This window comes from Crinia signifera, chromosome 6, assembly GCF_055691185.1.
Source record: "Crinia signifera chromosome 6, ASM5569118v1, whole genome shotgun sequence".
In the NCBI taxonomy this organism is placed as follows: domain Eukaryota; kingdom Metazoa; phylum Chordata; class Amphibia; order Anura; family Myobatrachidae; genus Crinia; species Crinia signifera.
Genome location: NC_139222.1, coordinates 174,672,275 through 174,744,363, shown reverse-complemented (window position 1 = coordinate 174,744,363; position 72,089 = coordinate 174,672,275). Strand labels below are relative to the sequence as shown.

The 72,089-nt window shown below is 45.8% G+C and overlaps 1 protein-coding gene across 1 annotated transcript; it reads right to left on the bottom strand.

Annotated features, from left to right (window-relative positions):
• Positions 1-14,456: 14,456 nt before the first annotated feature.
• C6H17orf58 (chromosome 6 C17orf58 homolog) lies at positions 14,457-42,814 on the bottom strand. The gene is made up of 5 exons (XM_083148180.1): positions 42,662-42,814; positions 18,035-18,568; positions 17,829-17,912; positions 17,098-17,289; positions 14,457-15,815 (listed from the first exon to the last, which is right to left on the bottom strand). The coding sequence occupies exons 1-5, from the start codon at positions 42,729-42,731 to the stop codon at positions 15,619-15,621; spliced, it is 1,077 nt and encodes a 358-aa protein (XP_083004306.1). The 5' UTR covers positions 42,732-42,814; the 3' UTR covers positions 14,457-15,618.
• Between the last annotated feature and the right edge of the window lie 29,275 nt (positions 42,815-72,089).

Sequence of the window (72,089 nt, the reverse complement as noted above, 5' to 3'; positions counted from 1 at the left end):
AACGTTTTGCCAGTTGATCACTTAAACTACCTAGTTGTCAGGGGAAAACTTTTAGATGGGAATGTACAAAGAGAATTCTAAGTGATGTTCTACAACTCACATTCTTTTAGTTGTCTAAAGATTCTTTCACAATGGACACATAGTTGACTTCTTTTTTGTTACCTAATACTCTACATAAAGCTACATTAAAGGAGGACTAAGCAGCAGACTCCATTTCCATCAATATAGATTTAAATAATCCATACGCAGTTTTTAATTATTTGGGGGCCAACAAATATGCCGCCTTTTAGCTTTGCTTCACTACATTTTGAAAAGTTTTCCTTCAGATAACTACAAGCCTGGACTTCATCCACAGCTTTCTCAAAATTCTTAATTTCTTCTAATTTAATGTGAATCCGAGGTAAAATGTTTTTTTTTGCAGATGGCTCGACCAATGTAGTGCACTTGACATTTTTCTCTCCAGCATAGGGGCCCTGAGCATATATCACAATAGCGTGTACATACAGAGTGATTTGTGCTCAATTCCTAAGTGATTTAGGCACAAATCACCATGTGTGTATGCCCCTTAAGCTTTAGGTGAAATAAATATAGGAATAAAGTTTTTGGCTTTCCCCTCATGATACATTTCTGAATCCTGTGTATAACTTGTGCCATGCACCTGAGTACAATCTTCCCCACATTAGTACCTCCCATGATTATGAAAAAAAGTAAAGTGTAACCTAGCAAGCAGTTATTTGAAAGACATTTTTAAGTATTTTTGTGAAAATTAAAAGGGAGTGTCCTAATGTTTTCAAAACATTAATTTCTCCTTCATCCTTGGGGACACTGAAGTCTACGCTGGGGAATAGAGTGGTGTATCGGAGGAGTCGGCACTTTAAGAACTTGAACAGTGGTATGGCTCCTCCCCCTCTATTCCCCCCTCAGACCTCAGTCTTAGTTTAGTGCCCGGAGGAGTCGGATCCCTGGGCAAGGGGCTCCGTTTGGGGCTCTTTGTTTTACTTGTGTTTATTATTGTTTTTAATGATGGAACAGGCAGCCAGCGCGTGCTGGCTGCCTGCGTCGTGGGACAGCTCTCCGGAGGGGTCAGAGCGGCACCGCCTGCGGCGCACGCTGCTGACTCCGGCCACTGATGCATCGGCATCGGGGTCCCGCCACAGCCACCTGCGGCTTGTGTTACGGGGCCGCGGCCTCGTCGCCCGCCGGAGAGAGCAGGGCGTGTGAGCGCATAGCGCTGGGTGACGGCTGGACCAGGGTTAATACGCTGGTCCAGCAGGGAGCAGTCAGCCAATCAGCGCCGCTGTGTACAGCGCGCGCTGTGATGAGGACGGAAGGGGCGTGCCACTGAGCTGCCGCTTCCTAGCTGCGGTCCTCAGCGTCCTCAGACGCCATAACCTGCCACGCTGCTGCCCTTGTTTGCTGTGCCTCTATGGTTTACCAGAACAGGACAGCAGGACGCTTTCTCTCCCTCTTCAGCCTGGATATTATTGAATGCTGCGCTGGGTGAGTGGAGGGGATTTTCTCTTGTGAGACTTTCCCGCTGGAGAGATTTTCAGGTGGGCCTAATTCGGGGAAGGTGCGCTCCTCTCCCCCTATTAGTGTGGTGCTTTTGCTCTTGGTGTGGGGTCCTTGTTGGGGGCTCTCTTTGTCTAGCTTATTTCACCTCCTTCCACCTGTGTGTGTGTGTGTAAGGGAGGTGTGTGTGCAGTATGGCAACCAAGTCTCAGTCAAAAGCTTCTCCAAAGCTGTTTGTATGCACTAAGTGTGAGCAACAGTTTACGCAGCATGTGAAGGGTGTATCCTTGTGTAAGGATTGCTTTAAAGGGGATGCTGGGCAGAGTCAGGTCCCTATTCTGAACACTGAGGGAGTTACCAGTGTTTTAGCCACTCTGGCATCAGAGATGGCTGCGTCTCGCAGGGACAGGGAGTCATTGCATGAGCAAATGGCTTCCATGTCGGCTGCGGAGCCTACCTGGGCCAGAGAGCTTATTACATCGGTGAAGGCTTTGGTCCAAGCCACTACGGTGCCTTCGGGGTCCGCAAGTGCTCCCCCTCCCCTGAGGAAAAGAGGTGTTCCTTTATTGTTACAGGGAGATACTTCAGAGGATGAACCGGGGGACCCTCTGGAAGGAGATATGTTTCAGGAGGATCCTATCGATCCGGTGGAGGACGTTCCTCAGGAGGAGGCCCAGGGTATAGAGGCCCTCATTCAGGCTATTAAATCTACCCTCAATGTTAGCGAGCAGGAGCCGCCGACGCAGGTTTCTATTTTTGGGAGGTCTGCTAAGGCAGTAATCACCTTCCCAGAGTCTATGGAATTGGAGAAACCTCTTCTGGATATTTGGAGGTCTCCAGAAAAAAAGTTTCAGTTATCTAAACGGTTTAAGGCTTCATACCCATTTGCTCCGGAGGCAAGAGCAAAATGGGAGACTCCGCCGTTGGCAGACGCTTCGGTGTCAAAGCTCTCCAAGAAAGCGGCACTTCCCATTCCAGGGGCAGTGGCCCTTAAGGAGGCGCCAGATAGGCGTCTAGAGGCGGGGCTTAAGCAGATTTTTTCAACTGCAGGTGTGTCACTTCGGCCCATTCTTGTGATCTCCTGGGTCAGTAGGGCCATGGAGAAATGGGCGGAGGATTTGTCAAAGGGTCTGAATGATCAGGGTTCTTCTGAGGAGTTCATTCAGTTAGCAGAACAGATGCGGGAATCTGCGATGTATATTGGAGAAGCTGCAAGGGATTCTGCGGCTCTGGTGGCAAGGATTTCTGCTCAGTCCATTACGGCCAGGAGGTCATTATGGCTTAAGTCCTGGCAAGCGGAGGCGGACATTAAAAAGGCGGTAGAGGCTCTTCCGTTTACGGGAGAGGTCTTATTTGGGCCGGAGTTAGACAAGTTGATTTCTCTGGCCACAGGAGGCAAATCAACGTTCCTGCCTTCCGCGGCTCCTCCTCCCAAAAAGCCTTATCAAGGGCCGGCTTTTCGCTCCTTTCGGGGGGCACCTAAGTTCAGGGGTAAGTCCAGAGGATCCTTTACCGCTTCTCGTGGCAGAGGTAGAGGGTTTGGTGGCGCAACCACTTCTTCAGGACCAGCCGCTCGTCGCGCAGACATTAAGCAAACAGAAAAGCCCGCAGCATGACTCCAGGCCCTCCTACCTGGGGGATCCCAGAGTAGGGGCTCGTCTGTTGGACTTCCGGCAGGCCTGGGAGGGGTCTTGCAAGGACAAGTGGGTTCTGTCCGTCATTGCGCAGGGATACAGACTGGAGTTTTCCAGTACTCCTCCTCACCAGTTTTTTACAATGGGTTTACCTCAGGTGTCTTCAAGCAGTACAGAAGCTGTTGACCGCAGGAGTTATAATGCCTGTTCCTTCCGAACAACGCACAGAGGGGTTTTACTCTCCCCTGTTCCTGGTCCCGAAACCGGACGGTTCGGTTCGACCAATATTGAATTTAAAAGCTTTAAACGAATACATCACGTACCACAGATTCAAAATGGAGTCTCTGCGTTCTGTGGTTGCAGGTCTGGAGCCGGGGGAGTTTTTAGCATCTTTGGATGTCAAAGATGCTTATTTGCATATTCCCATTTACGTTCCGCATCAGAAGTTTCTTCGCTTTGCGTTAAAGGATCTCCATTTTCAGTTTCGGGCTCTGCCCTTTGGCCTTTCATCGGCTCCACGTCTGTTCACCAAGGTAATGGCAGTGATGGTGGAATTGCTACATTCTCTGGGAGTAAAGATCGTTCCTTATTTGGACGATTTACTGATCAAGGCCGGATCCAAGGATCAGTTGACGCAGGCGATTCAGGTAACCTGCCAGACGTTATTACTCCATGGCTGGATTCTCAACTACCAAAAATCTCAATTGAATCCTTCGCGAAGGATTGTATTCCTGGGATTGATTTTGGACACGGAGGTTCAAAAAGTTTTTCTGCCTCGGGAAAAGATGTTGTCCCTGCAGGAGTTGGTTCGGCAGGTGCTTCGACCTCGGAGAGTGTCGGTGCACTTATGTATTCGATTACTGGGCAAGATGGTGGCCTCGTTCGAGGTTCTTCAGTTCGGCCGGTTCCATTCAAGGACTTTTCAGTTAGATCTGCTCAGGAAGTGGTCGGGCTCCCACTTGCACATGTTCAAGATGGTGGTGTTATCGCCTTGCAGCCGTCTCTCTCTCCAGTGGTGGCTACTGTCGGCCAATTTGCTGGAGGGCCGACGTTTCGGAATCTGGGATTGGACGATAGTCACGACCGAGGCCAGCCTCTGGGGTTGGGGAGCTGTTGTGTTGGGACAGCACTTCCAGGGGCGTTGGTCGTCTCAGGAGGCGAAGCTATCTATAAACATCTTGGAGCTTCGCGCGATTCGTCTGGCCTTGTCCAATGCGGACGGGATCCTCCGGGGGAGGGCGATTCGCATTCAGTCGGACAATGCCACGGCTGTGGCTTATGTGAACCGGCAGGGCGGAACGCGCAGTCGCGGAGCCATGCAGGAGGTGCGTCCAATTCTGCAATGGGCAGAGCGGCATGCTCTGGCCTTGTCAGCGGTCTTCATTCCCGGGGTGGACAACTGGGAGGCGGACTATCTGAGTCGCCAGGAGGTTCACCCTGGGGAGTGGGCCTTACATCCGGAGGTATTTGCCCAGATCACCCACCGATGGGGGATGCCTCAGGTGGACATGATGGCCTCCAGGAACAATCGGAAGGTGCCGCGGTATTGTTCCAGGTCGCGGGATCCAGAGGCGGCAGCGACGGACGCGCTGACCGCAAGCTGGAATTATTCCCTCATATATCTGTTCCCTCCGTTGCCCTTGATTCAGTTGGTGCTCAGAAGAATCAAACGGGAGAGGTCCACGGTCATCCTGGTGGCACCGAATTGGCCTCGTCGTCCTTGGTATGCCGAGCTTCAGGGGCTCCTGATAGATCATCCGTGGCAGCTACCTCTAAGGGACGATCTTCTACAGCAGGGGCCGTTCGCCTACCAAGGCTTACGGCAACTGCGTTTGACGGCATGGCTGTTGAGGCCGCACTGTTGAGCAGACGAGGAATTCCTAAGTCAGTGATTCCTACTATGATAAGAGCCAGGAAGGAGGTTACTTCACGGCATTATTATAGTATTTGGAAGGCATATGTAGCGTGGTGCGAGTGCCGTAACTTGCCCACGGCTGTTTTTTCTTTGTCTCGGTTGTTGCAGTTTCTGCAAGCCGGGTTTAAGGCGGGTTTGCGCCTAGGGTCCCTTAAGGTACAGGTGTCTGCATTGTCAGTTTTCTTTCATCGGCGTCTTGCCATCATCCCTGAGGTGCAGACGTTTCTGAGCGGGGTTCTCCGACTTCAGCCTCCAGTGCGGGCTCCGGAGGAACCTTGGGATCTTTCTTTAGTTTTGGATTATCTTAAGTCAAGTGTGTTTGAACCCTTGGACTCTATTGATTTGCGGTTGTTAACCTGAAAGACGGTTTTACTGCTCGCGTTAGCATCGGCACGCCGGGTGTCCGACCTTAGCGCTCTATCATGCCGGTCTCCCTACCTGGTGTTTCATCCGGACAGGGCTGAGCTTCGGACGAGGTTGGACTATTTGCCTAAGGTGGTTTCTTCTTATCACCTTAATCAGCCAATCGTGGTTCCAGCTCTTACGGGAGATTCCGCCTCGCTGAACGTGGTCCGAGCCTTGCAGGTGTATGTGAATAGGACCAAGGATCTCAGAAGGTCGGATTCACTTTTTGTCCTTTATTCTTCGGCGAAGCGGGGTTGGCCAGCGTCTAAACAGACTCTGGCTAGGTGGATTTGTCTCACCATTAAGCAGGCTTACCTTCATGCCTCACAGTCACCGCCAGTCAGGATTTCGGCCCATTCCACCCGTTCGGTGGGGCCTTCCTGGGCCGCTGCCAGGGGGGTTTCCCTGACACAGCTTTGTAGGGCGGCCACCTGGTCGGGCCCTAATACTTTCGTTAAGTTTTATAGGTTTGACACCTTTGCGGCCTCTGCCTCCAGTTTCGGCCGTGCGGTGCTTCAGGATGCCCAGTGCCTTCCCACCCGTGGGGATGGCTTTGGGACGTCCCCAGCGTAGACTTCAGTGTCCCCAAGGATGAAGGAGAAAATAGGAATTTGGTACTCACCGTTAATTCCCTTTCTCCGAATCCGTAGGGGACACTGAACGCCCTCCCGGCACTGTGCAGGCTAAAAGGGGGGATTTATTTTTAGCGCATGCAATTATGTTTGGTTATGCATGCGTCTGGGTGTTGTTGATAACATGCTGAGTAGTATGGTTGTTTGTTTTTTGTTAATGTCTCTCTCTATTGGGGATTCCCTGGTCTCTTTTCTCCTCTCGGGCACGGTCAACTAAGACTGAGGTCTGAGGGGGGAATAGAGGGGGAGGAGCCATACCACTGTTCAAGTTCCTAAAGTGCCGACTCCTCCGATACACCACTCTATTCCCCAGCGTAGACTTCAGTGTCCCCTACGGATTCGGAGAAAGGGAATTAACGGTGAGTACCAAATTCCTATTTTTTCTAGCACCTAAGTTAATGTACATGTTTCTTATGCCCTACAACTCATTCATACTAATGTATGTTTCGGACATATAGGAGCAAATTATATTGGTTGCAATTTTTCAAACAGTGGCTCTATCCATTCCAATCCCTTAAACAAAATTGAACATCTAAAGGCCCCATACATTAGGCCGACTTGTTCTTAGGAAAAGTTGGACCCAATTCTCCTGTGAGCCTCCCGGCAGCTCCAGGGTGGCTCACATACAATTTGGCACTTGATGAGCCAAATTTTACATGTGATAAATCACATGTAGGGGAGCAGGGGGCGGTGGTTAGGGTCATTTGAAAGGTATTTTAAAAGTCTAATACCCGCCACTGCCCGTCCCGCAGTGCTGTGCTGATATCTGTGATCAAACCGCTCGGCCAGGTCAGCACTCGCCAGCGCCGCCAGCTAAGCGCTCAGGGACCGCTGCCCACCCCACTGTTCCCACCGGTCAGTCTGCATGCATATGCCTGTCAGGTGGACAGGCATATGCATACAGGGAGGTTGGACGTGATCTTATGTGCTGACTATCCGACCTCCCTAATCCGGTCTGATGTGCAGGGGACCGCGCATCAGATCAAATATCACACACCTGCAATTTTGGGCCGATTTCATCCGGTTATCTGCCCACAGTGCAGAAATCGGATGAAATCATCCCAAAATCGCATAGTGTATGGGGGCCTTAAGTATTGGCTGTGTTCTTTCAGCAAATTTGTAATGTACAAGTGTGAAACTGTATTGCCTCTATTACAAACCTTTCAGTCATTTAATTTTGTGCCTCTATTCTATTCAACAGCGTTATGAAGGAGCTAAAGATTGACCTAGTTTTGCCACGATCATTAAATATGTGCCAAATACTTGCAACGTGTTTAAACTCTGTGCTGCCCCAGCTAATTTATTGCAATTAGATGGGCTTCATTCTAGGGCAGCAGTCCCAACATAATATACATTGGGGCAGTTGTATTAAGCTTTAACAAGAGATAAATCCAAGGGTGATAAGGAGAGATAAACGTCCAGCCAATCACCTGCTAACTGCCATGTTACAGGCTGTGTTTGAAAAAAGTCAGTAAGGAGCTGATTGGCGGGATGTTTATCTCTCCTTATCACCCATGCATGTATCTCTTGTTAAGGCTTAATACATCTGCCCCATTGCTCCATCAGTCTTCTTTGCTCTATTTTTTGCTTTCTCTGGACATGGAGAAATCCTTTGTCCATGGAGAAATCCTTTGTTTTTGTTTGGGACTTTTTGCCATTTTGGTTTTGACTTAGATGTCTTCACAGGAGTTTAAGTCCTCTATTTGACACTTGGCTAGAGATTCAGTGAAGTCTTTGACCACCTTCAAATTACCAATGGCACAAAACAGAGGTTACTCATATCTGTTCCTGATCTTTGCTTTGTTAATAGCTGTCAATGTGATTTTGATAGGTTCCTTATCTTACTGTCTGCCAGTGTTCTCCTTCTGACTCCCCTTCTGACTCCCCTTCTATCATTGTATGCAAATATTACTGCCTATGCCACTCTTTGGCGCCATAAGATTAATTATGCGAAGACCAAAGCCATCCACCCTTTCTATATAACACTTTTAACGGATATATTTAATTGGAAGATTAAAATACTTCGGTGCCTTTCTTATCATTGTAACTTTTTATCATGAAGACTGACCACTATAAAGGCAAAAAAAGATAATGTCATGGCTGGGTATATCTAGTCTTAAAGAAAAATGGTATCCGTCTCCAAAGGTCAACAAGAAAATGCATTTTATAACAAAATTTTGAGCCGGTGTGCCGACAGGCAGTATGTCATACCGTACCATCCACTACGGCATGGAGGGAGAATATAATAGTGGGCCGAGCCCAAAGCATGGCGAGTGCAGCGGTAGACAGTTTTCATGTCGACATAGACACCAAAAACATAAAAAAACCTCATGTCGACCTTTTGACCATGACCTTTTCACTGTCTGGCCGCGGCTCCAGTAACATGGCCACCAGCCTCCGGCACTGAGGACATGTCCAGGCCCCTAACTAGGGGAAGTTCCTCTTCTAGTTGCTGTCACTCACTGGCAGTGACGACGCGCAGGTGATGTCATGACTCCGCCCACCCATACGTCTTGACATGGGGGAAGAGCTGGTGGGCAGAGGACAGTGGTTGAGGTGGCTGCGGCGTGGGAAAGGGAAGAGTGGCGGGAGCTGCAGCACAGACCCGGAGACTGACGAAAGGTGACATTATCAAAATGACATAAATATAGATTATTTCTGCCTTCGCAGCCTGTAGTGTCCTCCTGTTATTATGCAGGGGGAGCAGCCAGTGGTTGCGGCCAGGGGGAAAAACCTGTGGTGTCCTCCTATTATTATGCAGAGGGAGCAGCCTGTGGTGTGCTGGTATTATTATGCAGTGGGAGCAGCCTGTGTTGTCCTGGTACTATTATGCAGGGGGAGCAGCCTGTGGTGTCCTGATATTTTTATGCAGGGGGAGCAGCCTGTGGTATTAAACAAAAAAACCTCCATTTAACTATGCACGGTTACTTATGGGCCAGTGCTCTGGACTTGCGCCCCCCCCCGGCTAAAAGTTGCCAGTCAGCCCCTGGCGCCACCTGTAGATCTTTTAAAATGTGTCATTAATACGTTCACCTGTTGGGTGATTTGGAAAATGTGAACTGTGTGGGTCCTGAGGACTGAGTTTAAGAACCACTGGTTTAGCAAATCCTCAAACTATAACTCGCTCTGAATCATGTGTATGGTGTCTTTGATTCAACTTCCATAACTCCCTCTCCAGTTCATCTTTAACCCATGGACTATTAGATCTTTTGTTCTAACGTAGCCTATTGATAACTTTTTATGGAGTATGTCAGTGGTCAGGGAACTCGGTCCTCATTACCCCACACAGTGCATGTTTTGCTGGTAACTCAGCAGGTGCACAGGTGTACTAATTACTCGCAGACACATTTTATAAGGTCTGCAGGTGGAGTTAATTATTTCACTTGTGATTCTGTGAGACCTGTAAAACATGCACTGCGTGGGGTAATGAGGACGAGTTCCCTGACCACTGGATTATGTTGTTGTGCATTTTACCGTGCCCTTTCACTACGCTGTCCTTTTGGACGTGTTTAGCTGCTGTAGGGGTGATTATTGTCTTTTTATTGTTTTTTATCTTATATATTGTGTTTTTATTTGTTTTCATATGATATGGTATATTAAAATAATAATGTAATACCCAATTGGTCACTATATATTTTTCAAATTGGTTAGCGCTCCACCACTCACCTTTTTCTTTGTTTCGTTCGTATCAGATGGGTGTCGCATCCAGTTTGACGTGCCTCCCCCCAAGCGTTATTTCACCACTGCGCTTACTGTGTCTTCGGACAAGATAACCGGCCTTCTTCAAGCAATTTAGACCTTGATGGAGTTGCAGTTCATCATTCCGGTCCCATCTTCGCAAAGGAACACTGGCTATTACTCCAATCTATTTGTGGTTCCCAAACCGGATGAGTCGGTTTGGCCCATCCTGAACCTCAAATCTTTCAATCTGCTTGTCTCCTACCAGCCGTTCAAGATGGAATCGATTCACTCCATCATTGCAACTCTGGAACCGACGGAGTTCATGGTTTCTTTGGATATAAAATATGCCTATCTTCATATCCCCATTTGGAAGCCTCACCAGACGTTTCTGCGATTTGCCATCGGACGAGACCATTTCCAGTTCAGGGCTCTGCCTTTCGGGTTATCATCAGCCCCCAGGGTTTTTACCAAGACTCTGTCTGTTGCCATCGCATCACTCCGGAGTCAAGGAGTGACAAAAATGCCATACTTGGACCATCTTCTCATCAAGGCCCCGTCTAAGGTATTGCTGGAGTTACACGCGAGGCTGATGACCCAGACTCTCACCAGTCTGGGCTGGATCATGAACTTCAAGAAGTCCTCCCTAGTCCCCACCCAAAGGATTCTATTCTTAGGTCTTTGGCTGGATACAGATGCTCAGCGAGTATTCTTACCGGAGGAAAAGATCCACGTGATTCAGCTTCTAACTCGCAAGGTCTTACATCCTCAGAAGGTCAGCCTTTACCTTTGCCTACAACTCCTGGGGAAGATGGTGCTGCATTCCCGGCCTTGACGTGGGGGCGGTTCCACTCAAAGCAATTTCAGTTGGACCTCCTCAGGAAAGGAGCAGGGTCTCATCTGCATCTACACAGACTGATTTGGTTGTCGCACAACGCACGTCTCTAGTTACTTTGGTGGCTCCACAGGGACCACCTTCACAAGGGACGATGCTTTGCAATTGGGAACTGGATCGTACTAACGACAGACACCAGTCTCCGTGGATAGGGAGCGGTGGTGCTAGATCTCCTTCTACAGGGCAGATGGAAGCCCCAGGAACAACACTTATCCATCAACATGTTGGAACTGCGGGTGATTTTCAACGCCTTGTACATGGCTCAGGATCACCTTCAAGGAAAACCGGTGAAGATAAGGTCAGACAACGTGACAGTGGTCGCCTATGTGTACAGGCAGGGGGGGCGCACGGAGTCCGATGGCCATGGCGGAAGTCACAAGAATTCTACAATGGTCAGAGCGGATGAAGGTCGTCCTCACGGCTGTGTTCCTTCCAGGAATAAAAAATCTGGAAGCCGATTTTCTAAGTCTGGAAGATCTCCACCCAGGAGAGTGGTCTCTACACCCCAAGGTGTTTTGGGATCTCACATTGCGGTGGGGCGTTCCCGAAGTAGATCTTATGGCCTCTCGGAAGAATCATTAACTCCCAAGTTGCGTGGCATGCACAAGGGATCTCTACGCCATAGCAATAAACGTGCTGTCAACTCCGTGGGAGTTCAATTTAGTCTACCTGTCCCCCCCCCCCCCTTCCACTCCTGGGGCAGGTCCTTAAAAAGCTGAAGAGAGAATCAGTGCAGGCGATTTTCATCGCCACCTGCTGGCCTTGCAGGAGTTGGTTCTCGATCATCAGAATGCTGCTAGCGGACGAACAGTATCGTCTGCCTCTCAGGCATGACCTACTGCAGCAAGGACCATTTTTCCATCAAAACCTGTCTCAACTCCATTTGACAGCATGGCTGTTGAGACCGCAGTCTTACGGGCCAGGGGTGTCCCTACTATGTTGAGAGCTCGAAAAACCTTTCTCGGCAGCTCACGATCACCGCATCTGGTGGTCGTATGCGTCTTGGTGTGAATCTAAGAGTTGGCCTTTTCGTAGTTTCAGACTGTCCCGTCTCCTTTTGTCCCTTCAGAGGGGCTTGGACACAGGCTTGCGTTTGGGATCTCTCAAGGTACAGGTCTCGGCCTTGTCTATTTCTTTTCCAAAGACAGTTGGCGCTTCTTTCTGAGGTTCAGACCTTTTTCCAAGAGGTTCTCCGGGTCCAGCAGCCCTTTGTCCCTCCAACTCCGCCTTGGGATTTAGACGTGGTGTTGTCTTTCTGGTGTTGTCTTTTTCTCTCTATCTACGTTTGAGCCACTTGAGGAGGTGGACCTCAAGTTCCTGTGTTGGAAGACTGTTCTTCTTTTAGGATTGGCTTCAGCTCGCAGAGTGTCTGAGCCTCATTTTCCACTAGGACAGGTTAGAGTTACATACGCACTCAGCATTCTTCCCGAAGTTTGTGTCTTCCTATCACGTAAACCAGCCAATTGTAGTTCCGGCTTTTCGTGGAGGATTGTCCGCTCCGGTCTCGTTGGACGTGGTTAGAGCCTTAAGAATTTATGTGGCCAGGACATGCCCTCTACGTAAATCTGACTGTTTATATTGTATGACGCATTCCGCAGTGGTTGGCCTGCGTCAAAACAGATCATTGCAAGGTGGATCAGGTTGACCATCCGCAGTGCGTACCTCCACACAGGGAAAGCCGTGCCTTCTACGTTGACGGCTCATTGCACCAGGTCGGTAAGTACGTCCAGGGCCACCAGGCGGGGTGCTTTAGCCTCCCAGCTGTGCAGGGTGGCAACTTGGTCATTGTTGAACACCTTTGTTTGCTTTTACAAATTCAATACTTTTGCTGCTTCTTCTGCGACATTTGGTCGCTTACAGGATGCCCAGTGCTCTCCCTCCCGGGGCCTGGTCTTTGAAACCTCCCCGATGTGAATTCTAGTGGCCCCTGCTGCATGTAAGAGAAAAGAGGATTTTGGTACTTACCGGTAAATCCATTTCTCTGAGATCAGCACGGGCCACTGGACACCCACCCAGCTTGTGGATCCTGCCTGTTGTAGTTACTGTTTGGGTCTAGTTTTGTTCCTGACTTAGTGTTGTTGTTTGTGTTATGCTTGTTCTTTTCTGTTACCTTATCCTCTAGTGGGCCAATTTCCTCACTGGGGGCTGATGGGTCTTAGAGGGGAGGAGCCAGTCTCCCCTAAACAAATTAAGTAGTGCCTAGCTCCCAGCATTCCCAGCTCTTATACCCGATGTAAATTCCAGTGGCCCCTGCTGATCTCAGAGAAATAAATTTACCGGAAAGTACCAAACTCCTCTTATTGCCTATGGAATTGGAATCTAAGGGTGGCATTCAATGCGGCTGGCGAGGATGGATTTTCCTCGCCGGAAACAAGACTTCTTTGCTGTCAAACCCCCTCACCTTATTCAATGTAAGGGCCAAAGCCTCTCTGTGAGAGGACAGCGAGGATTCCATTAAACAGTGAGGTTCGCCGCAAATGCAGCAAGTCCGCCACATTTTGTGGTGAGCCCTGCAGTTTTAATGGCCACCTTCGCCGTTTCCACCTCGCCTTCCACAGGCGAGGTGGAAACAGTGAGTGAAGGGGAGTGCGTTGAATACACTGATGGTGAGCTATCGGCACATCTTGCCAATAATTGGGGACTTATTTAAATAATCATTGTGGAAACCCATATTTTGTTAGTAAGAGTACACCATTTAAGAATAATAAAAACAAATACCTGTTATGATGGAAATTTCAGTCTTTATTATTATTTGTTGTTGAATGAAGATAACACTTTTTTTAATGACTTTTTCATACATACAGTAGTAACTAAGTTACTTTATACTATGTTTTCCAGCCACCATATCCTCTTGCGTGTTGTACTGTGGATTTTGATGGCTGGCAGCTTTCTTATGAGTTCTCTTATTAATAAATTCTGCCCTGCCTAGAGCAAGAAGTTAAAGGTTTCTTCTTTTATCATGATTTCACCCTGGATAAATCCACCATACACAATGGTCTTCACCTTCAAAACAAATGTCAATCCATGGCTGATTTCTTACATATACCCTTCTTTCTGTAGCAAGCAGTTTACAAAGCTCAGGAATTCCGCTACTCATAAAGGCCCTTATTCTGATGTTTTTATTCTGCACATGCGCAGAGGTCAATCTGCGCATGTGCAGCCCCCTTCGCCGCAGACGTATTTCGTCCGCCGCAAAGGGGGCGTATAGGGGCGTGAGGGGCTTCATACCCTCATTTCCCTATGTGTACGCCCCGCGTTTCATGGGCGTTCCCATGCAAACGCGGGGCGTATGCATGGTAATGAGGGTATGACGCAACTCATGGGGGCGGAAAGCTGACGTCGCCGGATGTCAGCTCTCAGCCCCCATACAAGCTATCACACGGACGATTGTCCGTGTGGTCTCAGCTTGCGGGAGCTGCTGGGGCGTGCGGACCTGCTTTCGATGGTCGACGACCATCGAATGCAGGGGGCAGCTCCCACCATGGTGGAGGCGTACGCCTCCACCATTTTTATGCGGATCGCCAGCCGTCCGTGTACGGACGGCCGTGGCGATCCGTCTCGTGGGCGGGGATTGGTTTGTGCGGCCGGAGCACCGTGTGCGGCTCCGGCCGCACCAACCAGAATAAGGGCCAAAGTGTACTGCACTGGACATCCTGCATGATCTTTGCCCTGTGGATTGTAGGCTATACTGTGGTAGCATGGGAAAAAGGATAAACATGTGAATGTTTTCTACCCTTGCCAGGTGAATTGTGCAGCACTGCTGGTTAATGAAGAGGAGGATCAGTAAAAAAATAACCTTTATTGTACATCTTTAAAGGTCATCGGAATAAGATGGTGCTATTGCTGGACCGGATTATGATCTCACAAACTGCAGCCTGTACTGTATACTGTAAATATACTAATGCATTTTTTACATTTCCTTTTATAGCCTCATATACAAATTGTGAACGTGAATAAAATTAATCTAATAAATGTTTAATTACCAATCTATTATTGATTACTTTTTATGAGCAATGGTATCATGGTTTTAAAAGATCTGAACAACAACAACATTTTGTGTGTAAAAGATTTGCTTTTTAATTTCAGAAATGCTGATCGAATAAACACACACACACAAAAATAAAAAAATAATTCCCTCCGGAAGATGCTGGGGCTCATGTACAGTAAAGGTGGCCATACACATGCAGATTTATCTTCAGATCTGGCTGGTTGGAACAAAAACATGGTTATGGATGAGAGCAAATGACAGTTGACCATTTGCTTGGAAATGCTGGAAAACTGACAAACTGTCACTCACCATGTTTTTGTTCCAACCAGATAGATCTGAAGATAAATCTTACTAGTGTATGGGCACCTTTAGATGTATTTTATCTGATTGTATACCAATAAAGCATCTTATTGTTTTAATAGTCCACCTGATAAACAGTAATAACTGATCCAGAGGTACAGTAGGTTAGATATACAGATGTGTATATCTGCTCCTAAGGAGGATATAAAGATATGGGTTGTATTTGTAAATAATGTGTCTTAATATTATTTTAGGCAGTTAATAGCCAGAAGATGATAGGCATCTTGTGTACTATATGTACTAAACCTTGTGGGTGAGATAAACTACCAGCCAATCAGCTCCTAACTGCCATGTTGCAGGATGTGTTTTAATAAAAATTAGAGAAATTACCAATCAACTCCTAACTGTCAGCTTTCACACTCCAAAGATTAGTAAATCTGTGCCATATGTTGTTGCACCAACCTTCCAGGCCTGCAAAAGATACAGGTCCTAAAAGGTGTACTTGGCATCTTTCCCACATCCACATGTTTTATTACTATAATAGGCCCTCGCTGTTGACACATTTTGCCTGCCGATCACTGCTTGCACCTATCCCAATGGTGGGGGGCAGTCAATTTAGATATTTTTGCAAACAATAACTAATCTTCGATAGGTTTGAGTCAGAATATTTTACACTTAGAGTGCATGGCTGCGAGCACTTTGCGTTCTTTCTTCCGGTTAAATCGTTTCACAAAATTGCTGCCACTTATCACAAGACCATCTCCAGCTCTTAGACGTCCGCTGATAATCTGCTGCATGGACAATGGTAGTTCCATCCTCTTGTAATAAATCTGCCCCATTATAATGTATCGACTCCCTGCACAAAGCAAAAATACAATTGTTAAATTGATTAAAGTATATATGTAATTATTATGCTTATAGGGGGGAATTGCCATATGGTAAACCCATTTCTTCTACTGTTTTATCATAGCTCAAATGAAAATAATTAGTTAAAAGCCATAACACACACACATTCCTTCTCAAATGGACAACACCATGTGCACTGCAGATGGGACAGATGTAAATTGCGCAGAGAGAATTAGATTTGGGGGAGTTATTTTCTTTCTGTGCAGGGCCATAGGTGTGCGCAGGCCATTTTTTTAGGGGGTGCACCACTGGAGGGGTGTGTCTATCACACCTACTGGGCGTGTCCATCACAGCCTACTGGGCGTCTCTATCAAGCCTATTGGGCACCAATGCAAATTAAATAGACTGATTTATTTTTGTATGTGCACTTCAGAATGAATCATCCCACACACACACACACACACACACCAGAAATAGGGACAGTGCGCACCTTAGGCGCACTGCAAAAATTTACACTGTAACGCCCATTACACATAATGCCATACACTGTAATGCCCATTACACTAATGTCAAGCACAGTAATGAACATTACACAAAATGCCACACACCATAATGCCCATCACCCACCCACCACCACCAATTAACCCTTTCCTGGTCATTCAGGTGAGAGTGCATACATGGCATCTCATATGCTTCCAAGCAGCCTGACTGCATTGAGTACAACAAGAAATACATTGACTAAATCTATCAAGGTGTTAGATAAATAAGTGTAATCTGATTGGTTGCTATGGGTCTATACTTATGTTCATTTTTTATTTGTTTTTATGAAATATTGGGTGAAATGTAATAGTGTGAGAGAATCAGAAAGTGAGAGATTTGGTAAATCTGGAATTTTTATTTTATTTTTAAAAGCGGCAATCATTTACACTGCAAAAGCAGTTGATTTTGCAGTGTAAATGATTGCTGCTTTAAAAAAACTGTAGATTTCTTACCAAATCTCTCACTTTCTGATTCTCTCATCCTATTACATTTCCCCTGTTGTGTTTTTATTAAATAAGATACGGACACTGACCATCTGTATAGTTTCGGTTATAAATGTGCCATGTGTGCAGCAGTTTTGGTACCTGCTTAGCATTGCAGGAACATAAATAAAAGTCACCTAATATTTTTACAAAAGGTAGTCACATGAGTATTTGTTTGCACTCAGGGATAATTATTGGGCTTTTGCGAGGGAAAGTGCACTACAATGATGTGGAAATGAATAGTCCAAGCTCTATACAATATTTTCTCACCAAGTTTGAAGTCCAAGCAGGATTTTTGGCAGTTTAAATTGTCCACTGCTAAAACCTTCACTCTGAAGAAAAAGCCATCAGGCGTTATATATAGACGATTCATCTTGTATAGCCCACCACTATTTACCAGTATCGTCAAGAGCTGTGTGCCTTTACAGAGTGTGTCCACGTCATGAATAATCCCATTAACCGCTGTAAGAAAGAGAAATGCAATTTTTGTGGATGCTGGTGAAATATTCAGGTCCTGGTGTACAGTTGTACATATGCCTGCATGTAGTTCATGTCTTGTATGTTTTTGCACTGCCTATTTGCCAAAACAGCACAATACTGAGGGAAACGAGTTTCCCGCCCGTCACATATGACTGAAGAGTTTCTTACGTAGTCAAACATACTTTCTAATATCTTACCTCTATATGTACTACCTATCATCACTCCTTCCCTTCAGAGGCAATCTTCTTTGTAAATGTCCTCTTTCCACTCTACATGCCCTCTGTCCATCAGGAGTTCCCTCTACAGGTCATCTGTCCCCACTCCATCATGTCTCCCCTCTACATCTCCTCACTCCATAATCTCTCCCCTCCATGTGTGTTCTCTTTGTCCTCTTTCTATATGAACTCTCTTTTCATCATGCTACTCAGCATTTCCTATTTGAGCCAAAAGTAACATTTTCTCTTTGACAAATACGTTTCTAATGGCTTGAGGTACAACATAATGCGTGATGTCCTACTTACCAAAGTCACTGTTACAATAGGCCTCTCGTTCATCTCTTTCTTTGTGGCATTCAGACAAACAAATCCTTTCTTTGCTATCAGACTCTATAAAGAATGTAGATTAATTTAACACAGTAGATCAATGCATTAAAGGTATAGTTTGTTCAATAGCTACTAGATAAAAATAGCATATAACTACATAACTAGGTTTTCTTATATAACAGTACCTTTTCTGAAGGCATGAAATTGATAGAGGATGCTGGATGGTTGCCGGTTGATGAGCCAAGCTGCTTTGCTTGAGTTATGAGAAAGATCAAGTGTGTTTTTTGCACTGATCTTACCAGGTCTGTTACTATCGTGGTCTAATAAACCATAAATTATGGACTTGCTGTTTCTTTGTTCTTGTATTGAGCTGGTTTTGGTAGAGTGAAAATGAGAGGACACTAAAGCAGTTTGAAGATGGTTTCGGTCATGAAGAAGCTTTTGAGAGTTGATATATTCATTTGTAGAAGAATGTTCCACCCGGACATTTGTTGGGAGTCTATTACCATGGTAAATATTGGCCTTTCGTAGCCCAGAAGTATTGTCCAATGTGACTTTAGACTTTATCTTTTTATCTGACGAAACCATGGTCTTTCTATCTCCCAACTTCAGTGGATGAACTGCAGCCAGAAGTCCATGGCTAGGATATGTGTTCAGGGACATCCTCCAGGGACGATCCCCCAATTCTCTGAATGTTGAATTCTCCCAACCATCTGGAGCTGATAAAATGTAATGTAATTTTAGGAGCCAGGTAAATTTATTGAAAGTACCAGCTATAAACTTTCTCTACATGCATAACCAACATTGGGCCTCTAATGAGGCAGGCGGAGACAAAAGTATCATTCAACATATTTATCGGATGAAGTAATATACTTGAATAAATATCGCTGTATTCTAGACACAGTGTAAGGAAAGTGTCTTTAGTTAGCAGTAGATGCAGCCTAGACCAGGCATGTCCAATCTGTGGCCCTCCAGCTGTTGTGAAACTACACATCCCAGCATGCCTTGCCATAGATTTAGCATTCCCTAATAGTAAAACTGTGGCAAGGCATGATGGGACTTGTAGTTTCACAACAGCTGGAGGGCCATAGTTTGGACATGCCTGGCCTAGACACAACTCTTCCATAACAGATTAAAACAACATAGAGCTAAACAACAAAAGTTATCATCATCTTTATATATGTCTAGTGTCCGTGAGTCTCCGAAACACTGCCATCTGCTGGCAGAGAGTGAAACTACATCTCTTTCTTGCACATGTACAGACTAGCTTTTAAAGTTTTTGCTTGGAGCGGGCTTACTAGTTGGAAATATAAAGTAAGGTGGACACATATTCATTTAGATTTAGCATTATTGACTTTCACCACCACCAATCAAAATTCGCATGAGACATAACCATGAAGGGCTAAATTATCCAGATGATCAGTTAATGGTGGACAATTATTTATCCGTAATTATACATTTTGTAGTAACTTGTATGGAGTTACACAGAGCAATGTTGTAATGCAATCATGTCACATTAACTTACCACAATTAGTCATAAATACTCATTATAATTGGTTGAGCAATTAGTAGGTTATTAATTACCTTTTTTTGTAACCTAATTTGGGCCATAAATGCAAAATGTATAGGTTGTGTTCCTAGTGATGCTATTGCATTCCTAGAACCGTGGTTCTTGGTATCTGAAAGGTTGATAGACAATACATATTGTTGACCTGGTCAAAATGTTGACACAAGCATATACATCAACATGGCTATGGGTCGACACATGAAAAAGTTGACATAGCATTTTGGGGATTTTTTTTACCTTTTTTTAAATATTTTACCATCCGTATTGCCTCTAGGAATGGTAAGGTGAGCCGAGCACAGCGGTAGTCGAGTGAGGCACTTGGTCCGAAACATAGCGAGGAGACATAGTACACTATTTGGGGTTTCAGGAGCTCAGTTGTCCACATTGATACAAAAAAAACCACATGAAAACTCATGTCGACTTTGTGACCTTTTGGGGACAACCTAATATACCGCACCCAAAATGTGTCACTTAGTAATGGATATAAGTGTGTGTGTTTATGAAGGTGTGTATGTAAATGGTGTGTTACCAAAGCATACTTGCTCTGGCTCCCTGCTACATCTCTGACCAGAGGGTGACCAGAATTAATAAATCCCCAACGTATTCTATTTTACAGGTCTGTTTCTACTTCGGTGTAATAACAATGGGGTTTATTCTAGTTCATTCTTTCTGACAAAATCCTTCTTAGATGGACAAAACCATGTGCACTGCAGGTGGGTAGATGTAACATGTGCAGAGAGAATTAGATTTGGGTGAGTTATTTTGTTTCTGTGCAGGGAAAATACTGACTGCATGATTTTACACTTCAATATAGATCTCACTTTGAAGAAAAACCCCACCCAAATCTAACTCTCTCTGCACAAGTTACATCTGCCCCACCCGCAGTGCACATGGTTTTGTCCATCTAAGAAGGATTTTGTCAGAAAGAATGGACTAGAATAACCCCCAATGAGACTATAATGAATCAGTAGGGCCAATTGATTAATGCCACAATATATATATAGAATCTGCTAATGTATGAAAAGTCACCAAGCACTGAAAGAACTCTCTAAAAACAAGAACATCACCATTTGCTCCATGAATATTTACTTCACCCCATATCCCCACTTAAATCTTCTGCCCAGTCTTTGAAGAGTTAATACGCCGTTCTCTGTTACCAGGCAAACACTGCAATTATTTCCTAAATAGAAGAATCTCCATATCTGAGTGTGTGTGGTATTATGTGGTCTTGTTTAAGATGCTTCATTGCTGTTTGAATGGCCCTTGGAAACAAATGTCACATTCTGCAATGTGAATAGAGAAGCTGTGGAAGGCACACATTGTAAATTACGTTTTTGTTCAGTGTGTACACTTTTGATTTGCTAACACTGAGCAGAGAAATACCTTAAGCTGGGTCAGCTGAAAAGTGCTCTGGAGAATCCTATTAAAAGGCATGGGAGGGATTCCGCGAATTATATATATATATATATATATATATATATATAAATATAAAATCTGCTAATCGGAAAATATTGCAAATATGGTAAAATGCATGCAAAAATAACAAACAGTAAGAGAACCCTAAAATGTGTTTGTTTTTTTAAACTCCAGTAACAAATTAGTGTGCACTGCACTAGAGAGAGCAGAAACAGTGCATACATTTAAAGGTGAGCTTTTTACCTCATTAGGAAGGAGCTATGAAGTAAAAGGGTCTGCTTCAGAGGTGGATGCATGTGTCTGTCACATGGACAATTGTGGAGTTATTGTATCAGAATCACGTTCCAAAACACAGCGCTTTACACAGGAGGCCATACTCATGTAAAGTGACTGCCTTGGGCTGGGGCAAGTTTTGATGGAGTAACCTGTGGTACCAGGGCTGGATTAAGGTCTCTGGGGGCCCTGGACAACAAAATTGTGGTGCCCCTCCCCCGGAAGGGGGATATGGTCATATTGTCTACAGCAACTAGGTCGACAAGCATTGGGTCGACACCACTAGGTCGACATGCAGGAAGGTCAACATGGGTCTAGGTTGACACAAGCATTAGGTCGACATGGGAAGGTCGACACTTAAAAGGTCGACATGGGGGTTTTCACTGTTCTTTGAGCCATGTGCCGACAGGCTGTATTTCATGCCCTACCATCCACTAGGCATGGTGGGAAAATAAAATAGTGTAGCGAGGCACCGTGCCCGAAGCATAGAGCGCACAGCAAGCGATGCGAGGGGATGGGGTGCACTTTAAAATGTGTCCATGTCGACAGTTCTTCTACATTCTGGACAAAAAACTGTGAAAACCCCAATGTCGACCTTTTGACTGTCGACCTTGCGCATGTCCACCTAGTGCTTGTGTCGATCTAATGACCATGTCGACCATGGTGCATGTCGACCTAGTGGTGTCTTCCTAATGCTTGTCGACCTAGCTGCTGTAAACAATATGATCCACACCCCAGGACAGATGAGGGGGGACAGGGGACTCCGTCCGGAGGGGGGGGGGGGGGGGGGCGCACCACAATTTTGTTGTCTGTCCAGGTCCCATCCGTCCATCAAGGGGGGATTGAAAATTATTGTGACAGGCTACAGTAATAGTGCCCATCAGTCACCAACATGAAGCACAATAACCACACTAACCTGGGCCAGGCAGCGGGGATCCATGCAGTGCCACAGCAGGGTCCATGCAGCGATGGGAAGGCAGTGCAGTCCCTGCGGCGGATAGGCAGTCAGCTGCGGGGTCCCTGCATTGGATGGGAACTAGTAGTGCTAGCATTGATGCGGGATCACGGCAGAACGGGCCTGACTTCAGAAGCGGTTGGGCCCGTTCTGCCGATAACGGCCGTGGGTTGTCGCAATCCCGGCCGCAGGTCGACAATCCATGGGCGATTTTGCGGCCACACCCCCTTTGTGCCAAGCAGCAGGCAGGCGATTGAATCCTGTCTGTCATTATGCGGTCGATCAGACCGCAAACGGGCCAGGATCACAGCTGTCGGCGGGGATCGAAAGCCGTGATCCCAGATTGCATACTCCCCCATTGTGTAATAAAAAAAAAATTCCCAATGGAATATTGGATTGTTTCGAAGTGGCGTTTTAGGTGTCCTGATATAAATCCAGAAACTTAACTTGACAGGTGCAGAAGTCCCATAAATTGCTTGTTTGCAGGGATTGCCTCCAAAGATTTTGCAATAAAATACTAGTTTAAGGATCCCATCATTTTTGCCCATGCCATTTTTCTTTGTTTCATTTTTATTTAAAATATTTTGTTCTTTTTATTATAGAAGTGTACCAACAAATTGATATATATATAAAAAGACAATGTACAAAACATTGCCGAACATTTGCTACAAGGTTTATAAACATTGATTTATCAAAAGTTATAATACACAAGTAAGCATTGGAGGCTGAACCCAAAGGTTGCTGGTGTTGTTGGCAGCAAGGATTGTATCACTGGCGTAACTAGGGCTCTGCAGTCAAAGTGAGGGGTGAGCAGGCACCATGGGGGCGCAGGGTCTCAACGATGTAACCTGAGCCGGAGGCAGACGTGTGTGTAATAGCTACACACAGCCCGGAGACAGGGCTCCCGCAGCTGCCTCACTGTCACAGCCAGCCTCCAGCAGTGATGGCAGTATAATCTCCTGCATTAGGACCCTTCCCCCCCCAGTTCCCTCTGATCGGCACTGTCAGACTCCCCTCTTCTATTTTTATTACATTACATATTTGTCTCCCCTCATTCAAACCCACGTTCTCTGTCCCTGGCTTCCTGATCTAGTAAACAGGAAATTACATGGTGCCCTGGACTGGAGGAGCACAGAAGAATTGAGAAGAGCAGAAGGAAGCTACACTACAGGAACCCATACCTCCCAACTTCTGCAGTTGGGCGGTCGGGACTCGCGGAAAGGGGGCGCTGCCTCGCGGAAAGGGGGCGCGGCCTCGCGGGATGATGCGTCCTCCGGCCGCGCCCCCGTTTTACGCCGCTCGTCGGCGCTGAATAGACGCTGTGCGCATGCGCACAACATCTATTCTTGGCAAGCTGGGGGGACTCCCAACTGTGTCCCCCCCATCACGGGACAATGGCGGCCCCGGGCGGGACGCGGGAACGTCCCCGAATATCGGGATGTTCCCGCGGTAAGCGGGACAGTTGGGAGTTATGAGGAACCCATAGGAGCAAAGATTTAGCAGAGGCTCAGGCAAGTCCTGCTAAAAGTAGAGGGGTAGGGGGGAACAAATTTGTCCCAGTAATGTTTGCTAAATGGGGGGTGGGGAGGGTGTCCCGGTAATGTTTTTCTGGAGGGGGTGATGGTGTCCCAGTAATGTTTTGCTTAAGGGGTAATGGTGTCCCAGTAATGCTTTGCTAGATGGGGGATGGTGTCCCAGTAATGTTTTGCTGGAGGGAGAAAGTGTCCGAGATGGGCAAAATGGGTCACTAAGACGAGCCGGGATCCAGCTGAACACTCCGTGAAAAGATACAGATCTTTTAGACGGGTCCTCGGCTCACTTTGAAAAAAAGGGCTAATTTGATTATAAAGAAGCATAATTTGTTTTACAATTATTTATTGCCATTTTTTTTACTTATTTTTTTTTTTTTAAACAGTGAGCTGAACAAATAAGAACATACATGACCAAGTAAAACTCTGATCGATGGCTGGGTGCAGAATCGCCATTGATGGCAACCATCAATGGCGTCTGCACCGATGGCGTCTGCACCGATGGCTAGCAGCCTTGTTGTTCTTTCTCTTACTTGCAGTCTCAGCACTGTGTTCAGTCTCCAGAGTTATTACATCTCAGGTGCCACAGGTGGCAGTGCTTAGATCAGGCAAATGCATTGTAATGAAAAACTAAACTGAAAGTAAATGAAAGACGGTTCACCTTTTTGGGATCCGCGGCTCACCCACTCTTTTATGGGATCCGCCCAAAAGTTCTAATTCGATCACGAATGACCCATCTCTACCCAGTATAGTTTTGCTGGAGGGGGGAAAGTGTCCTAGTATAGTTTTGCTGGAGGGGGGAGAGTGTCCCAGTAATGTTTTGCTGGAGGTGGGTGGGGTGTGGTGTCCAAGTAATGTTTTGTTGGAGGGGGCCTGGTGTCCCAGTAATGTTTGCTGGAGTGGGAGAGTGCCCCAGCAATGTTTGCTGGATGGGGGAGAGTGATAAGTAAGGCTCAACATGGGTTCATCTAAAATAGATAATTTCAGACTAATTTAATTAGCTTCTATGAGAAAGTCAGTAGGGAACTGGACTTAGGGAAATCTGTTGATGTAATACTGCTTGATTTCGCTAAAGCTTTTGACACGGTGCATTATAAAAGGTTATTAATAAAAACTAGGTAATTTAGGGTTAGGAGGAAAAATTAGTAATTGGATTAAAAACTGGTTCCACAATCGGGGACAGAGAATGGTGGTAAATGGCATACATTCAAGCTCGGGTGAGGTCCAAAGTGGAGAAAGACGGTTCACCTTTTTGGGATCCATGGCTCACTCACTCTTTTATGGGAACCGCCCAAAAAAGATCTGATTCGGCCACGAATGACCCATCTCTACCCTGTATAGTTTTGCTGGAGGGGGGAGAGTGTCCCAGTAATGTTTTGCTGGAGGTGGGTGGGGTGTGATGTCCAAGTAATATTTTGCTGGAGGGAGCATGGTGTCCCAGTAATGTTTGCTGGAGGGGGAGAGTGTCCCAGCAATGTTTGCTGATGGGGGGAGTGTCCCAGTAATATTTGCTGGGGGAGGGGGGTGTCCCAGTAAAGTTTGCTGGAGTGGGGGAGAGTGTCCCTGTTCTGGCCTGTGGCATAATATGTAATTGGCATTATGGCGTGTGGCATAATGTGTAATGGGCATTACGGTGTGTGGCTTAATGCCAGGTAATGTGTGTGCAACCCTGTAACTTAATCTAACAGTGTGCATGTATGTAGTGTGTGTGTGTGAGAATAGAGGTATATATTATATGGGGGTGGGGGGGGGGGTGCCAGAGACTTTTTAGCAGGGGGAAGGAAAATTTCTAGTTACGCCACTGGATGGTATAAATGAGGAATGGATAAGCACAAGGGAAGATAGCCCTGCATAGGAGTGCTTACAGTCTACATGTTTGTTTCAGAGAAGAAAGAGATAGTGAAGAGCATAGAGCAATAGGTTAGGATGAGCGCTGGATGCAGTTGAAATTCCGGCAGTCAGAATCCCGGCGGTCAAAATCCTGATGCCGGAATCCCGACCACCGAAATCCCGGCACTTTGTCCCTCTGTGGGTGTCCACAACACCCATAGAGAGAGAAAAATGTGTGTGCCGAGTGTAGCGAGCGCATGAGCCCGCAAGGGGGGGCGATCCACGTCCCCCCTTGTCGGGATTCCGTATCAATCCCTGGAAGGCTTTGATAAAGACATTGGTTTAAAACAAAAAAAAATTAATTTGTGGACAAATTGTATGAAGCGCTCAAAAATAGTCCTGCTCAGGGCCGGCGCTACCCACTTAATAGCTCCTGCAAAGCAGGGAGGCGCCATGCTGAAAAGGCGCTCTCTCCCTGCTCTACTAAAGCTGCCTCAGCCCACATTGTCACTGCCTGCACGCCGCCCGCAGCGCCTGTCTAACAGCGGTCGGCAGTATGAAAAGTTGCTCCCTCACCCCGAGTGCACACAGACACACTGTCTGTCCTCAAAAGTTCTCCTCTTGCCACCTCTTCCTCAAGGAAGGTCGTCAGACTCTTGTGCTGTGGCAGGCAACACTGTAATAACACAGAGCGGCGGTGACCGTGCGGTGTGGCAGTGCTTGATCCGCCCCCCCCGCCCAGTCTCTGTACAGCCTGCGCAGGCAGTGCCGTGCCTTGCGCTTGTCTAAACTTTATATTTTTTATATTTATTTTGATCATGGCTACTAGCTGCCGCAGCCTGTCGGATATTGTGACAGGCAGCCAGCAGCCTGAAGAGCAGGATGTCATGTCTGGGTCCACCCTCTACCCATTGCTCCCGGCGCCTGTCAATCAAATGATGAACAGGCCACCTCCCCTTCCTTCCCCCTTCTCAGTGTGCAGTGCAGCCCAGTCCTCAACACTCCGCCCCCTCTTCTTCCATCTCCTTCTTCTCTCCCCTCCTTTGCCCCTCAGTCACAAGTGTGGAAATGGCGTCCTCAGCATCCTGCCTACGCAGATAGAAGAGGAGGGACTTTTATTATACATGTTTATAACATATTTTTTAATAATTGTATATTTTTTTAATATTCATTTAGACACTTTTTAAATAATGCCTACAACATTTTGCAGACATAGCACTGAGATGCCAGTGGTTTGCTACACAGTGAAACATTTGCACAGTATCAGCAGCATCCTGGCTGCGCTGCCTACAGTAGCTGTGAAGCCAGATGCAGGCCAGCCATGTGTTGGGTTGTGTGCAGGGGCGGATTGGCCCACCGGGAAACCGGGCCGTTTCCCGGTGGGCCGGCACGTTTTGGAGTCGTAGCGGCCGCCCACCCTCCCTGGTGGGCCGGGGCCCACTGAACCACCATCCCCTTGGTTACCGGCCGCAGCAAATTGCTCTAATTAAAGATGGCCGCGGCCGGCCTCGGCTGTGCCCACATTTAAAATGGCCGCTGGAGGGCTGGTGCGCATGTGTGAGCACACAGCTCCTCCCGCGGCGTCCGGTCTCCAGCGTCTGTCACAGCAGCATTATGGAGGGGGCGTGGCCTGACGTCTGCTCTGGTTCCTGAGCCCTCTCCCTATCTGCCCCTGTGAGCCTCCTTGCCTACCCCTTGTTGCTGTCCGGGGCCTGACGCTGCTGCGGGCGGACTCGGGGGCCCGAGCTGTGGAGCCGGGAGACACTGCACGGCTCTTGGAGCCCTGCGGCCTACCCGGAACCCTGGAGCCGCGGGCTCAATTTTTTTGGGGATCCCACCGCTGATGCGCCTTCGGCGCGGAGCGCTGAATTCCGCCCTGCTGCCTCTTCTCCTAATCTCTGGTTTTCCCAGACTAATGGACCTCCTGCCCTCCGGAGACCGGGCCCCCGGGGGCTCCAGCCTGCAGGTACAGCACTTGGGGATAGCCAGCACTGAGACTGCAGATCCTCTCCATCTGCAAGGAGCTCTGTTCCCCTCTCCACACACAGCTGCACTATGGCTGTGATTAGTGCAGCCTGCGGCCCTGTGACTGGAGTGACAAGCAGGCTGCACAGAAGAGGAGGCAGGGTCCTGCAGAAATGTACTGGTTACATGTATCTTTTACATATCATGCATAAAAGGCTGTGGGGAGTATGTGTGTGATGTATATATATCAGAGAACCACTAGCCATGCCCCCACAGCGGCGAGAAGGGTGTGTGGCCTTGTTGAAATGGGCCACGCCCCTACCGTTAGGCCACGCCCCGGAAAAAAATTGGCGCGCCTTCGGCGCAACAGATCTCCCCCCCCCCCCCCCGGGCTGCTTTAGGTTATTTCCCGGGCTGGATTTCATTCCCAATCCGCCCCTGGTTGTGTGCGATGTCACCCAGCCGTCGAAGCCCTCCACCTGACATGCCTGCATTGTCTTGACCACTTGCATTAAATGCTGAAGCGATGCCCCCACAACAGGCCATCAGCGGCGGGGAGGGTGGGTGGTAACGGAGGCTTGCATGAATTGCTGAAGTGATGCCTCCGCAACAGGCCATAGGCAGTGGGGACGGTGGACAGTGCATACGCTCCCACAAACGAGCTGCAGTTTGCTGCAATGGCAATGTGAAAGGGGGCAAAATTTTTGGTTTGCAGGAGGGCGCCGGACACCCTAGCACCGGCCCTGGTCCTGCTGCTGCTGAACCTCCAAATGATAGCTCAACTCTGTACTATTCCCCCCCCCCCCCCCCAAAAAAAAAAAAAAACAACTATTTTTTATCCAAACATTGGAAATGTCTCACAACATATCCACAACATATTAAGTTCCAGATAGATTTCATACATTTAGTAGGAAATCTATCTGGAACTTTAAGCCGATTTATATATACTGTATAGTCCCAAAAAGACCAAAAGATAAGCAATTTTCGATTATTTTTCAAAGTCTCTTTATTACGTCACAGCAAAAAATACAATCATAAAAAAAAAAAAAATTAAGATCAGTAATGCGGGAAAGGAGCAAAAAGTGGATAGAGCACACCAACATTTTAGGGTAATCTGTCCATACTACCAAATACGACAAAAGAACGTAGGGCGCTTGGGTATGACAAGGAATACACAATTTATTAAAAAACATAAACCACAACAATACATACAATAATACAATTAAAACCAAGGTGTCACTAAGGTGCTATTGAAATAAGCATTAGACGATCTATCCCCTTATGATAGAAAAAAGGGGGTTAATTTGGATGGTGAAGGTCCAATTAATTTCCAAGGTACAATATCCTTTAGAAACAGGGTAGTTCACATGGGTGATTCACCGCGTTGGGCAAATTAGTGTGCACACTTTTTTTTTTTTGCAGCACAGATATCCTGCTCATAGGAGTAGTAGCAGTCACAGTTTGAACACAGGACTTCTGTCACACAGAAAGCAGTGACAGTGTCCGTCCTGTATTTTTAAAAAGAGATCTTACCGCTCTGTAGCGTTGGCAGGTATCGGCAATGATGAGTTAGTGCAACTGCACTGTAGCGCCTGCTTGCTTGTGCCTCTCGGCTGGCTCAGCTGTTAGGTGAGAGCGCACAGCCGGTTGTTTGTATTTGGCCGGTGCCGTCTCCTTGCCGCAATAGATGTTACCTCCGGATTACGCTCTGCCACAGCGTATCTGTTGGAATCAGGGGTCGGCGGCTGGAAAAGGAGGTTTCTCCGGTTATGTAAGGCAGCAGTAGGCAGGTACCTTCAGCAGGGGATCTGGATACTCTGTAGGACGCGTTTCGCCGCACACTGGGCGGCTTTATCAACCAAGTACTAGGATACTTGGTTGATAAAGCCGCCCAGTGTGCGGCGAAACGCGTCCTACAGAGTATCCAGATCCCCTGCTGAAGGTACCTGCCTACTGCTGCCTTACATAACCGGAGAAACCTCCTTTTCCAGCCGCCGACCCCTGATTCCAACATATACGCTGTGGCAGAGCGTAATCCGGAGGTAACATCTATTGCGGCAAGGAGACAGCACCGGCCAAATACAAACAACCGGCTGTGCGCTCTCACCTAACAGCTGAGCCAGCCGAGAGGCACAAGCAAGCAGGCGCTACAGTGCAGTTGCACTAACTCATCATTGCCGATACCTGCCAACGCTACAGAGCGGTAAGATCTCTTTTTAAAAATACAGGACGGACACTGTCACTGCTTTCTGTGTGACAGAAGTCCTGTGTTCAAACTGTGACTGCTACTACTCCTATGAGCAGGATATCTGTGCTGCAAAAAACAAAAAGTGTGCACACTAATTTGCCCAACGCGGTGAATCACCCATGTGAACTACCCTGTTTCTAAAGGATATTGTACCTTGGAAATTAATTGGACCTTCACCATCCAAATTAACCCCCTTTTTTCTATCATAAGGGGATAGATCGTCTAATGCTTATTTCAATAGCACCTTAGTGACACCTTGGTTTTAATTGTATTATTGTATGTATTGTTGTGGTTTATGTTTTTTAATAAATTGTGTATTCCTTGTCATACCCAAGCGCCCTACGTTCTTTTGTCGTTTCTGTATATTTTAGAGGCTAGCAATCCTCTAACGTGGTGGCTGCAGGGGGACAAGTTACACCCCCTTTGTCCCGAGCACCAAAGACTACTCCCTGGGTTTCATACTACCAAATAGACAGCTACATAGGGAAGATGTTAATCCCGGGAATCCCCTCTGTGTCTTATGTCTCTTATGTAGAAAAAGCCTATTCCCATCTCCAAGGTGTAATAAAGGAAAGGGGACAATCTCACCCACTTGCAGGTCTTCTGATCCCTTTGTGGTAAGGCCTCTGCCATGGTACAGGGATATTTGCCATCACCAAAAAGCCGCACTGCCATTACGACTGCTTCGGTACTGCAGTAATCTCCCTGTATGAATCTGAACCTCTGGGGCCAATTAGCAGGCAGAGTGCCACGGTATGGAGATGGTAATACCAGGGCCGGTGTAACCTCTTTGAGCGCCCCAGGCACTCATCCCGTCCCCCGCCCCCTCCTCTCTGACCCGGTCCCGGGGGGGGGCACTCTCCAGCTTCTCCTTACACTCCCCCCTCCCCCCCTCCTCCCCGCAGCGCGTCCAGACCGGGTCAGAGGTGTTTGCAGTGATCCACGGGGGTGCGGGTGCGGCACTCTCCAGCTTCTCACTAACCCCTTCTCCCTGCAGCACGTCGCGTACAGACAGACCAGGTCAGAAGCAATGGAAGTGATCCACAGGGGGGGGGCGGGTGCGGCACACTCCAGCTTCTCCCTACACCCCCTCCTCCCCGCAGCGCGTCCAGACCGGGTCAGAGGCGGGAGAGGCTGCTTCCAATGGGCAGCTCAGCTTCTCCTGCCTCTTGCCCGGTCTGGACGTGCTGCGGGGAGGGGGGGCAGCGGGGGGCGGAATGGGGGACAGGGGAACGCTCACCTGCCTCCTCGGGGGGTGCAGCGGCCGCCGCTTCTATGGTACTACAAAGTACCGCCCTCCAGAGGCCGGCGCCCTAGGCAAATGCCTAGAGCTGCCTAGTGGTGGCACCGGCCCTGGATAATACTCTGTGCACTCCTCGGGCAACAGTGCCAGGACTCACTGCCGAGCGGAGTGCGCTGTCAAAGCTGGTAATCGATGCACTTCTTCTTGGTTATTGCGGACCAATTGTTGAGTGGCAGTGCATGGTCCCAAGAGTGTTTTTGGATGTCGTGCCTCTATTCCAAAAGGCTACAGATGCATTAATCAGGTCCTCCCCAGTCTCCTACATTCTCCAAATTTACAGGAGCGAGCAGAGATGTAGTGGATATCAACAAAGCTCATGGTGCATAGCTAACGTGGTACCAATATGGAAGAAAGGTAGCAAAACTAAACCTACAAATTATAGACCGGTCAGCCTTACTACCATTGTGGGAAAAATATTAGAAGGAATAGTAAGAGATAGTATCCAAAATTTACTACCATTGTGGGAAAAATATTAGAAGGAATAGTAAGAGATAGATAGTACCCAAAATTTCTTAGAACAGGAGATAATAAGTAAGGCTCAACATGGGTTCATCAAAAATAGATAATTTCAGACTTATTTAATTAACTTCTATGAGAAAGTCAGTAGGGGGCTGGACTTAGGGAAAACTCTTGCTGTAATACTGCTTGATTTCGCTAAAGCTTTTGACACGGTGCATCATAAAAGATTATTAATAAAACTAGGTAATTTAGGGTTAGGAGGAAAAATTAGTAATTGGATTAAAAACTGGTTCCACAATTGGGGACAGAGAGTGGTGGTAAATGGCATACATTGAAGCTGGAGTGAGGTCCAAAGTGGAGTCCCACAAGGTTCAATATTGGGACCCACCTTGTTTAATATATTCATTAATGATAAAGGAAATTACATAGTGAGTAAAATTGCAATATTTGTGGAGGACACAAAATTGAGTAAGGAAATTAATGAAGGAGAGGATGTGGATACACTACAGTGACGTAATTAAACTGGAAAGGTGGAAAATGCAGTTTAAACATTGATAAAAGTAAGTAATTCATTATGGGAACAAAAATGAACAAGCATTTTATAGGCTAAATGGAGTTATTATAGGGAATTCAGCTGTAGAGAAGGACTTGGGGGTCATCATAGATTGGTTAAAAGTGCACACTGCTCAAGTGCAGCAGCAAACCAGACACTGTCATGCATTAAAAGGGGAATGAATTCAAGGGGTGCCAATGTGATGTGACCACACTTGGAATACTGCGTTCAATTCTGGGCACTTTAAAAAGACATAAATTAATTGGAACAGGTACAGAGAAGGGATACTAAGCTAGTAAACGTTCTCGAATCACTAGAATACAAAGATAGGTTAACCAGGCTGAATATGTTTTCACTGGAGAAACTGAGGTTGAGAGGTGATTTGATTAGTATGCTCAAATACAGGACTGGGAATCATATGGAATTGGGAGCTGATTTGTTCACTAACAGGCCTACACTTAGGACACATGGGCATGTACTGAGGCTCGAGGAAAATAAATTACGTACTGTATTAAGAAGAGGATTATTTTTTTCAGCCTTAACAATTGTATCGTTCTCTATATCTTATATTTATGGTAAGTGTGTAGTGTCGACCTGTGTCGATGGTTCTGTGTAGGTGTTCTTATTACACATGCAGGTTCTTATAAACCAAGGGCAGTTTGAAAATCCTGTATTCAATAGGTCAGCCCAACTGTCTTATCACCAGTTAGAGATCGTCATTGCTACAACAGTGTGGTTTCACTACAGATTCTAAGTGCAATGGTATGGTATTACCTAAGTACGGCCACAAATAATTGGAGATTGGAAATGCACTGAAAAAAAACACACAGTGCTGATAAATAGGTTATACTTTGTAGCGATGCCCTATACAGCAGTGTTTTGTTTTACCATAAATTGTCTTTAAAATAGACAATGCTAATAATAGGTTATACTCTATGATAGTGTCATGTATCACACTGATTTATTACACCAATGAGTGTTTGATACAATGTATGAGATCAAATATGAAGTATTATACTTCAATAATAAGCCTGGGAGGCCATATACTGGGTATTAGTTGGAAATAACAACCTGTGTGTCGACCGTTGTGTCATATAGGCATACCTCCCAACATGACCCTCTCCAGGAGGGACACATTGCTCTGCTCCTACACTTTCCTCTTAATATATGATTGCCATCACCTGTGTTGAAGCGCCTTTCTTATCCGTTAACCTGTTCAACACAGATGAAGGTAATCATAAATTAAGAAGAAATTCCAGGAACAGAACATGATGATCATGATGATGATGATGATAACACAGAGGCCGTGTGGGCAGAGATAACCGATAATAACACAATACCCACTAATACAATTCTAATAGGGGTATGCTATAGACCACCGAACATGAACGATAGGGACGGACGATTCACTGCTATTAAAACAAATCAAGCAATCTTCGGATCAGGGGCAGGTATTAATTATGGGGGACTTTAATTTGCATAATATTGACTGGAAAAATGAAACATGTACGACAGCAAAAAGTGGCGGCTTCCTAAGCTTACTCAAACATCAATTTATCACACAAACAGTAGAAGCGCCAACTCGCAACAAGGCAGTATTGGATTTAGTATTAACAAATAACATAGACTTATGGGCCCCATACATCAGCAATTATTGTGACAATCCTCAGATCAGGAGATGATTGTCACAATTAATATTTAATGTGTGGGCTCCCCCTTTTGGGATGGCCAATCGATTGCTGAATCAGATCTTTAAACATGTTTAATAGTCTGTTATTATCTGCGGTTGTTTTTTATATGTGTGGGCATTCCCGTTTCGTCTTCTTCTTCTATTTACATTATGAAAAGAAGTAACATCTGAAATGACAATCGATTGAGGTGATGTATGGGCACTTTCAAGATATGAAGATGCAATCTTTAGATGGGAAAAATCTGCCTATCACTGAAATAAATCTGTAATGTGTGGGCAAGTCAAACAGATTGTAGAAACCATTTATCTGGCCCAAAAAATCACTGGATCTGGAAAACCATTAATTGTGATTGCTGATGTATGGGGCCCATTGGTTTCAAACAGTGACCACAACATGGTTTCACTGGAAATCAACTTCCGCAAACTACATCATAAAGGATCAACTAAAATACTTAACTTCAGAAAAGCTAACTTCGAGTTATTCAGGGAAGCGCTAAAGAAAATTGTGTGGAAAGAGGTATTAGAGGAAAAAAATGCAGAGGAGATGTGGGATACACTAAAAAAATGTGCTGAAATCTTTAACTAACAAATTCATTCCAAAAGTTAATAAGGGTAAATTCAATTAAAAAAAAAGCCAACATGGTTCGATAAAAAAGTTAAGATGGCAATCAACAATAAAACAATAGCTTTTAAATTTTATAAAAATAACGAAAACGAGGAGGCGTTCAACAAGTACAAAGATTCAGTCAAAATTTGTAAAAGGGTAATCAAAGCAGCTAAAAGGGCAAATGAAGAGCGCATAGCCACTGAAAGCAAAACCAACCCCAAGAAGTTTTTCAAGTATATAAATAGTAAACTAATAATTAAAGAGAACATAGGCCCATTAACCGATATCAATGGTAAAAGCATTACGGAAGATGAGAGAAAAGCAGAACTGCTAATTGGGTTCTTCTCATCAGTGTTTACTAGGGGAGAGCAGACAATGGAACGCACATGTAACTCAAGCGAGACAAACAAGCCGGATCTCAATATTGATTTCATGATTGAGGAGATAATATTGAGGATCAGTAAGATCAAAACAAACAAATCACCAGGGCCAGATGGGATTCATCCTAGGGTACTAATGGAATTAAGGGTGGAAGTAGTGACCCCTCTATATTACATTTTTGATAACTCACTATCATCAGGTAAGGTACCAAAGGACTGGAGAATAGCTGAGGTAGTGCCAATATTCAAAACAGGAAAAAGGGACGTCCCATCAAATTACAGTGGGTAAAATATTTGAAGGATTCTTAAGGGATGGTATCCAGGAATATTTAGACCTTCATAGTTTGCTCAGCACTAACCAACATGGGTTCATGAAAAATGGCTCATGCCAGACAAATTTACTAGGCTTCTACGTGGACGTTACCAAAAACCTTGATACCTTAATGCTGTAGATGTGATCTTCCTAGACTTTGCTAAAGCTTTTGATACTGTACCACACAGGGGGTTGATAAATAAAATGGAGGAATTAGGATTGGGGGCAAATATCTGTAGATGGGTAGGGAACTGGCTGTGTAATAGAGAACAAAGAGTGGTTGTGAACAGTGCTGTATCAAATATGATCCCGGTATTAAGTGGGTTGCCACAGGGTTCGGTCCTTGGGCCCAGCTAGTTTAACATTTTATTAACGATATTGGGATGGGGTTACTCAGTAATGTATCCATCTTTCTAGACACAAAATTGAGCAGAGTTATTAAATCACCCGATTTAATATGATGCGCTTCAAAATGATCTTAACACCCTAGAGGCGTGGGCAAAAATGTGTTAGATGAGGTTCAATGTAGATAAATGCAAAGTTATGCACCTTGGGAGACATAACCGGTGTGCTAGTTATAACCTAAGCAGCCAGACATTGGGTAATTCGGTACTGGAAAAAGATCTGGGAGTCCAAATTGATGACAAACTGGGGTGTAGTGCTCAATGTCACATGGCAACTAAAAAAGGGCAACATAATTCTTGCATGTACTAAAAGGGGCATGGATACTAGAGACTCAAAAGTAATTATGCCTCTGTACAAAGCATTGGTTAGACCTCACCTTGAATATGGAGTACAATTCTGGGCCCCACACTATAAAAAGGACATCATAGAATTAGAAAAAAAATACAAAGAAGAGCAACAAAGCTTATTAGGGGAATTGAGCATTTAAACTACGAGAGAGACTGAGCTCTTTGGGACTATTTACATCAGAGAAGAGACGTTTAAGGGGGGACATGCTCAACATGTACAAATATATCAGGGGACAATATAAGGAACTGTCAAACACCCTTTTTACTGCTAGAAAGGAATCTAGGACATGAGGGCATGAGTTTAGATTAGAAGAAAAAAGATTTTGTCCCCTTAGGAGAAAAAAAAACTTATTTTTGGTCAGAGCAGTCAAACTTTGGAACGATCTGCCTGGGAAGGTGATGTCAGAAGAGACAATAAATACGTTCAAATTAAGGTTGGACAAACACTTATTGGTTAATAACATCCATGGGTACAATTATTAATCATAAACTATCTTTAACAACATACTATACTACAAGGGATAAGCTATTAAAATCCTAGGTGGAACTGGATGGACGCAAGTTTTTTTTCCAACCTTACCTACTATGTACCTAAATGTAACTATGTAACATTGTGTCCCTCCTGGAAAGGATCATGCTGTGAGGTATGTACAGGTGATTACAGCTTGGCAATTTACATCACAGTTTAGCAAGTGGGTACAACAATCCAGAAGTCCATATCATAGTCACCACACCCCAAGCCTATTACCCAACCACTTACTGGCACTGGAAACAATGAATCTCTGCCCTGAACAGATATTTAACAGCAAACCACAAGTGTTGTTAATTAGCCAAACAATGATTCACATCACATCTTTGGAAAACCCTGGACTGGATCTAATTAATCCTGCTGCTGTAGTGAAAGGAAGGTTTCACTTTTTGCAGAATACATTTTTTTTTCTAAAAGGGTAGACACTCTTTTGGGACCAAAGCAAATGAATCATAATCTACGAGTACTAAAATGAAAGCTACAGAGGAGAAAAGGGATCTAGGTGTCACTATTTCAGGGGGCTTGAAGGCAGGGAAGCAATTATGTAGCAAAGCAGTGAGGAAGGGGAGTCAGGTTATTGGTTGCATAGGAAGAAGAATCAGGTCATTAGTATGACCATGTCTAGAATACTGTGTCCAGTTCAGTAAAAAAAAAAATGTATTAGAAATTTTACAAAGAAGGACAACTAAAATGGTGCATGGTCTACATAATAAAACGTACCAGGAAAGACAGGTATAGTGTATAGCAGAAAAGGGAAAGAGGGACATTTTAGAAATATATAAAATGGTTTTAACCAGATACAGGAGGGAAAGCCTCTAAAACAGGCATTCCCAACCACGGTCCTCAAGGCACACCAACAGTGCAGGTTTTGTAGATATCCAGGCTTGAGTACAGGAGACTTAATTAGTTTCTGAGGGATTTTGATTAAACCATCTGTGCTGATGCCTGGATATCACTAAAACCTGCACTGTTGTGCCTGGAGGACCGTGGTTGGGAATGCCTGCTCTAAAAGGAGTGACAAATATGAACAGAATGATGTGCTTAAACCTGGGGGAGGTAGGTTTAAGGAAATGTTAAATTACTTCACAGAAAGGATAGCGGATAAGTGGAATATCCTCCCATCAGAGTTGGTAGGAGCTAAGAAGATAGAGCAATTTAAACGTGCTTGGAATAGACATAATATCCATACAAAGAACAAATGTTACCAAAAGGATAACAGAAAAATCTCACACTGCATCTCACAGTGAACAGAGATGGGCATCCTGCAGAGAAGCATGCAGGAGACTTTGCAATTCCATCCACCAAAATGCAAATGCTGCAAGAGGTGTCGATATGAAATAGATACCTCCTTCTTTTCATTTACAATCCCAGTGCAGCATCCATAGACGCTGCCTCGGAGGAACTATCATGACCATCAGCTTGGTTTGTCCAGACTGATTTGAATGGGTTGACACAGGGTAACCTCTGTAACAGAGGGCACATGGTAACCCATGGCACATTGGGGCACAAAGTTATACCCCTTTCAGACAGAAAAATCCCCAAAACCCAGGTATTTCCCAGATACAAAAACCCGAGTAGAACTAGGCAGCAAGGTGCTGACCCCCTTTCACACAAGAGCAAAAACCCGGGTATTTCCCGTGTCGACCCCTTTCACACAGAAGCCAGATTTTTCCAGCAAAACTCTGTGTGTCATAAGAATAGGACAGTTTTAAAGGCACACAGAGCTGAGGTCATCAAAAGTGGGTGGTGACTGCTCACTGCATTGCATTAACCATGGCATGACACAAGGATATGTTGTAAACAAGTTTTATTGTTTTTATATACTGGAAGGTACATGTTACCTCACATGGCTGTCAGTATATTTGCAATGTTTGAGTACACTGTGGCATTGTTTGCCGAATATCCTCCTCCCCTCTCACTGCCAGCAGCTCTCACCTCTTGCTTCTACCAGTGGGCCATGCTATCCTTTCTTCAGCTCCCTAATGACCTCAGAGGCCAGCCCCATTGCCATGCCCTCCCAGCCAATCAGCCAGCACCCCACCAGGAGAGCCAATCAGTGCCTAACAATGTGTAATAATCCCAAAAACCCGGGTCGTTTCCTTTCAGACAGCCAGCGACCCGGGTTTTTGGAATACAGAGCCTTTCAGACAGAAAAAAAAACCCGGGTCTACCCTCCTGGACCAGGGAAATTCCCAGGTCTTTTTTTCTGTCTGAAAGGGGTATAACAAATGTAGCAGGAGGTACAGCAATCCTCCCAACTCCCGGAGAGCTGTGGTCAGGACTCCTGTGCGAGCTGCTGGCCATGCCTCTTGTCCCCTCTGACACCCTGAAAAGACCCTGTGCGCAATATGTTAACTTTCATATGTCGACTAAAGCCAGTACTATTTTTCTGGAAAATAAGGTTCAGGAACTCCAGGTCTGGGGGTGGATCAGTTAAATAAAATAAAAACATATATAATAGAGAGAGGGAGGGTGAGATAGATGTATATATTGTATTTTGAAACAAAGGCACTCACAGGTGACTTTAAAATAAAACTTATCTTATGAAAAGTAAATTTTCAGTTCCTGATGATGTCATATTTAATTAGAGGTTCAGGAACTGAGTTCCTGCTGGTTCCTGCTGAAAAATAGCACTGACTATAGCCATGTTGACCTATTTCTCATGTCGACCTTTTGAAAATGACGGGTAAATGCATGTCAACCATATGTTTTAGACCTACTGACTGTTGATCTAGACAATATCCTAGATATATAATGATGTAGCTGACAAATAATAAACACAGTGGCATAGCCAGAACTTTGCAGGTGCCGTAGCAACATTTTTTTTAATGGTCTCATGTCCCAGTGCTTCCAGAGAGAGAGAGCAGCTGTTGTTAGTTTTCTGTCCCATACTAGAGCCCTAGTTCCGTGGTAGCCAACTCCAGTCCTCGAGAGCTACCAACAGTGTACATTTTCCAGACAACCTAGCTGCTGCACAGGTGCACTCGTTACTGACTAACACATTTTAAAAGATCCACAGGTGGAGCTAATTACCGTATATACTCGAGTATAAGCCGAGTTTTTCTGCCCAATTTTTTGGGCAGAAAACCCCCTCCTCGGCTTATACTCGAGTCAAGTGGAAAATACACATCTTTAGCAGCGGCGGAGCCGGCAGAACACTAGCTCCGGGCGCAGACATATCACAAAGCGCCGGAGCTGTGCACTGCTGCTGCCGGCTCCCCTGCCTTATCCGCCCGCTCTCCCAGCTCACCCGCCGGCTTCCCTACCTTGCCCGCCCGTTCTCCCGCCGGCGCCGCGCTGCAGCAGGACAGAGCAGGGGCCGGACACACGCAGGAGTGTCCGAGGTTGACACTTCCTGCCTGGTGCTCTGCTCCCTCTGCTCCGTCCTGCGTCTTAAAGTATTAAAGTACCGGTACTGTGAATAAAGGTACCAACATTAAATGTTAAATAAATTCTGGTGTGTGTGGGTGTGTGTGTGTGGGGGGGGGGCGGCAGTGAGGGGGCTCTGGGTATGTGCTGTAATAAATTACCTTTATGCTGTTTTTTTACACACTATGTGTACTGTGCATGTCTGTGTGTGTATGTAATGTATATTGTGCATGTTTGTGCGTGTATGTATACTGTGCATGTCTGTGTGTGTATGTATACTGTGCATGTGTGTGTATGTATACTGTGCATGTGTATGTATACTGTGCAAGTGTATGTATGTCTGTGTCAACTGTGTGTATACCATTTGTGTGTTTTTGGTCAGTATTGTTTGTATACATTGTGAGTTCTTCGCTGTTTGTATGTTTAATTTTGTAATTTACCAGTAACCGCTGTGTTTCCCACCCCTGGCTTATACTCGAGTCAATAAGTTTTCCCAGAATTTTGGGGCAAAATTAGGGGCCTCGGCTTATATTCGGGTCGGCTTATACTCGAGTATATACGGTACTTCACTTGTGATTCTGTGAGGAGATCCGGATCAACTAGCTCTCGAGGACTGGAGTTGGCTACCCCAGCCCTAGTTTATGCTCTAGTTCACATTAAGCCACAGTGTAGGGCTGCCAGTACACATTGGGGGTGATTCTAGTTGAATCCTTCCCCTGCGCATTCATATTATGTAACATTATAATGCCCTTCAGTTCATTTTATACCACATTATAATGAGCAGGTCCTGGGGCATACCTAGATATATTGCAGGTCTCAAGGCTAATGTTTGTGGAGACCTCATGTATCACCCATTGGTGAAATTTGAATATACAACATGTACCAGAGTGAACACATGCATCATTTGGGGGCGTGGCCATGAAATAGCAGGTCAAAAATGTCTAGGTTGACTCCACAAGGTCAACTTTGGAAAAAGGTTGACACTAGCAAAGGTCAACATGAGTTTTTCACATTTTTTTTGGGGTGTGATTGTTGACACCGGAGCATGTGGTTCCCCAGTAGTGTACTGCATCCCATCACTATGCTTCGGGTCCAATCATCCATGTAGATGGTAAAGCAGTGGTTCTCAAACACACACAGTTCATGTTTTCCAGGTCACCTGGCAGGTGCAAAAGTGTATTCATTACTCACTGACACATTTGAAAAGATCCATAGGTGAAACAGGAGGACCTGTGTGGTAAAGTATGAAGGCATACAAAAAATGTACCCCCCCCCAATGTGTCGACTATAGTCATGCTGACCTTTAAACCATGTCGACCTACTGACTGTTGATATACATAGATCCATCTGTGACCTGCATAAAAGTTCTATCCTCATTGACTCCTAATAGCGGATTCAAGGGGGGGGACGTGGATCGCCCCCCCCCCCCCCCCCTTGCGGGCTCGCTGTGCTCGCCACGCAGCGGGCCCGGGGTCTCGCTATGCTCGGCACGCTAATTTATTCTCCCTCCAGGGGCGTCGTGGACACCCACGGAGGGAGAAAGTGTCGGGATTTCGGCGGTCGGGATTCTGAATGCCGGGATTTAAACTGCATCCCCTAATAGCAATAGACAGTAGGACTTGATTTTTCCATTTATAATCATTGGTATACCTATTGCTGTGTACACACGGGGGAGATATGGGCTGTAATCGCTGGGAATATGGTCGCAGGCGACCATATTGCCAGTGATTGGGAGTGTGCCCCGGCGATAAATTGCCGGGTGCGCGCTCCCGTTTTCTGCCCCATTGTAATCGCTGGTCGCAGGAGCTTGCCCCTGCGACCAGCTAATTACCTCTGCGGCACCCCCAGCAGAGGTTCCTTTTCAACAGCGACCATCTCTGGTCGCTTGTTGAAAAGGAGACACTGAGCAATATATTGCTCAGCAATATATTGCAAGCAATATATCTCCCCCCGTGTGTACGCACCTTAAGAGTACACTGTTTGCTTTTGGGAGATCACACAGCACCCATGTTAACTTATTTACCTGTCAATGCTGTCAACCGCAGTAATAATAACAGGGAAAATTGGCACTGCACATGCACAGTATTGAGTAAACACTGGTACATGGTGGGCACCATGTTTCTGGAGACCTCCACATGTGCAGTAGACTTTGGCACAATGCTAGAGGCTACCGTGCCATACAGAGGATACAGTCCTGTTTTCGGTTAATCTGCTCCTGTGTATAATTACGCTGGCTATACTATCCCAATAAACTAGGACACTCAATAACATTTGAATTTTTGAATTGTATTTATTATTACAACTTTTGGGTACACAGCTTTCATAGACTACAACTCACAGAGGCAGAGAGAACAGAAAAACCTTCCTGTAACACTAGACCTGAATACATATTACAACTAATAAACTGGGTGCCCCCTTACTTTTGACCTGTAATGGAAGGAATGTTATTGTATTCTCTGAATTAGATTCTGCTGATAATCTACTTCTTATTCACCAATAGCATTCTATCTTCCAGAATATCACCCAATTTACCATGATATGTATAGATACATGAAAAAATTGATTAATTACCATGCTAAAACATAGGCAGATTTTTTGCAAAAAAAATATGTTAGAAAATAATTTTGGTTAATCTGCAGCTATTTGTTTATTTTATAGATAGGCACTGCATTGTGGTACTTGTAGTTCCTCAAATAATGGCAAGCCACAGACTGCCTGCTTCTACTTTAGGCAATGACGCTGTGGTTCTCAAATGACTGCAGCAGCTTATGTTTTCTGGATTTCTGTCTGAGGAAACAGGTGGGGCAATTACTGACCCAGCAAGATAGATCAACTCACCTGTGCAAGATTAAAGAGATGCCGAAAACATGGCATGTTGATGGTACTTGAGGACTGGAGCTATAATCACTGGCGTAGATTACTGGATGGCACTATTATTTCCACAACACCTGTCCCACAAGCCTCTCCTACACCCTCACTCTGGTTGCATACATAGATGTGCTCCTTAAATGTTGTGGAAAGTTATGGAATAAAAGTAAAAAAAAACAATAGTTCTGTAAACAGTCGACACTCACCTTTTTTTGCAGCAGTGATTCTGGCAACAGCGATGGAGAGAACGAGGGTGCACACAGCCCCTGATATCATTCTAGTAGAGATGAGCTGGAGAGCTGTGAGAGAGTCTGTCTTCTGTCCTTCCCAGCCTCATGCTAATGAGGGGCATCTAAGGGGGACTCATGAATGGAGAAGAGAGGGGAGGTAGCAAGTGCACCAATTCTTGTTAACCTCTATTAATGACCCACAAAACCACCCACCCGGCTCCCCCTCACCAACCAAGCCTCCCTGCAATTGTACTCCTTCCTCTGAAAGATTTATCTGGATTATTAATGTGACCATCTCATCATTCTGCCTCACTTCCTTTACTGTGTTTTTGAACTTTCTATAAAAAGATTCTGTTATTATTTTTAGTTAAATGAAGCTGGCCATAATGTTAATTTCTAAGTTTTTTTATATTCCTGTTCAGTAAATATTAAATGATGTCTCCGAGAACAAAAGACAGGAGATTATTTACAGTTAAGAGCAAATCTAGCTACTAGGTGTAAAGGCATACCTCCCAACAGTCCCGATTGTCAGTGCCTGTCCCGCTGTCCCACCCGCGGGCGGCAGTGTCCCGCGGTGTGGGGGGGCTGTTGGGAGTCCCCCCTGTCAGCTGCTAAGGGGGGCTGGGGGCATGGCTGGAGGCTCACAGAGCCTCTGGGTCATGCCCCCATAGCGGCAAAATGGGTGCGTGGCCTCACGGGAGAGCTGTGAGTATAGGCCATGCCCCCGAAAATTTTAGCGCGCCTCCGGCGCGCAGCAGCAGCGTCCCGCCTGCTGATCTGCGAAAGTTGGGAGGTATGTAAAGGGGCATACAAACGTTGAGATTTGTGCCAAGCGATTTAGATTAGGCGATGTCCCTTGAACTAACCAGACTCTAGATCGCCCATACACACGTTGAGGCCTGTGCTGAGCAAAAAAAAAACTTTAAATAGTAGATCACTATCACTCATTCTGTACACGCGTAGTGATTTCAACTCACTTGCTAAGCAATCTAACTAGTTTTTGACTGCATGCACACAAGATCTGAGCCGGCGACAGTGACATACAGGACTATGCATCGCTATCACTATGGGGTGTACACACAGAGCAATTTGTTCTTCATTTCTAAGCGATCTAGACAGAAAAATGTCATCTAAAGAGCAAATATAGAATCAAAATACAGCAGAACTGTGGGCCTTATTCCATACCTCCTAACTGTCACGATTACAGCGGGACAGTCCCGATTTTCGGGTCCTGTCCCGCTGTCCCACCCGCGGCAGGCATTGTCCCGCTGCGGGGGGTGGCAGTTGGGAGACCCCCCAGTCTAATAGAATAGACGCTGTGCGCATGCGCACAGCGTCTATTCTCGTATGAAAATTAGGTCACGGCTAATTAGCATAAGCCGCACCCTCATTTGCATACGCCCCACCCCCTGTGTGTATAAGTATCATGCAGTATTTTCCCTACATGCATTTCCATCCCTTGCAGTCAAACATGATGAGCATAGCAGCATGTCCTGCATCAGGGCACAATCTGCGGTACTTCTGTAGTTTCACGGCGCCAGTATGGCTCGGTGGCTCGCTACGCTATTTAAAATCAACTCCATGCCAACATGGATAGTGGGGGTATGAACTATCCATGTTGGCATGGAGTTAAGTTACTTTTTTTGACATATTTCGTGGCGAGCGTAGAACCCGGAAGTAGCACGGCGCCATGCTGGCTCCGTGAAACTACAGAAGTACCCAATCTGCATATAATTTAATCAACTCCACAATGAGAATTGCATCTATTTCACAATACAACAATTATTGTACTGTTCCCTTATTATTAGTCTATAAAAGCTATCACTAGAAAATAGGGACAGGTGTTCACTATTGTTGGCCATACACTAGAAAGATATTTCAACCAGACAATTTACTCCCACATGCCGAAATACATCAGAAAATGGTCACCCCAATTAGTTCTGAGGATAGTGTTCCTTGATTGTCCTCACAGAGATGCGCTACAGAGCCTGCTACAGCTCTCCCCTTGTGAGCTCTGGGGTGCTGCTGATGCCAATGCCAGGTTGTCTTTCTACCTGCTATTTGGCAATCAAGTCCTGCTTTGTATGTAGGACGAGCTGTCTTTCTGCTCCACATTTTGTTGCCTACATCTATTAATCTTTCTGTTTGTTTGTTTGTTTGTTTGTCTGTGTGTGTGTGTGTGTGTGTGTGTGTGTGTGTGATAAGGTAAGGTAGATAGATAACACCATGTACCCATATACAACCTGCCCCCCTCTCTTTTGTTTCCCTGTGCACCTATATAGTACCCGACCCCCCTCCTCTGTCACCATGTGTGCTCATATTGTACCGGACCCTCTCTTGTGTTCACACTGTGTCCCTATCCCAGCCTTGAGGATGCCAAGAGGAAGGTGGGGGAATTTAATTTATATTGTGCATATCTTCCAACATGACCCATTCCAAGATTGACAAATACTCTCTCCCTGGACTTAACTCGTTATATATATGGTTTAAATCACCTGTACTGAACTATTTAATTGATTAAAAAGGGTGTTTCAATCATAACTTAAGAGGATAGTCCTTAGAGAGCATTATGTCCGTCCTAGAATAGGTCATGTTGGGAGGTATGGATTGTGTATATTAAATTTAACAAATTATGTATTTTAGATTTAAACTCATAGTTTAATAATGCCCAGATAGGGAGGAGGAAAGCTGGGATCCCTGTGCTCTACAGGTTCGTGTGTGTGACATTGCTATAGTACCTGACTCCTGTCCTATGTCACCCTGTGGTGTGTGCATACAGTACTTGCCCTACTCCTGTGCACCAATATACAGTAGTTAGACACAAATGAATTACACAGGTTCTGTGGCTGGCTGACGTTAAGGCTCCATTTCCCCTTTTTTCAATCAGCCATAAAACTTGTTTAATTTATGTGTGCAATGGGATATTATGGTAAGCCTACATATAGGGCCTGATTCAGACCCACTGTTACACTTCTGTCCCGGACCCGCCGGGACAGACAGTGTAGACGAGTGCCGGGGGAGACGTTAGCGGCGTCGCGCAGCAACGCCCCTGGCTTCCGTCCCCACGGCATCGTCAGCAGGCATCGGGGCGTTGCTGGGCAACGTCCCCGAGCGTCTCCGTCGGCGTGCCGGCGCGCTGAGGTCATGCGCCCGGCAGTGCGGCGCACGTCAGCTGGGATTTTGAATAAAGAGCCGGCGTCTGCCCAGGACAGACGCCGGTTATAGCTTTTGCACCTCAGGGTCTCAAGTGTTCCTGGTTCCCGCTTACTCACTGCTCCTGGTTCCTGTGCCCAGTCGTCCTGTGTCCTGTCGTTCATTCCCAGCCGTGTCCTCCGTTCTGTCTCCTGTCCTCCTGGTGTCCGTGCGTTGTCCAGCTGTCTGTACCCTGGTTCCCGCTGCCGTTGTCTCCTCGGAGCACAGATAAGTGGGGTTTATCCCCAGACTGCCCTTACTCGTATCTTGATTCTTATGAAACACCTCTGTGTATTGTTACACCTGTTTGGTATAGGTTTGTGTTACATCTCTACGTATTGTTACGTTTACCCAGTTTGCTACAGAGCAAGGGTGACCTCGCCTTCTTGGGGTAGTTAGTCATCCCCTTGTTCATCCTTGACATTGGTGGCAGCGTTGTCAACTCTCAAGACCTGGTGGCATCGGGGGCGGAGCCTGACTAACGGGCTCTGTCGAACGCGGCTATTATAGGCGAAGCCTAGCACTAGCACGCAGCCATCAATCCCATTCGATGACAACGGAGTTAGGGTTGGCGAGGACTCCCGGATATCATAACATTATAACCGGCCAGACCATACTCTGAGACTGTTGTTGCCCCTACAGCTCAGAGGTTCGGTAGTCGTGGGGAAACCCAATCATGGATCCGTCACAGCAGGCTGCTGCCCACTCTCTTGCAGGACAGATGCACACACTGACGCAGAAATTGCAAGAGCTCACCCTACGGGTAAACTCACACGAGCAACGGTCTCAGTCTAGCTCCTCCTCCGGTGGGAGTCTGGAGCCCAGGTTAAATCTCCCTGACCGTTTTTCTGGTGACCGGTCTTTGTTTTTTAATTTTAAACAGTCATGCAGGCTTTATTTCAAATTGCGCCCAGGATCTTCTGGTTCTGAGGCTCAACGGGTTGGAATGGTTATATCACTCCTGCAGGGAGATCCTCAGTCTTGGGCCTTCGGCCTTCCAGATGGTGCTGAGGCTCTCTCTTCAGTGGATGCATTCTTCTCAGCAATGGGGTTATTATATGATGACCCAGACCGGGCGGCCTCGGCCGAGTCAAATCTTAGGGCCCTGCGTCAGGGGCAGGACACAGCTGAGGCATACTGTACTAAGTTCAGACGTTGGGCTATTGATTCTGGCTGGAACGACCCAGCGCTTCGTAGTCAGTTTCGGATTGGGTTATCCGAATCCCTTAAGGATGCATTAGTACAGTACCCCACTCCCAAAGACATTGATGGGATCATGCAGTTAGCCATTAAGGTGGATAGGAGATTTCGGGAGCGGCAGAGAGAGAGACGGTCTGGAGTGTTGCCTTCCTCATCTGTAGACGAGTCTACCGAGGTACCCGGAGACGAGCCTATGCAGTTGGGGGCCACTCGACTATCTTCATCCGAAAAAAACCGCCGACGTCTCAAGGGCCTCTGTTTGTATTGTGGGGGTCCCGGTCATCTTGCTGTTGCTTGTCCGCTGAAGGCGGGAAAAGACAGGGCCTAAGTGATACTTGGGGGGTTCACTTGGGCCTGTCGAGCTTTTCTCCCTCAGATTCTGTATTAATTCAGGTATCAGTCTCTGTTACCGACCGTTCTTGGAACGGATCTGCCTTTGTGGATTGTGGGGCGGCCGGTAACTTTATAGATGAAGGCCTGGTGCAACAATTGGGCCTTATGCCCATACCCTTGGAAAATCCCGTTTCTGTTTGTGGGTTGGATGGCCGTCCACTGTCTAAAGGCGGTATATCTTTTAGGACTCCCTCCCTTCGGCTGTCGGTGGGGGCTCTTCACTCCGAAGATATCACCTTTCTTATTTTTCACTGTCCTCTCACTCCTATAGTCCTGGGGCTGCCCTGGTTGAAAAAACACAACCCTGAATTTAATTGGGAAACTGGTGAGATCACTCGGTGGGGAGGGTCCTGTTCGGATGTTTGTCTCACTCTCCCTCTCCGTGTGATGCACCCCGATTTTCAAGCTCTCCCTTCTCAGTACCGTGATTTTTCAGATGTTTTTTCTAAAAAGGAAGCCAACACCTTGCCTCCTCATCGCCCCTTTGATTGTGCAATTGATTTAGTGTCTAATGCCAGACTTCCTAAGGGTCGTTTATATGCGTTATCCGCACCTGAGTCCCAAGCCGTGGACCTCTACATTAAAGAAAGCCTTGAAAAGGGGTTCATTCGGCCCTCTAAATCACCGGTGGGGGCGGGGTTTTTCTTTGTTGAGAAGAAAGATGGGTCTTTACGGCCCTGTATTGATTACAGAGCCCTTAACAAAATTACGGTAAAAAATTCCTACCCATTACCCCTCATCTCCGTATTATTTGACCAGATTCGGGAGGCAGTGATTTTTTCCAAAATAGACCTCAGGGGGGCCTACAACTTAATCAGAATTAAAAGTGGTGATGAATGGAAGACCGCGTTTAATACCCACTCGGGCATTTTGAGTATCTTGTGATGCCTTTTGGTCTAGCTAACGCCCCGGCAGTCTTCCAAGACTTTATCAATGAAGTCCTTCGACCGTTTTTAGGGGGTTTTGCCGTAGTTTACTTGGACGACATTCTCATTTTTTCCAAATCTCTTCCCGAACATCGGCAACACGTCCGCCTGGTGTTGCAGAAGCTACGGGAGAATCATCTATATGCCAAGTTGGAAAAATGTGAATTCGAAGTGTCACAAGTGACTTTTTTAGGGTACATTATTTCCCCTCAAGGTTTCTCCATGGATCCATCGAAGGTTCAGGCCATTCAATCCTGGGCTCGCCCAACCACGCTCAAGGCCATTCAGCGATTTCTTGGTTTTTCTAACTACTATCGCAAATTTATCCGCTCCTTTTCGGACATCGTGGCACCCATAGTGGACTTGACTCGGAAAGGGGCTGACCCAGGACAATGGTCTCAACGGGCGATGGATTCTTTCATAAAATTAAAAAAAGCGTTTTGCTCAGCTCCAATTCTGCACCACCCAGATCCCAGGCTTCCCTTTTTAATCGAAGTCGACGCCTCTGATGTGGGTGCTGGAGCAGTCCTGTCTCAGAAGGGGCCACTGGATCTAAAGATTCATCCATGTGCTTACTTCTCCCGCAAATTCTCTCCAGCCGAGAGAAATTATGATGTAGGCAATCGTGAGTTGTTGGCCATCAAATGGGCGTTTGAGGAGTGGCGTCACTGGCTTGAGGGAGCTCAGCATACCATCACCGTGATCACCGATCACAAGAATCTCTCTTATATTGAGTCCGCCAAACGCCTCAACCCACGACAGGCTCGGTGGGCACTATTCTTCACCAGATTCCGGTTTATTATCACCTTTAGGCCGGGATCTAAGAACGTGAAGGCGGATGCCCTCTCCCGCAGTTTTCAGACTGTCCAGGGGTCTGAGGTGAAAGCATCTCCCATTGTCCCTTGCTCAGTAATCATGGCGGGCCTGACCCAAGATTTAGCCACCTTAGTCATTGCTGCCCAAGCGTCGGCTCCTCAACAGACCCCACAGGACCGTTTATTTATTCCCCAGAAATTACGGCAGGCGGTTCTCAGGGACTTTCACTCGGCAAAAAGCTCCGGGCATCCAGGTATTGCCAAAACTTTTGAACAGTTAGCCAGGACTGTTTGGTGGCCCTCTATGAGGCAAGATGTCGACAAATTTGTGGCCTCATGTCTGGTCTGTGCGCGACACAAATCGTCTCGACAGTCTCCTATTGGGCCGCTGTTCCCCTTGTCCATTCCCAAGAAACCATGGTCCCATATTTCTATGGACTTTATAGTTGACCTGCCTCCGTCTAGCAAGTTCACCACCATCTGGGTTACTGTGGATAGATTTTCCAAAATGGCTCACTTTACTCCATTACATGGGCTTCCTACTGCAAAAATCCTAGCAAATTTATTCATCACCAACATCTTTAGGCTTCACGGACTCCCGGTCGATATTGTCTCGGATAGAGGTTCCCAGTTCGTGGCCAGGTTTTGGAGACAGTTTTGTGCTGCCTTAGGGATTCAGGTCAGTCTCTCCTCTGGCTATCACCCGCAGTCGAATGGACAGACCGAGAGGGTCAACCAGGCTTTGGAACAATACCTCCGTTGTTTCGTTTCAAAGTGCCAGGACAATTGGGCTGAGCTTATTCCATTAGCAGAGTTCGCATACAATAACTCTTATCATTCAGCCATCAAGAGCTCTCCTTTTTTCTGCAACTCAGGTTTGCACCCCAAATGTAGTTCATTCATGCCCCCGGTTGATCCGTCAAGATCCTCTTCCACTGTCTCGTTTTTTAGGAAAGCCTGGAAGAATGTACACATAGCCCTTAGACAATCCTCAGCCCGGTCTAAGATTTTCTTTGATAGGCACAGAAGACCGTGTCTCTTTAAAGTGGGTCAGAGAGTATGGTTATCCACACGCCATATTAGACTTCGACAGCAATGTCCCAAGTTGGGTCCCAGGTTTATCGGTTCATTTCCGATTATCGGACAAATTAACCCTGTGGCATTCAGACTTCAGCTTCCCAGGTCTCTGCGCATCAATAATGTCTTTCATTGTTCCCTGCTCAAACCTGTCATCGGAACCCTTCCATCCAGCTCTACACGTACTCAAAGACCTGTCTTGGTTCGAGGGCATAAGGAGTATGTGGTGGAACATATCTTGGATTCCAAGGTAGTCAGGGGTCAGCTCAAGTTTCTTGTCCACTGGAAGGGGTTTGGAGATGAGGAAAGATCTTGGGTCCCAGAAAAGTTTTTGCATGCGCCCCGGCTAAGAGCGGAGTTTTTTAGAAAATTTCCCTGGAAACCGGGTTCTAAGGGTTCGGTGACCCCTCCTCAAGGGGGGGGGTACTGTTACACTTCTGTCCCGGACCCGCCGGGACAGACAGTGTAGACGAGTGCCGGGGGAGACGTTAGCGGCGTCGCGCAGCAACGCCCCTGGCTTCCGTCCCCACGGCATCGTCAGCAGGCATCGGGGCGTTGCTGGGCAACGTCCCCGAGCGTCTCCGTCGGCGTGCCGGCGCGCTGAGGTCATGCGCCCGGCAGTGCGGCGCACGTCAGCGGGGATTTTGAATAAAGAGCCGGCGTCTGCCCAGGACAGACGCCGGTTATAGCTTTTGCACCTCAGGGTCTCAAGTGTTCCTGGTTCCCGCTTACTCACTGCTCCTGGTTCCTGTGCCCAGTCGTCCTGTGTCCTGTCGTTCATTCCCAGCCGTGTCCTCCGTTCTGTCTCCTGGTGTCCGTGCGTTGTCCAGCTGTCTGTACCCTGGTTCCCGCTGCCGTTGTCTCCTCGGAGCACAGATAAGTGGGGTTTATCCCCAGACTGCCCTTACTCGTATCTTGATTCTTATGAAACACCTCTGTGTATTGTTACACCTGTTTGGTATAGGTTTGTGTTACATCTCTACGTATTGTTACGTTTACCCAGTTTGCTACAGAGCAAGGGTGACCTCGCCTTCTTGGGGTAGTTAGTCATCCCCTTGTTCATCCTTGACATTGGTGGCAGCGTTGTCAACTCTCAAGACCTGGTGGCATCGGGGGCGGAGCCTGACTAACGGGCTCTGTCGAACGCGGCTATTATAGGCGAAGCCTAGCACTAGCACGCAGCCATCAATCCCATTCGATGACAACGGAGTTAGGGTTGGCGAGGACTCCCGGATATCATAACACCCACTGGCAGGGCTGCGATTCGCAGCTCTGATGGTTATTGAATGATGCGCATGCACGTGCTTTGTAGTGCGCAAAGCCACCGACGGCTTTCATCTCTGGCCGTACGCTTAATGAGTGACAGCCGGCCGGCATTAAGGGGCAGCACCCGGCGGTTTTCTTGGGGTGTTGTTGAAATTGCAGGCAGACCCTGGTGTTATCCCTTAACCAAATATCCATTATACAAATTATATGTAACTGGCACTACTGGGGACATCTGTAACTGGCACTACTGGGGACATGATATGTAACTGGCACTACTGGGGACATCTGTAACTGGCACTACTGGGGACATGATATGTAACTGGCACTACTGGGGACATCTGTTACTGGCACTACTGGGGACATGATATGTAACTGGCACTACTGGGGACATGATATGTAACTGGCACTACTGGGGACATCTGTAACTGGCACTACTGGCGACATGATATGTAGCTGGCACTACTGGGGACATGATATGTAACTGGCACTATTGGGTAAATTAAATGTAACTGGCACTAAATATATGCAAGAAAATGATTGCTTGGCATTCAAATTCAGTGTCTGAGATTGTGCACAACTCTTGTTTCATGCACAAATAAAAATATTTGTGTATTTCATGTGTTTGATGTGTTTATACGACATACATGCAAGATACCTCATTGAAATATATAAATATTCCGAAATACGGAGAAATCCAAATTGCTTCTGGTCCCGAGCATTTTGGATAAGGGATAATCAACCTGTAAACAACAACACATATCGACATTCAATTTTTTAACAAACATTAACATTCATTTAAAACATGCAGAAGTAGGAAGTGACTGTCTACTTCTGTGACAGCCCAAGTTGAAGAGCAGTTGGCTGGTTCGATGCATGAAAAAGTTATTTTATGGGGGTGTTCAATGTTAGTCGTGCTCCTGCAGCCATCTCCCAACGGGGGAGATCGCTGCGGGGCCCTATTCAATGCTGTCTTCCCCGACACCATTGAACAGGGGTTCTCGGCAGAACGAGCCCGACATCACAAGCTGACATTGAATCCCGACCGCCGAGCTCAAGTCGAGCAAAGCGAGAAAGGGACAGGAGCGCGGCCGTACCCCTGACATTGAATACCCCCCTAAATGTATTTGTCTGTTTTTGCAGGACACACTAGGTGAACAGTTGGATGGTTGTTGTATTAAAGTTTGTGTGATGTATGTCTAATGCAGGCCAAACACCTTAAGATTTTTCTATCCAACCAACGGTTGGAGCAAACATCTGGTAATGTATGAGCGCAATGACAACCGACTATTTGCTCCAAAACTCTGAAAACGGACAAAAACCGTAATTCAGAAAAATTTGTTAAAACAAACGTATTTAACCAATTTGTCTCCCATTTGCTCCCATGCATTACTAGATTTTCAAATCAACCAGTGAACTGGCTGGCTGGCCAGAAAATTGTAAAGTATATGGCCAGCTTAGGTCTGGTTGAGTGCTTTTTTGTGGGGGTACTCAGTGGTATGCAGTAGCAGCACCATTTTATGTTAATATGTCATGTTTAGTTCTTATACATTGTCTTAGAAACAGAGATATCAGTAAAATGATTTCTGAAATGAATAAAATAAAATGTAGCTGAAGAAGAGGATTTAACAGATAATCATTGCATCTTTGGCTCTCACTATGGGCCTGATTCAGACCTGATCACACGGCTGCTAATTTTCGGAGCCCAGTGATCAAGTATACGCTGCCCAGCCAGAGTGAAATACCGGCAACATGCAAAATGCTTAGCACAACTTGCAGAAATATTGCAGGCCTACAAATGGCTGGAATTACTTGGTAGCGATGCCCAGGAATTACCTGGTAGCTGCGATAGAAACAGTATGTTCGGCGTTACACGACTTCCCCTCAAACACCTGGACATGCCTGTGTTTTCCCTGACACTCCCAGAAAATGTCCGGTTACCACTCCTGAACTCTAGCTCCATGTCAATCACCTTGCATACGGCCAGCAATAAAAAAAAAAATCAGGCTGTTATCAGGACAGCCTTGCACATGCGTACTATGGGCCGCACACGTGCACAGTCTATCCATAATCACCTTGCCTGCGAATTCACGTTCATGCTATTAGGTCTTTATCAGACCTTATATACATTATTATTCCGTAAATCAGAAGCCATTTTGGCCGCTTCCAGATCGCAATAAACATTATAAATTATCTCAAGGAATTGGTGTTCTTGTTAAATCTAAAGTAATATACAATTACTAAAATGTAATTTTGTTAATAAATCAAAAATCAGTAAACAGTTGGTTAGTTAAAATGATAAACGTATTGTCGAACGCCACAATGGCTTTGCTCTACAATACATAGCTATGCTGCCATCTAGTGGCAGATATTTGGATTCACACTTATGTCTAAAGGAGGCCATACTGTACATCAGGACAACCTGCATATGACCTGATTGTCTGCAGGTCATGGAATGGTCGAAATAATGATCGTATGTGCTTCAAAAGCACATATGACCTGGATGAGACGCACAGCAAGTCTCATCCGTGGGCCAACCTCTCGACCCACGGGACCCCTTATCGGAGCGGCATTACACACAATGTGCACGCCATCCGTCGCATTACCTGTTGAGATTGTGCGTTCGGGTCCAATATTGTTCTACATAAATGAGGTGTCTAAAGGGTTATGACAGGCCTGGGTTAAACTGGGTGGCTTAGGGGACGTGCAGGGGTGCCCTGGTTTGTGCTCCATGACCAATTCCAAAGTTTTCATGACCAAAGTAAATTGTGGACAAACAAAATTGAATCCTGTCCGTCACCACATAACTTTTAATATTTTTTTTATGATTTTATCAATGATAAACTTTTGGCCTCAGGATGTTGTGAAAAGAAAAATCTGATATTTAGGGGTGCTGTGATTCATATTTGGGAACCACTGGGTTATGGTCTAAAGGGTCGACAGTCATTAGGTCAACATAAACAAAAGGTCGACTCAAGCAAAAGGTCGACAGGGATAAGGTCACCACATGAAAATGTCAACATGAGTTTTCACATTTGTTGGGTTGTCAATGAGGACATGGACTTCCAATTAGTGTACTGTGTCCCCTTCATTCGCTATGCTTCTGGCCAGGTGCATTTCTCCACTATCACTGCAGCAAGTTCCTAATTGGAGCAATGGTACGAAAAAGTCCCAGGGCCAAATATAATTAGGTGTGATTTTTTTTTTGTAATGTGTGATTTTTTGGGGGTCAAAAATAGCCAAAATCGCATATTTTCCAGAAATAGCACATCTAGTAGCGTGCGAATAGCGGTAAAGCACTCAGCTCTGATTGAATGTAGCTGTCTTCATGGAGACGGCTACATCCAATCAGGTGGGGAACTCCCCTGGAGAGGCGTCCCAGTGATTCAGTAGCCAGGGGAGAGCTGCCTGTGAGAATACACACAGGTGAATCTCTAATTTGGGGATCAGGGTTTTGTGCTTTTATTTTTTAGCCCCGTGGAGCCCTAGAGCAGGCATGTCCAAAGTCAGGCCCGGGGGGCCAATTGCGGCCCGTGCTGTCATTTCAAGTGGCCCGCAGCCTCCAGCTGGAAACGGGCAGAGCATCAGATGTGGGAAGCACAGGACATTAAAGGAGGGGCCCCGGTGAGCGCGCCTTTACCTTGCTGTCTGCTACAGTGAGGAGGTGCCGGCCGCCACAGTCAGATGTGTTTGGCACAAAAATAAAAAATGTTGCCAAGCAACAGGACCGTGCGCTGTTTATGGGTGTGTGTGCGAAGCAGCTACTAAAATCCGTCAGTCTTTCCTTGAGCAGAGCTACCTTCCCCCGCCCCCCCCCCCCCCCCCTGCTGCTGAAGGAGTCTCTAGCATTAGTAGGGGATATGGATAGAGAAAAACTATTGGGTATACCATTGGTAGTGATACCATACAAGAGATTGAAAGGAAAAACTCTATAAAAAGAAAAGAAAAAGGGATAAGGATAAATAAGGAGAGAAAAACAACATTTGTAACACAATATAATACTAAAGCAACAGAGATCAAAAAGATAATAAATAAGAATCTTTATCTTCTGAAATCAGATGAAATCTTGAATAAAGAAATAGATTTTGATAATACTGTTGTGTTTAGAAGAGCCCGTAATCTGAAAGAAAAACTGGCACCTAGTTTTTTCAGAAAAGAAAAAATAATCGCTACTAAACCCACTTGGCTTCCGTCCAAACCCGAGGGATATCATAGATGTGGGGAAGGGGGATTAGGAGGTAGGTGTATGTCTTGCATAACAGTGGATAAGAAGTACAGTAGTTTCACTTCTTATGTATCTGGCGAATCCTTTCCCATTAAAACATTCATTAATTGCAAAACCAAATATATCATCTATCTCCTGACCTGCGGATGCGGCCTGCAATACGTAGGTAGCACAATTAGGAATCTACATGTTAGATTCATGGAGCACAAGAGAAATATTGAGAAAATGAGTAGAAACAACAGTTTATATAGGCATATGGCTGGATGCCAGAGAGGGGAAATTAAAGGAATTAGAATGATAGGGATTGAACATGTTCAGAGTACGTTAAGAGGAGGAGATAGGTATGTACGTTTGTGCAGGAGAGAGGCGTACTGGATCTTCTGTTTAAAGACCCAGAGCCCTCTAGGGCTGAATGACACTATAGAGTTAAATGGTATTTAGGAAAGAGGGGTCACTCTATAGCTACTGTGGACCGGATTAGGGGGGGGGGGGGGCAGGTGCAATCAGCCCCCTTATAATTTTTTTTAGGTGGGGGGGGGGGGAGATGATATAATAAAAAGGGGGGGTGGGGTGGGCCATGAAAGGGTGGGGGGAGGGTGGGATTGGTATATAAAGGAATTATTGATTACCCTGAAAGTCTATTTTATGGAGTCATTTAATAATATTTTTTTCTTATTGCCATTTCGCATAAATCTCCTAGTATTCGGTCTATGCATAGTTGTATGTGCGGATCGTTATCTATTCTGCATGGATCAATTATTATTATTATTTTTTATTATTAATATATATATTTTTATGATCATCACGTTATTATCAATATAATTATTATTATTAATATTAATTTTTTATTCTCTGTATAAAGATAGCAGAAGGTTTTTAATGTGTGGTCTTTATGTGTGTGTGTATCTCTTTAAGTGTTGCAGCAATATAAGAAACACTGAACTGAATGCAGCTTATAAAGAGGCGTATTTTGCAATATATATTTCTAAAAAGGCTAGAGCATTATATTGGGGCATATCACAAGGTGAAATATACATAACCTGAGAGGCAATAATAATATGCTAATGAGCAGGACTTGAAAGCAGCTGGAGGCGATCGGCTGTAAGCATATGCAATTCCAAATCGAGGCTTGGAACGCATATGTAATAATGGCCGCCGGAGCCTATAAATATATCTAACTGAAACTGAGGCTTGGACCGCAAAACCCGGAAGTGCGGGTGTAATGAGGGCGCGAACGGGAGCGCTATAAAATACACTCCAGTGCTACATGGGCTCAAACTGAGGAAGCCGCCGAGTGTGACTGCAGGCGGAGAAATGTGTTTTTTGGAGTGAGCCCCACAGCACCTGATCCTGCAGCTTTGCTAATTATAGCCATCAGCGCTTTATGTGGATTACAAATACCCAAACCGGGTGCCTGTGAACAGGAACAAGCCTCCCATTGAAAGTACTTCCGGATATCCTTCTGGTAATTTGAGAGATTTATCCTGGTTTATTCATCCCACAAGCGACAGACCCATGCTAGGGTTCTGAAATCAAGTGCAGGACTGGTAACTATAAATGCCTCTTAGCCTCAAGTATTAAGAACTGCAAATATAGGGCCTTATTTTGGTTCATTCTTTCTGACAAAATCCTTCTTAGATGGGCAAAACCATGTGTACTGCAGGTGTGGCAGATATTACTTGTGCAGAGAGAATTAGATTTGGGTGGGGTTTTACTTCAAAGGCCCTTATTTTGATCGGCACGGTACGGCCCGCGTGCGGCCGTACCGCCGATGTTTTTTGTCTGCACATGCGCAGAGGTCATTCTGCGCATGTGCAGCCCCCTTCGCCGCAGACGGATTTCGTCCGCCGCAAAGGGGGCGTATAGGGGCGTGAGGGGCTTCAGCCCCTCATTTCCCTATGTGTACGCCCCGCGTTTCATGGGCGTTCCCATGCAAACGCGGGGCGTATGCATGGTAATGAGGGCATGACGCCCTCATTACCATGACATGGGGGCGGAAAGCTGACGTCGCCGGATGTCAGCTTTCAGCCCCCTTACAAGCTCCCACACGGACGATTGTCCGTGTGGTCTGAGCTGCCGCGGCGTGCGGGCCTGCCTTCGATGGTCGTCGACCATCGAAGGCAGGGGGCAGCTCCCACCATGGTGGAGGCGTAGCCTCCACCATTTTTGTGCGGATCGCCAGCCGTCCGTGTATGGACGGCCGTGGCGATCCGTCCGGTGGGCGGCCCTTGGTTTGTGCGGTCGGAGCCCCGTGTGCGGCTCTGACCGCACCAACCAGAATAAGGGCCAAAGTGAGATCTATACTGCAGTGTAAAAATAAAGCAGTCAGTATTTTCCCTGCACAGAAACAAAATTACTCACCCAAATCTAATTCTCTCTGCACATGTTACATCTGCCCCCCCTGCAGTGCACATGGTTTTGTCCATCTAAGAAGAATTTTGTCAGAAAGAATGAACCAAAATAAGGCACATAGCCTCAAACAAATAGTCATATAAAGCTGCAACCTTCATAACTTTTATATGTTATGTGTTGTTTGTCTTGTTTGTCTGTTGATACTATTGTGCACAATTCTTTATGAAATATTATATATGTGATTTTAATAAATATTTCCACTTTACATAAATATTATTGTATTTGAATTACTGAACAGGACTGCGCTTCTTAAAGCAACATACACCTATTGGTGTCAGTTGCTTATCTCTACTTCAGCTACTAAAAGGGGTGAGTAATCCCTTAAGAAGAAGATAAAAAGGAAAAGAAAAGTAGTGCTCGTACTGTACTCCAATGAACATTCACAATATTTAATAATAAATAAAAACATGTAAAACACTTCGAATAAGACAACAGGATCCGTTCCTATATTGCCACATATACTCCCATATAGCTCCAATATTGTCCAAAGGAGAATCAAACCCACATGGTGGGTACCAATTGATGGTATGATGAAAGTGGGTGAAGTTTGATAGTTACCACAATTGAATCACCAAGAGGAATTGTTCCATTCAGAATGCATGACAGCAATGTCTCTCCAAGATGGGTGAAGGTACCAAAGTCCAGTGGTAATGGATAAATGGAGTGTGTGGTAAATAGCGCTGGGGGTGGCTGGTCCGGATCCAGAGGGAAATAAAAGTGCTGGGGGCAATGTCCAGGGCTTTCTGACGCGTTTCCCTGCAACTAGGTGCAGCTTTGTCAAAGGAATAACCATGTGGCTTAGGGGATGAAGAAAAAAACAGTTACCTGAGTAACTGTAGGGGCGCCTGTATGAGTTGTCTTAGCCAGCAGCAATCAGGAAAAAGGAATTGTCAATCCCTATATAGTAAAAATGTGTAAAGAGTATAGATTGCGCTTGATTGATGGCAGAACAAGGTAAAGTAAAAAAAACACTTTATTAGTACAAATAAAACACTAAAATTAGCACAAATAAAATATGATATTAGAATAATACCAAGTATTAGGCAAAAATGGGGAAAATGGCAAGAGGGAATGAGGGCTGCATCCAGTTTTAGTGTAACATCAGCTTTAAAGGTCCACAGTTCAATGTGAAGCAGGGAGATAGGATGATGGAATTATCCTCCAGACTTGACCAAAGTGGGATCCATACAGTACTTCCTCCAAATGAATGGTGGGGGTGGCGTTCCTCCCGGTTGGAATATCAGAAGTGTTTGTAGGTGGTCCACTGAGTGACCCGGGTGGGTGGTTAGAGAGGCGGCTTGCCTTCAGATGGTTTGCACCACGCTCTGGTCAGTGTATTTATGGCCAGTGAAGGTCTGGTTCTCCTATTGAAGCTTTTCAGGTGGTGGTGGGTGATGACTGGAACAGCAGCGTAAGGGGTGGGTAGGCTGGGTGCCTGGGCCAACGCGTTTCGCCACTGGATGCACCTTTTGCAAGGTGAAAAAGCTGCATCCAGCATCGAAACGCGTTGGCCCAGGCACCCACCCCTTACGCTGCTGTTCCAGTCATCACCAGATCCAGTATGGATCCCACTTTGGTCAAGTCTGGAGGATAATTCCATCATCCTATCTCCCTGCTTCACATTGAACTGTGGACCTTTAAAGGTGATGTTACACTAAAACTGGATGCAGCCCTTATTCCCTCTTGCCATTTTCCCCTAATACTTGGTATTATTCTAATATCATATTTTATTTGTGCTAATTTTAGTGTGTTATTTGTACTAATAAAGTGTTTTTTTACTTTACCTTGTTCTGCCATCAATCAAGCGCAATCTATACTCTTTACACATTGTGGTTTCGGGATGGTTTATATACCTGTCATTGATTGAACAAATCAGCACATGTGTGATCATTGCATCACTATGTTCATTGGTGTATTTGTATAAAATGTAAAAACCAGTATATAGAGGAGAGAACTGAAGAAGACATATTCAAAAGCATAAATAAAAAGCAATATGGAAAAACAACACTCAGTGATAGCACTATATCTGATAGTGTTTAATAACACTTCCGGGTTTCGTCGTCATGGCAAACAATAAACATACATATTAAACCAATCTCAGAGGGGGAAATGGTCACCTGTCACGTGACCCGCAACTCTAGTATGTGTGTGTATCGCTGTATATCAAAACGGAGGAGGATTAGGCCCTTGTGTGCGGCGTGCGTTTCAAGCCTCGTTATGGGGCAGGTAGCTGACTGGGGCATCTCTAGACCAAACCTTATTTGGGGTTTTGACCAATGCGTGCAAGGTGAGCCGGTCACGTGACTCGCACTTCACCAAACAGGAAATATTCCTGTATATGCGTTTCAAGCCTCTCTCTAAGAGCAGATTGTATATGGGTAGTGCGAAGCACATGACCCGTTGCACATGATATGAGGACAAGTTTGTCATTGGCTGGGATCTTATTCCAACCACATTAAAAGGCTGCATATTAGGAGATGACAATATATAATGGGTAATATACAGAATAAGCATGTAGCAAGCGTATATCAAGCATATATCAAAAGACACATTGATCTCTTCAGAAATTGAGTAAACTATGCTAAATATATTTCAAGACATTTTACAGTCATATTTTAAAGACACATTTAGAAGAAGAAAAGCGGCAATGGGGAACGCCCCCCTGGTGGTCAATAGTGAGAGTACGATTTTAATTGTATTCTATATTTGCCCAGTGTTTTAAATACATCAAATCTATATTTACAGCTGGTAATAATCGCACATATTAGGTCATATCGTCGACTAAATTATTTAAAAAATAATAATAAATAAAATACACATAATTAACCATACAATGTAAAAAAATATAAATAATTATAATTATACGTGGGTAGAGGATTTTGACTGTATGAAGAACTATATAACACTATTTAGTTCTACTGCTTCATTTAGGCAATCTGCACAGTGTTTTAAAACGGTCCCCACCTCTTATGGTTTTGGGTATATGTTCAACCCCTATTAATCTGATCTTTGTGGGGTCACTGTCATGGAACTGAAAAAAAATTATTCGAAACACTACAGTATGTGCAGGGCCGGTGCTAGGGGGTTCGGCGCCCTCCTGCAAACTATAAATTTGCGCCCACCCAAGCTTTACAAAGGGACAGCGCACACCAAAAGAAAAATGTGTGATCTCTCAAGGAAGGGGAATGGCCACACAATAGTACTCCCACTCCAAATTACACCACATAGTAGCACAATATTATTCACCTTACACAGCTGTAACTAGCCATTTTGGTGCCATGAGTTCAAAAAACAGGGAGCGTTTGCGCCGTAGGAGCGCGCAAAAATGTAGGAGCGTAGCTTTATGGGGAATGGGCATCGTCACATAAAAGTACCAATTACACTGTAATCCCCATAACACATTATGCTTCACACCTCAATGCCCTTTACACATTATACCACACACAGTAAGGCACATTATAAATAAAGTAATGCCCATTACACATTATACATTATGTCACACATCATGATGCCCCTTACACAATATGCAGCACACCATAATGCCCATTACACATTATGCCACACACCATAATTCTCCTTACAAAATATGCCAAGCACCATAATGCCCATATGATATTGACACACATTATGCTACACATAATGCTCCGAATACTCCTGGATATACCCACATTTGAAGGGCTACTTTTTCAGAACGCCCACACCAGTTGCCAAAAGTAGTTGCTCTGCTTATACGTAGTGCTCACACCAGTTGCCAACATTAGTAGCACTGTGTAACCATATGCCCACACCAGTTGCCGACATTAGTAGCACTGTAAGTAAGTAAGTAAGTAAGTACAATTTATATAGCGCACTTTCTCCAACAGGACTCAAGGCGCTACTGTGTAAACATATGCCCACACAAGTTGCCGACATTAGTAGCACTGTGTAACCATATACCCACACCAGTTGCCAACAGCAGTAGCACTGCCTATACATGTGCCCACACCAGTTGCCGACATCACTAGCTCTGTCTACACACATGCTCACACCAGTTGCCGACATTAGTAGCACTGACTATACACGTGCCCACACCAGTTGCTGACATTAGTAGCGCTAACTATACACGTGCCCACACCAGTTGCTGACATTAGTAGCGCTGACTTTACACGTGCCCACAGCAGTTGCCGACATTAGTAGCGCTAACTATACACGTGCCCACAGCAGTTGCCGACATTAGTAGCGCTGACTATACATGTGCCCACACCAGTTGCCGACATTAATAGCGCTGACTGTACATGTGCCCACACCAGTTGCTGACATTAGTAGCGCTGACTATACACGTGCCCACAGCAGTTGCCGACATTAGTAGCGCTAACTATACACGTGCCCACAGCAGTTGCCAACATTAGTAGCACTGACTATACACGTGCCCACAGCAGTTGCCAACATTAGTAGCACTGACTATACACGTGCCCACACCAGTTGCCGACATTAATAGCGCTGACTATACATGTGCCCACACCAGTTGCTGACATTAGTAGCGCTGTCTACACACATGCTCTCACCAGTTGCTGACATTAGTAGCGCTGACTATACACTTGCCCACACCAGTTGCTGACATTAGTACCGCTGACTATACACATGCCTACATCAGTTGCCAACATTAGTAGCGATGTCTACACACATGCTCACACCAGTTGCTGACATTAGTAGCGATGTCTACACACATGCTCACACCAGTTGCTGACATTAGTAGCGATGTCTACACACATGCTCACACCAGTTGCTGACATTAGTAGCGCTGACTTTACACGTGCCCACACCAGTTGCTGACATTAGTAGCGCTGACTATACACATGCTCACACCAGTTGCTGACATTAGTAGCGCTGACTATACACGTGCCCACACCAGTTTCCGACATTAGTAGCGCTGACTATACACGTGCCCACACCAGTTGCCGACATTAGTAACGCTGACTATGCACATGCTCACACCAGTTGCCGACATTAGTAGCAATACCCATACACATGCCCACATCAGTTGCCGACATTAGTAATGCTGCCTACACAAATGCTCACACCAGTTGCCGACATTAGTAATGCTGTCTACACAAATGCTCACACCAGTTGCTGACATTGGTAATGCTGCCTGCCTATACACGTGCCCACACCATTTGCCAACATTAGTGCACTCACACTTTAGTTGGCTGTCCTGGCAGCTCAGCCTCTCCTGTGTCTCTCTTCAGTCTTGCTCCATCATAGCCCCACCCCCTCCGTCCGTGTAGCCACGCCCCCTCCATGTAGCCCCGCCCCTTTTAGTACGTACTGCTGCCCTGATGTTTATGAGCCAGCCTGGAGGGAACTCTGTGCCTCCGGCGCTGCTGCGTGCCCTGCTGTGTGACAGGCGCAGCAGCAGCCGGCAGCCTCAGAGACAGCAGGGGATGCAGAGCAGGGACAGTGGCGCCTCTCCTGCCCGGCGCCTACCTGCTTTGCATCCTCTGCTGAGCGGGTAGCGCCGGCCCTGACTATGTGTACAAAGTTTCTTGGTTATGTTTCTCCGATGTTCGAAGAACCTCTGTTTGAGCGAGCGTGTTGTTCACCCTACATATTTATGTCCGCATTCACAGATTAAAACATAAATCGGTACTTGTTTCCTAGCACGGCCACAGCGATTTCTATCGTGGTGGTCGTGTCGGAAAAAATCGTGTCGGTCGCGTCGGGTGCATACCAAAACGCACACGACGCGACCGACGCGATGTACCCGATTTCTCCATAGGCTTCAATGTTAAAATAATTTAACATTGAAGCCTATGGAGAAATCGGGTCCATCGTGTCCATAGGCTTCAATGTTAAATTATTTTAACATTGAAACTGAGTCCATTTAACATAGTAAAAAATGGGTAAAGGGCCAATATGGGCCATTTCTCATTGGGTATGGCCCCGTCAAGTGTGTACAAAATAATGTTCCCCCATTGTGGCCGCCACCCCCACGATTGACGCGAACCCGAAGCGCGTCCTCCGACCTTTTCATTCCCCTACTATCCACGTCGGCGTGGAGTTGAGAATAGATTAGTGTGGCGAGCGCAGCGAGCCACCGAGCCTGAAGCGTGGCGAGCGCAGCGAGCCCCGAGAGGGGATGCGGACAGCTGTAAAGCCTGCGTGCGCTCGCCACGCTTCGGGCTCGGTGGCTCGCTGCGCTCGCCACACTAATCTATTCTCAACTCCACGCCGACGTGGATAGTAGGGGAATGAAAAGGTCGGAGGACGCGCACCGCCGCCCCTCGCGGGCGCGCTGCGCACGCCATGCTTCGGGTTCGCGTCAATCGTGACGGGGCCATACCCAATGAGAAATGGCCCATATTGGGCCTTTTCCCATTTTTTTCCTATGTTAAATTCAATGTTAAAATATTTTAACATTGAAGCCTATGGACAAATCGGGTCCATCGCATAGGCTTCAATGTTAAATATTTTAACATTGAAGCCTATGGAGAAATCGGGGGCATCGCGTCGGGCGCGCATAGGCTTCAATGTTAAAATATTTTAACATTGAAGCCTATGGGGAAATCGTGGGCATCGCGTCGGTCGCGTCGTGTGCCTTCTTAAGGCACACGACCGACGCGATGTACCACAGTAGTTGTTTTTTCAAGGGAAATCGCGGGCATCGTGTGCCTTAAAGTTAAGGCACACGATGCCCGCGATTGTGGCCGTGCTAGGAAACAAGTACCCATAAATCACATAGCTTGTGTTGCAATTAATAAAGCTTTTTGGTACTTATGTAGTATCTGGGCTGCCGATTTTGTGATTGTATGCCTTACCTTAAGGCATACAATCAGATGCGATGCGATTCGATGCGATTTTGCATAGGATTCAATGTTAAGAAGGTCCTGTTCATTTCCCCACTATCCAAGTGGGCATAGAGTTGATTTTATATAGCGTGGCGAGCGCAGCGAGCCACCGAGCCCGAAGCGTGGCGAGCGGACGCATATTTCTTAAAAAGTATTCTGTGTCCCCTTGCGGGACTCGCTACGCTCGCCACGCTTCGGGCTCGGTGGCTCGCTACGCTCGCCACAGGTTTATATCCAACTCCATGCACACTTGGATAGTGGGGAAAGGAAAAGGACTCCTTTTTCCCATTGAATTCTATGTTAAAATGGACTCAGACCATTTTAACATTGAATCCTATGGAAAAATCTTGACCATCGCATATGATTTGGTCGCATGCAGAGCGGATGAGGGCAGCAGTGGGAGCCCAAGCATCTCCTGTCCTTGCAGTGCCTGCTTTGCCTCTCCTTCCTCTGGCTCACACAAGGGGCTGGGAAACATACAGAGAAGGGAGGGGGCAGAGTGGGGGACATACAGTGAAGGAGGGTCAGGCTGGGGGACATACAGTGAATGGAGGCAGTGATAGCCATTCAGAGAAGGGGGAGCAGCCCCCCCTTACCACACCCATTAAAACCAAGTTTTACCCATGTCTCTAGGAAAACGCTGGTGTACAGAAATGCTTGGAGGAGATGACACAATGACTGGGATGGTTTGGAAGCTGAGTTTGGTTTCATAAAAAGTCTGATTTTCCAGAAAAAAATGCGCATTTTGCAAAGTCTGCCAACGTAATAGTGTCCGAAATCACGAAAAATAGGAATTTGGTACTCACCGATAATTTTGTTTCTCCTAATCCACAGGGGACACTGCCTTTAACCATGGGGATTGGGATGAGATCTGGAGGAGCCGGCACTTTAAGAAACTTTGAACTGCTGGCTACTTCTTCTCCCATTCCCCTCCAGACTGCAGTCCAAGAGGAAAGGAGCCCCGGAACCTCTGAGAAGAATAACCAACAGCCATATACAAAATGCCATCACCAGTGAAGATATATGCTTCATTCATACACACTGGTCTAACAACTAAACAATAAAAATAATAATAGTAATAACAAAAAGCACTGGGAGGGCGCGCAGTGTCCCCTGTGGATTAGGAGAAACGGAATTATCGGTGAGTACCAAATTCCTATTTTCTCCCACATCCAGCAGGGGACACTGCCTTTAACCATGGGGATATATATCAAAGCTTACCCCACTGGAGGGAAAGCGCTACTCTCCCTGTAACACGGCCCGGCCAAAATTGGCCTCCGGCCTAGCAAAAGCATCAAACTTGTAAAATTTGACAAAAGTATTAGTCCCTGACCAGGTGGCCGCCCGGCATACCTGAGACAGAGACACTCCTCTAGCGACTGCCAAAGAGGTCCCCACTGACCTAGTGGAGTGGGCTGACACTACCGCTGGAATAGGACGTGAAAAGAAATTATAGGCCTCACGAATAGTCAGGCAAATCCAACGTGCTAATGACGTCTTAGACGCTGGATAACCTCTCTTTACTGCTTCATATAGAACAAATAAGGAGTCCGATTTCCTGACCGTATCCGTATGACTCGCATACAACCGAAGGGCCCGAACAACATCAAGAGATGCCAGATCTCCCGATAAGACTGGTACCACTATTGGTTCGTTGATGTGGAAAGCTGATACCACCTTCGGCAGATAATCCTGGCGAATCCTTAGTTCTGCCCTGTCTACGTGAAAGACCAAATAGGGTGAGCGGCAAGACAAAGCACTCAAGTCTGAGACTCTACGAGCCGAAGCCAAGGCCAATAACATAAGAGTCTTCCACGTCAAATATCATAATTCCAGTCTCCAATGGCTCAAACCGTTCTGACTGTAGAATTTCTAGGACCAAGGTAAGGTCCCAAGGTTCCGTAGGAGCCGAAAAAGGTGGCCTTAGCTGAAGCACTCCCTTCAAAAAGGTCTGGACCTCAGGAATTAGAGCTAAACGCCTGTGAATTTTTTTTGACAAGGCCGACACCTGAACCTTTAACGTACTTAGACTTAGCCCTGATGTGAAACCTGACTGTTGCTGGTTAAGGAGTCTACTGACCTTAACAAAGATCTGGCCCACTGAGGTTCAACCGAGGTTTCCTGACCAATATATGCAATATATGTGAAAAAATATATAAAGACTACCTTAATACAAAGTATTGAAGAAAAAACGGAGGCCCTTTGGGTGACCATAGAAACAGGGGAGAAGGCGATTCTTCGTATAGGGGTGATCTACAGACCACCAGGTCAGGAAGAGGAACTAGACAAGAGCCTATTGCAGGACATCAATAAAATGGCATTAAAAGGAGAGGTGATAATCATGGGAGACTTTAATCTACCTGATGTAAACTGGGAGCTGCCTGTTGCAAGTTCCACCAGAAGTAGGGACATGCTGAATTCCTTGCAAGGAGCATCCCTCCAGCAATTGGTGAGGGAGCCCACTCGTAAGAACGCAATATTAGACTTAATACTTACAAATGGTGACAGAATATCTGAAATAAATGTGGGTGAAAATCTGGGATCCAGTGACCATCAAGCAGTATGGTTCAAAATAAAGACAGAGACTGACTCATCACACACAAAAACAAAGGTGTTAGATTTTAGGAAGGCTGATTTTGTAGAGATGGAAAACTCTGTAAGGGATTCTTTGGCAGAGTGGAAGAACTTGGAAGGAGTGCAGGATAAGTGGGAAAAATTAAAAAGTGCAATTCTAAAAGCAACAGAACTTTGTGTCAAAAGAGTTAGGAAAAAAAAAAAAAAAAGCCACTGTGGTTTGCAAAAGAAGTAGCAAGTATTGTGAAAGCAAAAAAGTTGGCCTTTAAGAAATTTAAGCAGACGCAGAAGAATGAGGACAAAGAGGTGTATCTTGTTAGACAGAAGGAGGCTAAGAAGGTAATCAGATGTGCAAAAGCACAGGCTGAAGAGAAAATGGCCCTGTCAGTGGGTAAAGGGGGGAAAACATTTTTTAGGTATATAAGTGAAAGGAGAAAAACAAAAAGTGGAATAATTAGACTGAAGACAGAGAGTGGAAGTTTTCTTGAGGGGGACAATGTAATAGCAGATAATATTAATAATTATTTCTGCTCAGTATTCACTGCTGAAAGAGAGGGGAAGGGGCCACAGTTAAGTTGCAAGTATAGTCAGAAAACTGAGGGAGAGACAAGTACATTTACAGAGGAGAAAGTCCTCACAGAACTCTCAAAACTGAAAGTAGATAAATCAATGGGGCCAGATGGGATACATCCAAGGATACTAAAAGAGCTTAAAGGGGAGCTGGTAAAACCAATAACAGAATTATTCAACCAGTCACTAGCTACTGGAGTAATCCCAGAGGACGGGAAAACAGCGAATGTAGTCCCACTGCACAAAAGTGGAAGCAAGGAAGAGGTAAGCAACTATCGACCAGTGAGCCTTACATCAGTAGTAGGGAAATTGATGGAAACACTCTTAAAACAAAGAGTTGTAGAATATCTCAAAACCAGCAATTTACAGGATCCAAAACAGCATGGGTTTACTGGGGGAAGATCATGTCAAACAAATCTTATTGACTTTTTTGACTGGGTGACTAAAGTAATAGATCAAGGTGGGGCTGTAGATGTAGCTTATCTAGACTTTAGTAAAGCTTTTGACACTGTCCCACATCGCAGACTGTTAAATAAACTTGAAAGCTTGGGATTGGATTCTAAGATAGTTGAATGGATAAGAGCGTGGTTGCAGGACAGAAAACAGAGAGTTGTAGTAAATGGAGTACAGTCAAAGAAGGGAAAGGTTACAAGTGGAGTACCCCAGGGATCTCTACTTGGACCGGTGCTTTTTAATATCTTTATTGGTGATATTGCAAATGGAATTGAGGGTAAAATGTGCCTTTTTTCAGATGACACAAAGGTATGCAACAGGGTAGACACACCAGGAGGGGTAAAACAAATGATTGAGGATCTAGGCAGATTAGAGAAATGGTCAAGAGAATGGCAACTACAGTTTAATGCCAGAAAATGCAAAATCATGCACTTGGGTCTCAGAAATCCAAAGACTCAATATAGTATAAATGGCACTATAATGGAAACTACTGAGGAAGAGAGGGATTTAGGTGTCACTATTTCATGGGACTTAAAAGCAGGTAGGCAATGTAACAAAGCAATGAAGAAGGCAAGTCAGATGCTTGGTTGCATAGGGAGAGGTATCAGCAGTAGAAAGAAATAAGTAATAATGCCACTGTATAGGTCATTGGTACGACCTCACCTAGAGTATTGTGTTCAGTTCTGGAGGCCATATCTCCAGAAGGATATAAATACATTAGTGACTGCACAAAGAAGAGCAACTAAAATGGTGCATGGCCTACATCACAAAACGTACCAGGAAAGACTAAAAGATCTTAATATGTATACTTTAGAGCAGAGAAGGGAAAGGGGGGACATGATAGAAACTTTCAAATATATCAAGGGCTTTAACAAGGTACAGGTGGGAGACATTCTTCACAGGAAGAGGAGCAGCAGAACACGAGGACATGCACTGAAACTAGAGGGAGGAAGATTCAGGGGAAATGTGAGGAAGAATTTTTTCACAGAAAGAGTAGTAGATAAGTGGAATAACCTCCCAACAGAGGTGGTAGACGCAAATACAGTAGTACAATTTAAACATGCTTGGGATAAGCATATTGATATCCTTACAAAAAAATAAGGATCAAATATGGTTTGAGGTAACATGTTTAAAAAAAGGGGCAGACTAGATGGGCCAAGTGGTTCTTATCTGCCGTCAAATTCTATGTTTCTATGTTTCTATGAGGTTAAATTCTCAATCTGTGCATGCAGCGCTTTTCTTTCCTTACGAGAAGCTGCCAGCTCTGCAGCTAAATTAGACAGCACAGATGTAAGGGAATCAGATGGTTGCTGCTGCGGGGCTGCCCTTGAGAAATGACCTGCCCCATAACAAGCCTCACATACAGTTACTCCCTTAACATACTGAGTATACTGCACCTTGCATTTTTTGCAGGTATAAAGTTTAAGGGCCGCTTTAGAGGTACTTCTCTCAGCCATACCTGCAGACAACCATGTACACAGACCCCCACAAGTGAATACACTGACCTGGGTCTGAAGTGGAACAAGGGGAAAGCAGCCTTAACCCAAATTCCCCCCACTACCAGCATCCCCAGACCACAGTACCTGAAGTTTTTAGGGGAAGGTTGCTTTTAGGCTGCGCAGGTCTCCTTAGTACCGGCTGCCGCTGCCACTGAGAACAGGCGCTGTGTAATCCTCTGCATCCTGTTAATACAGGACGCTTAACACCGGGCACAGTTCCCCTTCAGGGAACTGACTTCCGCCTCCGTCCTTCCGGTCCGCCCCATCCAGCGCACGTAGATTGACAGTGCGCCGCCGGCCTGGGCATGGATCTGACAGGAAGCAGTGTGCGCTCCGGTAAGCGGGTAAGTCACACCGCCCGCTATAGTACTGCAGGGAGAACGCCTCATTACCTGGTCAGCTAGCTAGGCTGACCAGGACCACACGGCGCCGGAGTCCTGTCCATGGAGGTGTGTGGTAGCCTCTGGGCCCGTAACACAAGCTGCATGCAGCTGCGGCGGGCCCCCGAGAGTACACCCTGGTGGCTGAGCCCAGGAGGTACACTGCGTGCAGTGTCAACCTGGCTCCCTCCAGGGACATGTACAGTAAGAAAACACTGATTAGAAAAAAAATACAAAAAAAATAAAATGTCTTCGGTCTCAGAGAGACCTGCACCCGGGCGACTCCTCCGGGCACTTTTTTCCAAAGACTGCAGTCTGGAGGGGAATGGGAGGGGAAGTAGCCAGCAGTTCAAAGTTTCTTAAAGTGCCGGCTCCTCCAGATCACATCCTGATCCCCATGGTTAAAGGCAGTGTCCCCTGCTGGATGTGGGAGAAAATCAGATTACCCATGTTAAACATACAACTCAGCTGATGTAATAGTCTGAGTTAGAAAGTCTCACACAAAACAGCTCTACAAAGTAGGACATTCTGGGTGAGATTTAATAGGATGAGAGATTCAGAAAGTGAGAGATTTGGTGAGAAATCTCCAGTTTTTTTAAAGCGGCAATCATTTACACTGCAAAACCAGTTTGATTTTGCAGTGTAAATGATTGCCGCTTTAAAAAAACTGGAGATTTCTTACCAAATCTCTCACTTTCTGAATCTCTCATCCTATTAAATCTCACCCACTGTTTTATTTTTTATCCGAGTTGTATTTGTCAATGTTGAAATTAAATTACAGGTACGCAATTACTTGCAATTATTACGCCACCTAGGTGGAGTAATATAACAGGCGCTTTGAGGTGAGCGATTTGGCAAGCTGCTACCACCGTGGGGAGGTCAGGCCCCCAGACAAAAGAGAAACAAACAATATATAGGGTGGTGGAGCGCTAAAAAATTGCTATGACCAATTGGGTATTACAATTTATTAATAATAAAAACTGATGTTTCACATAAAAAAGCAATTGCATATAGAAACAAATTAATATAGCTGGGGTTCAGCCCAGTGATACATATATAAAATCAATGAAGGTGTACAGCCTGATAATGCGTAATTGGGAAATAACAATAGTTTTAAGACAATTTTTCTCACTTGTTCCAGAAGTTGGCTCTCAAATTGGGGAAAAGGGGGTATGCTCCCAGATGTTGTAGGGAGAGCTGGAATGGCGGGTGTCCATAAACCTGACCGGAGATGGTTATAGTCTGATCCTGTTTTTGATGGAAACAGTGGTCTCAGTCCTCAAATTAGAGAAGGTTCCGGTGATTCTCAGGTGGTGGTGTCCCTTTGTATAATCCAGTTGTTGTAGCCCAAGGGGGGGTCACTTGGGTGGGGAATCGGAAGAGAGTTACCTGTGGGTAACGAAACGCGTTAGCCAAGGTGTGACAGCTCTGATTTACCTGGGACTCTTGACAAGGATCATCTCACTTGGACCAAACTCTCTTCCGATTCCCCACCCAAGTGACCCCCCCTTGGGCTACAACAACTGGATTATACAAAGGGACACCACCACCTGAGAATCACCGGAACCTTCTCTAATTTGAGGACTGAGACCACTGTTTCC

Bases quoted from the DNA above. Each gene is read 5' to 3' on its own strand.
- C6H17orf58 (XM_083148180.1), bottom strand. From the start codon at position 42,731: ATGATATCAGGGGCTGTGTGCACCCTCGTTCTCTCCATCGCTGTTGCC. The intron at 17,913-18,034 runs GTACTGTTATAT...CATTCTTTATAG, and splicing joins ATTTCATGCCTTCAGAAAAG to AGTCTGATAGCAAAGAAAGG. The intron at 15,816-17,097 runs GTGAGAAAATAT...TGCTTTGTGCAG, and splicing joins CTGCTTGGACTTCAAACTTG to GGAGTCGATACATTATAATG.